Source organism: Rhagoletis zephyria, unplaced genomic scaffold, assembly GCF_001687245.7.
Source record: "Rhagoletis zephyria isolate East Lansing unplaced genomic scaffold, Rhagoletis_zephyria_1.1 Rzeph_scaffold_00764, whole genome shotgun sequence".
In the NCBI taxonomy this organism is placed as follows: domain Eukaryota; kingdom Metazoa; phylum Arthropoda; class Insecta; order Diptera; family Tephritidae; genus Rhagoletis; species Rhagoletis zephyria.
This window is the reverse complement of record NW_016157848.1, coordinates 821-72,909: the sequence shown is the minus strand read 5'-3', so window position 1 is coordinate 72,909 and position 72,089 is coordinate 821. Positions and strand designations below refer to the sequence as shown.

Sequence of the window (72,089 nt, the reverse complement as noted above, 5' to 3'; positions counted from 1 at the left end):
AGCACCCCCATTTCCAAGTGATATTGTTTGCTACTTATGTTTATTTACATATTTTTACGAATTGTCGATTAAAATAGATCTCATTCTCTAACAAGGCTGAAATAAACTCAAACTTAAAATGCAACAAATTTTCATCCACAATTCAAACTTTTTGCTCAGAAGAAGAACTTTTTTGAGTATACTATTTGTTTTTGTTTTGGTTTTGTTCAAGGTACATTGAACAGGTAGTATCAGTAGAGCAAAAACAACATTTGCGTGTATTTTGTTGTTGCTTCTGGTATCGAAAGTGTCAAAAACTGTTCTGAATTTTTTCTTCTAAATCAAAGCGTGCCATGTGAAATACAAAAAATTATAAAAAATAAAAAATTGAAATTGGAAAAAATAAAAATTGATGCAACTTTCTTTCCTAGTAAATTTGTTTGCTTCTCGAAGCATTGATCCATCCTTTGCAAGGCCCAGTAATCAGCGGTCGTGCTGCTGAGTTGGGCGAACGTTCCAAAAGCTGCTATTCAATCGCTTGTTTTGTATGGGAAAAGGTTTCACATGCAAATGGATTTTAACAATTCAGAATTTTTGTGAGAAAAAATTAAAAATATTTGACATTTTCGAGACCAAATAATTTGAAAATAAATCAAATCAGCTGCTCTACTGATACTACCTGTTCAATGTACTTTGGTTTTGTTAGAGATTGAACTGTATTTTAATTGAAAATTCTTAAAAATAATATAAATGAACATAAGTGGCGAAAAATATTACTTTGAAAAGGGGGCGCTATAGATATGAATGAAACTGTACATATGTGTGTATTTTGAATGAAAAACCGAGTAAGGTATGGGCATAGATACATGCGTACGCATCTACATTAGGGTGGTCCAAAACGAGTAAAGTTGGAATTTAAATGCTCTCACCTCCTAATATACCACAATTTTTTTTTCTAAATCAAAAAAATATCTAGGGGTCGCTCAAAGCGCTCAAAGTTTTTCATGTATTTTATATAAAAAAAAAAACAACTTTTCATAGAAATGCTATAGAAATCTTGAAAACCAATATTTTTCGATCGGAAAGCTCCGGTTCTCTTGAGCAGACTTTCAATAGTAATACCCAATTGTTTATTTAACAATTTTTTATTGGTCCCCTCATTGCATTTCTCGGGGCTTTTCGGACCTTTAAATTATAGTTACTATGAAAAAATATTTAAATAAACAATTGCATATTATTACTGGGAATCTCCTGCAGAGAAAAATATTTATTTTTAAGAATTCTATACCATTTCTAGGAGAAGTTATTTTTCCCCATATCAAATACATAGAAAACTTTGCCCGCTTTAAGTGACCTCTAAATATTTTTTGATTTCAAAATAAAAAAATAGGGCTATATTTTTTCCGGTGTAGAAGAATCCTAGAGGGGGAGAGCATAAAAATTCCGACTTAACTTTTTCACATGCATTTGTGGACCACCCTAATGTACATATACCTTGATAGATTTGTATATGAATATCTCTGTGGCTATCCATTCATATGCACATACATATAAACAGATTTACATACATATGTATGTTTGTATATACACCAAGGTAGGCGTTAATTCGCATATGATTGCATTTGTATTGATTATATGTACATACACATACATGTATACACACACGTATATATGTAGCACATTGTTACTGTTGGGTTTGTGTGCGTGTGTTACTGGCAACTTGTTTGAATCTGTTGCACTAATGAAATGAATGCAACGCAGCAAAACAACTGCGATATGCGAATGTGGTGAATGCGAATGTGAAACCGGATGCTGAGTGTAAAAAAAAAAGAAAAGTAAAAAAATGCAAAATACGCAAACAAAAAACTGCGAACTACTCCGGTTACTTGTGTGGGTGTTGGGCGGGTGTCAAGTTGAGAGTGAATATTCCATTTACAAGGATGTATGTATGTTGAATGTAGACGATTAAGGTAGAGTGTGGGTGGCGTTTGTGTGAGCTAACTGACGCTGTTGTTTGCTGATTGTACATACACATACACATATGTATGCACGTCGAGCAAGGCGTTTTTCTCTATTGTCTTTAGCATACTTTCAGGCGTTCAATCCACAAATCTGCAGGTGACACTGTTTTAACTGGCCGATTGTTTCACATATTCATTTATTTTCATTTTTAAAGAGCTTTTCGAAGCGCGCTGAATGTACGGCATTCTTCATATGTACAGAGGATGAGCTTCATCCTTCTATTTGTATTGTTTTGGTTTTAGTTTTGCAGTTTTTTTTTGTTATCTTTAATGTTTTTATTTATTATTTACTATGACTAGTTTTCATGTATTTCCATTTCTTCTTACTTTTCATTTAATAACTTTTTGTTCGTTTTCAGATTCTTTTAGTTTTGTGTTTCATATGCGGTTTATTTGCAATGCTCATCAAAGCTGGCTGTGATACTTCTCGTTTACAAAATATCTACAACAGCCCTTTTTGATGACATTGAAAGTGCCAATACACAAACAAACATATACTCATACACAGTTCCACGTACACAAACGAATGCATACAATTCAAAATTAAGTTCAATAAAACGGTTTTAGTCACTTGTTCATCGCGCTTTAAGCTCATTCAGTTATACAACTGATCTGTTTAAATAATCAGTTGGCAAATTATTGGCTGAAAATAGAGAAAAAAAATTAGATATTAAGTCATTGCAAATTGAGGGTATATATGTATATTTAAATATGAGAATTTTACTTGACTGGATCCCATTATTTTGTGATAATTACATACATACATTCGATTACAAAGCCCCAGAGTTGTATTTTAACCTACATTACTAACTTAACAAGACAGGAAAGACTAATCTGGACCTTAATCCAGTTTTTACAAGATGCAAAGCCTTACGCATTCACACGCCCAGAATGGAACTGCAGCGTAACATTTCCTGTCAAGGCTGTACCTCACCGAAAGTGGAGAAAACAGTAGGCCAGGATGACATTTCTGGGAAAGTCTTCCGTTGAAGGTTCAGCAGAACTGGGTTACATAAACCTACTGGATTAAGGTGCTTAAGCTCCTAGACTCTATTGGGTGGATATGGCAAACCCGCCCAAAGGTGTGCAACATGAAAGCTTAACAGGTGATATACGCGCGACGGATAATTTTTGTGTGGAATCATTGCATATTTTTAGGCAATGACTTTATTCACTTAGAGGTATTTAAATAGGTATCGGAATTCAGCTTAGCAATTTCTATAGTCCCATATTTGTAATGCTTAGCTGAATGTGAATCGCTAAAACTAGCTGCGGCTGAGTGATTAGAGGCGCGTACTACCACTCCGTAGGATCTGGGTTCGAACCTTAGGCACCTTTTCGAAATCACATTGGGACTAGTTCGGTACCCTTTCCGGTCTAGATCGGGAAATTTTCGGGACTAGTTAGGGATACAGATGTACACACATCAAATTTCATAAGTACCTGGAACTCACACCTTTTTTAATGAAATCGATAAAAACTACGAATTCTGGTAGATACACTGAAATGTTTGTCATTTACGTAATAGTCACATATTGGCTTGAAATTACCCCAAATTACTGAACCGAAATAAATGGCGTTCACACTTGCTTCCGTGATTGCTACGATGCAATAAAAAATGGTGGCCTACCTTTAGGCACTAATTGTAAATTTCCTCAACAGTGGCACCCGAATTTAATGACACATAATTTTCTTCTTATGTTAACAAACTACATAACTACGTCAAATGCACTCTATTTCATGTAAAGAATTTCAGAATTTGTAGCAAAATTTTAAGTATGCATGTTTTATAGCCCATTAAAGTAGTAATATAAAGTGCTAGTTTCAAGTGGCTACAAAATGCTGTTGATTTTTGGTGAGTTTAAAAAAATAAATAAAATAAACAGCAAGAAAAGAGGAACTGTATCCAAACTGATCAAAATAAGGCGTTTCTATTATTTCTGCATGTTTTCCGGGTAATTTAAAGTACTTGGAGTGATTAAAAAGAAAATTGTTGCATACTTTTCGGTACCACCGAAATTGAATCACCTTAAAAGTACCCTACAAGACATTGCTGAGCACTTTAGGCAAAAATTCTCACACATTTACACTTTTGTTTTTGTAGTACGGCATAAATGAGTAGTTTGACTATTAGTACTGAGGACTTTCTGATGACAACATTGAGGGGAAAGTACTCAATTTTTTCCCATGGCCTGAACGAAAATGAGGACTTTGATAAGCACTTTTGTGATTAGGAGTAATGATAATATGAGTACTCATATGATACTCAGCTGTCTTGTAGGGTACTTATTTGAATACATGCAATTTTCAGTATACTGACACATATTTACAGCCAAACCCTAAGGCGCTAGCGCATACCATAACTCAAAACCATCTTCAATTAATTTTTGGCCCATGATTTATCTCTACCCGAATAACAGTTGCACATACATACAAACACATACATAAGTACATATATTGCGTTTTCAATAAACACAATCAATAAAATTGAAGTATACAATTCGTCACTGGTTCATTGACAATTCATCACTCAGCTGGCATACGCTTCCCGCTGAATTTAGATTCGCTGCCAAGGCAAAGGCGTGTCGCGTAGGACTAGGAAAATATTGAAAAAAAAGGAAAAAACACCAAATAGAACTGTATTGCCTACTTTTGGGTGTACTCGTGCATTGCATTTTATTATCACTACCGCCAAATTTTCGTATTATTTTCACACTTTTTTTTACACGAAACATTTATAATCCCCTTACACTAATTAATTGCTTTTTGATTTGACTTATAGGAAAATCGCCACATCGCAAATCATTTCCTGTGTCTGTATGTGTGCACCCTTTTTTATTAATGTTTTGTTTGCTGCCTTTTAGGCGTTTTCGTTTCGTTAGAGTTCTCCTGCTTTTGCATCGCGTTTAACTAATGATGCTTCTTCTTCTAAAACGACCACCGCCCTCGACCGGCAGCTCAAAATGAAATACAAAAATTTTATAAAATACAAATACAATAACAGTGAGTTCGAGCAACAGTACTTGTAAAAGGCACAGCGAAGGTAGAGAAGGAAATAGAGTTGAATGGATGTGAGTTTACTCGGTCTGGGGAGACCAGAACAGAACAAATGGGGAAAATCGCGAGAGCGCAAATACCATAAATTTGTACACAGTAAAAAAAATTACGTTAATCAATGCGGGAGAATGTGAATACTTTCAAATATTAGAAGACACAGAAAGAGAGAGAGAGGGAGAGAACGATTATGTGTTAACTCGTTACTTAAGTGCGTGAGTGCCGAAGTGTTTGCATAGGCTTTGGAGTTACTATTATTGCATTCGGTATAACGTCTACTTAGTGCTGTTGATATATTTTTCAAATATTTTTATTTTCAGCAATTTAACGGTTAATATTCGAGTAGACTTCTTAGCGGAAGTGTTTAACGTCCGTTATATTCCGAATAACGTATTATTAAAAATAACAAAATATGAGAACAATAAGAAAAAATTTTAATCAGCGAAAAGGAGTAAAATTAAAAAATATTTTTGTTATATCGCAAACTTTGAAAATTCCTTATAATCACCTCCTCTTCCAATCAGCTGCGGCAGTGGGGATCCGTGATGATGTTAAGTCGCCCCGCGGGGGTTCCTAAAGGACAATGTCCGATCAGTACATCTGTGAGAATGGAAAGCTGGCGCCTATCCTTCCTGCGTACCCTGCCTAACCTGCTCTATAATTCCCGTTCATGTCCCTGCGTATTGGGACCCAGATCAGCTTGATTTGGAAGTATTCCGAAGCGATTGAAAAATAGGTCAGGCATTCCTATACCAGTTCCGATCGTACAGTTAGCGATTCCAGCGCCCTGATTACCGCTTGGCTATCGGAATAGATATTTAACCTTGTGGTAGGCAGAAGACTGATTGTGTAGCCAATCAGCTGCCTCATTTATAGCGGCCACCTCTGCATGAAAAACGATGCAGAAATCCGAAAGACTAAGCATGAGATTTATTGAGAGTTCCTGACGGAAAACACCCCCTTCAACTCTGTCTTTCAGCCTCGATCCATGCCTGAAGAAGGTGAATAGTATGAGTTCCGTATTTCCCGATTTGTGATCAAATTTTACGTACCCCTGCAAAAGATCGGTCAGAGTGTCTACGAATTTCGATCAGCCGTAATCTGTTAACGGACGTTTCATTCGGTTAATTTACCCTGCGTACATTTTTTTTGCTGTACAGCGGCTCGTATGTTCAAAACACTGGATGCGTGCCTTCCGTATGTCACAACATGATCGATTCGATTTTTCATTTTTGGATCCGGAGACAGCTATGTAGCTTGTCGGATCTTCTTCTGCTGGAACCGAGCACTCCAGACTACTACATATCTATGTTTCAGGGCCCTTGAAGTAAATGAGACTCCCAGGACAATTCTGGCAATTATTTTTCAACTCACCACATTCTTTCGAAAGACAAAAGCCTTCGTAAGACAATTGTCAATCTTGAAAGATCTTTACTGCCCTTCGAAAGACTAATTAAAAGATCTGCTAACGAGAAGGTCGTAGTAGTAATTCTGTTTTCTAAAACTTAAACAAAATAAACACAAATTTGTCTTTAAAACAATACAAACTAAAAATTAAAATAAAATTTAAAAAGTCATTTTAGAAAGTCAAATTACAAAAAATGTTTCTAAAAATTAAACGAAATTAAAATAGTATTTTTTATTGATAAAATTAAAAAATTAAAAAATATTAAATTAAAAAAAAAATTAAAAAAATCATAAGTTTCTATAAATTTAATTAATTTAATTAACTATCGTTTTCTTTTTTTAACAACTTAATCGAGGAATTAAAGAAACTTAGAAAGTTGGCAGGAGAGCTTTTTTGTAAGACTTTCGTGGCAGCACAAAAAAATGTTTTAAACTATGTATCTTGCAACTATTTCATCCAGAATTGCCCTATCAATCTTTTGTCGTGGAAACTGAATTTCCCGACGGTTGGTCGACCATTAGTATAATATCGTGACGAGAGCGGCGCTTTTAGGTGCGCTTCAAGTGCTCATAGAAGGTGTTTATCGTAAATACTCGTACCATTTGAAAAAAAAATAAATATATAAAAAAAATTTAAAAATGCAGAAAACCCGCACAACTAATCACATCACCCTACACTAGTGTCAACTCCAGGCATGCTAATATCAACAAACAACCGAAACAACTTTGAATTACAGATAACAACTTAGCAATTCGCTATCAAACAAAACAAAAAAAAACTTTTCTAAACTTAACTAACGACATATGTAGGTACATTAGACTGCATCACCAAAAAAAGTGGCGGTTTTTCCGCCGGGATTACTAAATTTATTATATTTTAAGACGTCCACCAAAATATTTCGTAAAAATATTAAGATCTAAGTGAGCTCAGAAGACAAATTGGAATAAGCTTAAAAAATCTGCATAAAAATATTTAAAAATCTTTTCAATGGAATCGTAAGAATGAGATTTTTGATGCTGTTTTTTTACTTTTTTCAAAGATTTATTTACGAAAAACTTGAATAACTGGACCAAAAATGTTCTGATTTAGACTTATGGGATCTCAGTAGAAAGGTATTTTCACACCGTTTTTATTTCTGGCCAAAAAAAAATCGTCATTAGTGTCCCATCTTTTTTTCGAATACCAAAGATCTTAATTCAACTTTGAATGAGGTTTGTTTCTCCTACCTTTCTCTTCCATCCTTTGAATAAGTTTATTAGCAAATAAATGAAAAGGGTGAGAAAATACCTTTCCAATGACACCTCTTAAGTCTAAATCGGAAGAGTTATTCAAGTTTTTCTTATACCAATCTTTGAAAAATGCTAAAAACAGCATCATCATTACGCTTCCGTTAAAATTTTTTTTAATTTTTTTAATATTTTTATGCAAATATTTTAAGCTTAAGCCGTTTTGTCATTTGAGGGGATTTTTTCAAAAGAAATCTTTAAGGAACTATTTTTATTCATAAAAAAAAAACATTTTTGGAGGTATTTTCAAATCGGTTCAGCTCACTTAAGTCTTAATATTTTTCCGAAATATTTTGGTAGACGTCTTAAAATATAGTAGATTTTATAATTCCAATGGAAAGATAGTACCGATTTTTTTTGTATGGGGAGTGATGCAGTCTAATGTACATAGTTATTATGTATATTTTCATGTAAAAGTATGTAGGTAAGTATGTATGTATTTGCATATACTATTTTCTCAATCATCCAGCTATGGAAGTAACCGCGCTGACCTCCAGTCCAACTATTCGACAGCCGCTGCAGCTGGGAATGTATGTACATACTTATTTATGTATATACAAAACATGTTAGGCTTTAACATTTTCGGTTCATTTGTACCTTCGCGCCTTACATTTGACCTCCACCCAACCAAAACCATCAACCCATTGCTGATTTATTGCTTCAGTTTGTTCTTTCGACGTTTTTCATTTATAAGTACATACATATGTACATGCATACCCATAAACCCCCGCAATATATGTACATACATATGTATGTATGTACATGTACATATTCATTTTGCCTCTCCCTTACACACACAAACACCCACACACAGTCCTTACGTTTGTTTTGGCGGCATTGACCGCCACCCATACTTCATTCATTTGCTTGCATTTTGCTTACTCGCAACGCTCGAAAAGCTTACTTTAGTAAGTAGTAAGTAGGTACGAGTATTACATACTTACTTACAATGTTTTAGAAATGTGTATAACAGTAAATTGCAAGGGCGCAAACAAAAACAAAATACAAAATAGAAACCACAAGAAAAATAAAAAAATAAAATAAAATAAAAAAGCATAGCACAAAAGAATGTCGCAAATGGTGGGATGAATGGCCCCTGTCTACTCTTCAAGCACTGCGTCGCACTTCCGCGCAGCACACATACATACATATGTACATGTACATATATGAATGTGTGAGCAAAGGGCATCGGCAGCAGCTCTGCAAACAGTTGGCAGCAGTTAGTTCTGTACATACTTTCATCAACCTGCTACTACGCTTTCAGTCCCGTTAACGTAAAGCTGCAACTTTCAACCCCTCAGTGGTTTGTGTTGCCCTTTGCCTATGCATTCGTGCGGCAAGCTCATCCACCATTTTTTATTTTATTTTATTTTTTCATACTTCCTGTACTCTCTTATATTTCTCATGTTATTTGCAATTTAATTTCCCCATTGCTGCTCTCTATTTTATTTTATCTACACTATCGTCTTTTTTTCTTTGGTATGTGCGTATGTATGTACATACATACATTAGGGTGCGTCACAAAAATAGTTGCTGTTTTTCTACTGGAATTATACAATTTATTATATTTTAAGACTTAAGAAAATTTAATTGTTTTAGTCGGACCCATGCTCAAAAGTTTCGTTTAGACGCCCAACTAAGTCGCAGAAAATATGAGTCCTTAATATTAATATTAAGAATGTCCGCATCGCACTTTCCGATTTGCCATAAGAACAACACAGTATTTCTGTTGAAAATTGAACGCTCTAAAAAAAAAGTAATTTTTCGATAAGTCAACTCAGTCAAAAGTTATATGAGGTCAAAGATGAAAGAATTGTGAATTCGACTTTGAAAAATGACTTCAGACCTTTTTTGTAGAGCATTCAATTCTCTACAAAAATACTCCAAGCACTTTACAGTACACGGTATCGTTCGTTAAATATAAAAATCACAAGTAAGAAAAACTATTTTTCCTGGAAATCGAAAAGAAAGATACCTATTTTGGCGTCTAAAGAAAACTTTTTAACATTGTTCTAAGGAAAAATATTTTTTTTTTTTTGAATCACCCTAATGTATATAATGTACGCCCTGCTCGTGCGAGAGTCGTAGTGCCACCTGTCAGTAAAAGTTTTATTGATAGCAGTGCTTGAAAGAGTTGATAGCTATGGTGTTGCCATAATGATGTTTACACAAAAGTTCTTTTATAACTGAAATTATAAACGATCAATTTGAACTTAAACTATTCCATGTGTATAAATGTTTTTTTCCCCCCCGAATGTTGGTAAACTCCCTTTCATGATGAATACTGATTATTTAAAAAAAAATGTAGTGGAACCGAACCAAGTCTGGATAACTCATGCTCATATACTCGAAGTCGCGTATGTCACGTATACGCCTCGTAGCACCAAACGCAGTCATCTAACACTTTACTCGCACGCCTTTACTTAAAAGTCATAATTTTTAAAAATAATTAAATATTGGCGTGGAAAATTTTTACATAGTATTCCTTATGCACATATACATATATTACTTTCTTCATGTATATACATAAAAATTGCAAAAATGGAATTTCAGATTCTTAGATCATAGTCATATTTTACTCAATGATTTTTTTTTAATTTTTTCATATTTTCACCTTAAATTTCAACATTTTGAAGTAGTTATTTAAAATTATTAATTTAAAAAAAATTTTAAAATTTCAAAAACTACAAAATATTTATGTGCATAAAACTTCCCAAAGTTTAAAAAAAAAAAAAAAACAATTATGTATAATTTTTTCGAGTAACAATGAAAAAATTTATAATTTCGGTACTCTTTCGCCTAAATAAACTTTTTAAATACTTGATTAAATTTTTATTGTACTCATTTCTGGAACTCCATTTATTGAAAAAAATGCAAGAAGAATGTTTTAGCGTTTCTTTTTACTGCCGTGAGAAGGGAGTGACACTAGAAAAAGACAACTTGTGAGATTTTCTCATATCGGTAATGATGAATTTATCGCTAGGGACATTACAGTGATCCTTTAAATATAAACATCTAAATTTTGTTTGGGACGCCCCCTTATTTAGTTCCACGTACAAAATAAACGCGTCTACGAAAAATTCAAAACTTTAAAATAATATTTAGGGTCCGCTGCCAGGGTTTGAAAATTTGAATTGATAATTTTTAAGCAAAAACAAAACCGACTTCAATTCTCATATAAAAATCTAAGATTTTCATTAATTTCTTCATGATCCGATGATCGGATTATAAGAATTATAGAAATCGGTTAACGTGATCCAAAGTTATGCGGTAACATACATAAAAAAAAATAAGAAAAAAAGGTAAAAATAATCCGACGAATTGATAACCTTTCTCCTTTTTGTGAAGTCGGTTAAAAATGTTCCACTTATTGGGAAAAAACCGCAAAAGCTGTCATTAAAAATTAAAAATCAACGCGACTTTTTAGCCGGTTGAAACTAGCACTTCATTAGGCTAAAATTCTATGGGCTATATGTTCTAAAGATTAAAAAGTTTGAACTTTTTTGAATTTTTCTAAATTTTGCATAAAGTTTGAAACTTGGATTTATATAGTTATGGTTAATCTATAGAAATTTGACAAAAAAAAAAATTAACTTGGAAAACTTTGAGAATATTTAAAAATCCCAATACGTTATCACTTGTTTGAGTCAATGCATGTCAAGTTTGCGAGATTTAAATTTTTTCCAACCTTGGCAGCGTTGTTTCGAAATTTTGAAAATTTCGTAGAAGCCAAACACCCCTGAGTCTAAAGTATTTTGGAGGCGTCTTTAATTTCGCAGTGATTAAAAGTGATTACTTGACCTGTTGTGCATTAGTACGAGTATAAATAAAAAGATTCTTATTCGAACGAAAAACGCAATTCGGTAAATATGCAGAACCTACAATATATTTTTATTGCAGTAAAGCTATGTCTCATGTCAAGCATAAACAGCTATTGAAGGCCATTTTTAGAATGTAAATGCATATTACTTGTATCACGGTTTATTGCTATTTTTCATGTCTGCTCAGCGTGGCAACACTTCCGCTGGTGCTCGCTCTCTCTCTCTATCTGGCTCTATAATCGCGTTCTCACACAAGGGAGGCACCCCTAAATTTGTGTACGGATGCAATTTCTCTATTACTTTCGACTTTATTACTTTTACTGCTGTTGTTGTTGTTGTTTTTGTATACTTATTACTGTTGTGTTAATTTTATTTACTGCTAAAGTAGCCGGGGTTGTTCAGCTCGAAGGCTGGCGTAGCAAAATTAAAAAAAAAAAGTCAAATCAACGTCAGCGCCAGCAGCAGCCACAGCGCCTGCGACTGCGATCGGGTAGGCCCCTATTGTCATGGCGATGGGTGGTAGAAGACATTTGCGTATTTTAGCGCCTCTTTCTGCAAATACATATATGTATTTCTGTCAAACAAACTTCCTCCAAATACATATAACGCACTACCTATATAATTGTGTAGAAAACGTCAAAGAGATAGTTGGCGGCGAGCGCATATGTACATACATACATACCCACATACATACTAGGCTAATAATTCATATTTTGTGATAATTTTTGTCCCTTTAACTCGGTGAACTTTATTGCATTATGTGTTGTTGTTGTAATATTTGCGTGTGTATGTGTTTTTTTTGCCATAAAATACGCGCCGTTTTTCACTTTTTACATGAGTTTGATCTGATCTGATATTTGCATTGCCGCTCCCTAAATGCTTGCAAACACTAACACATGCAAAGGTTGAGCGCCTTCTTTCTGTATCCCTGGCCATTTACTACGAGTACACACTTACAAGACATTTATAACGTTCGTTCTTATATTTATATGAACATTAGATCGGGTCGGCCACAGTAGGAAAGAAAAACGTTTGAAAACTTACTTTGAAAGGATTTTGGTGCCAAAAAATGTTCGTTCCTGTCACGCGCACAGTTTTTTATTGACTTGATTTTGAAACAGTTCGTTCGATAAGCATTTTCTGAGGGCTAAAGATATCTTTAATGTCATAATTAAATGTTTGCTGATGATATATATAATAATATTTAAAAAAATTATACATATATTATAAGAAATCTATTATAATGCATAATATTTATCTTAACAATGCAATTAAATAATTATGAAGTTGAAAACCTTACAAACACAACACAATCAATTTATGTAGTTGTGAAAGTAGGTGCCAAATATAGTAAAACTGCGTTTTTATTTTCTTTTTTCTGACGTCGGGATTTTTTTTAAGGACTTTGAAGAATGACAATATGAGTATCAAATAAAAGAGAAAATTCTGTAAAATCAAAACGATTAAAATATTGGTACACGAAAATTTTATCCTTGAATATGACTAAACATTTTCCATACTAAATTTTGAAAGAATTATGTATATCTTATATATATTCGTTCTTGTGAATCAAAAAAAAAAACAAAATCATTTTTTAAATTCCACAGAATTTTCTCTTTCATTTGGTACCCACATTGTTTTTCTACTACATACTGCACTGAGTTTTTAAATATTAATTTTTTGGTTATCCTTTTATTAAATTACTATTTTTGGGCCCTAGCTTCGTGAGTATATTGATTGTTTAGCGTGTTAAAAAAAATTTTAGTTTGTGTCGCATGGTGTAAAAGTAATAAAAATTTTTGTAATTAAGTTTTAATTTAGCCAGTTAGAAATTGAAGTATATAACTGATTAGACTGGCCGGGTTACACAAAAAAAATCTATGAATAAAACTAGATTTTAGCTGTTTAGGACGCATCAATTACGAAAATTTTTATGGCGCCAAACTGCTTTCAAGTAAGCTTTCAAACCAGCTTGAGTAATTTTACAACACATACATATTTTCGTGACCCAGTCTAATCTAAATACCTTCAAACATAAATGCGCTAACTACTTTTGTACTTATGTATGTGCGTATGTCTTCATATTGGCATCCAGGCTAGAAGCAGACCGCAGCCCTGCCAAGGCGTTTTTGTGTACGGGTACTTTTTTGCGCCTTCGCTAATACGTATGTACTTTAAGGAGCAGCTGCCAAGAATTCCCGTTTTGATGTACACACATATCCTTGCATATTGCATATATGTATGTAGGTACATACGTACATGCGTCGCCGCTGCCCTTTTCGTATTCCAATTTAGCTACACCTCCGTCTTTTCGTTTGCTTTTGGCGCTCCGTCGATTTAATTAGATTTGTTTGAATTTTTTTTTTTCTTCATTTTAAATACAGTTTTTACGAACCTCTTGCTTAATTAGTTTAAGTCTTTTAACACCTCGCCTCGAGCGGCGAACAGCATTTCACAATTTCTCTATACGATAATTATTTATATATAAAAAAAATATATATATTCCACTAGCCCGGCACTCTAATTTTTATATATGTACACACTTTTTTTTTTGCTGCCGCTGCGCTTACCGTTCTCCTTCTTCGTTTTCTTTTTCCATTCATAGTATTTTGCATTTAATTTCGAATAGCTAATTTTTAATATTTATTTTTCTCAGCAGCATAACCAACTTTGTTTCAACACTATTTTTATTTTCTAAAAATCGTAACTTATTTATTAACCGGTTTTTTCACGACTGCCTCGAATTGTTCGCCTTTTTTCTCTGCTCTCCGCTCTCTATGTGGTGCACAAGGGTATCGTTCTTTTTACTACAACTGCTCGTTTCATTCTTTTTTTGGGCAGGGATTTTAACGTCGTTTCATTGCCGTCCGTCGCCGCGGTCGTCGTCCTCTACGCTTTCGTTCACTATTTTTTAGTTTTAGTTTGGCTTTGTATACAAAATGCCAAAACGAAGCACGAATTGCCGAACTACAATGCAATTGACAGTCCTGCTGAGCAGTGAGTGAACTTGGCACTTTGGTGGTTAAAAAATTTCCCATACAGCCGTTGAATCTCCCGCCAAAGGCGCATGTCCTGCAGGAGCGCGCCGCTTTTATGGTGAGTTTCCTCACTGTTATCCTGCTGTTGACCCGCCAATTGTGCGTGCATACCAGTATTTAAGCATGTATGGATGTGTATATTCACTTGCGCATGTGTGAGTACTAACACACCCTAATCGATGTGCTCGCATCCATGGTTGATTTGCGTGTTGCAACAGAGCTGTACGTACACACCCTCTGCAAAGGGTTCATTGCGCAAGGCATACACATAAATACATACGTACATAAGTGCGTGTGTTTCCGGAAATATGTGTATGTATGTATGTGTATAAATTGTTCTCGGCTACCTCTCGGCGGTGGTGAAGTTCGGCACTTACTTGGCAAATTTCGTCAAGTTTTCCGTTATGGTTGGTGTCTTAGATAAAATGCGAGTATGCTAATATAACAGTTGTATCCTTAACACAATGGAAGGATCAAAATTTTACGCAGAGGTAAAAGAAGTAGGTACAGTCATTGACAATCGGAGGACAGTTTAATGAGTTAGTGACTTTGAGCAAAATATATTTTATAGTTTGGCACAACAGCGTTGTGTATATCAGAACAAGGGATACTGCAATCTACTGACAAGTCTTCGATCCTGACAGTTCAAAGCATTATCAGCTTCCATAGTAAATAAATTACGTCTTATTGTCTGCCGATGTTAAGAGAAGCAAATTTGGATCACTCTTCCGAAACAAAATACCTCGGAAACATTCTTGATTCCAAGTTCAGTTGGAGAAGAGAAAGGACCTTTGGAAAGTAATGGGGACTGGCACCGTACACTACATCAGGCAAATTTCAACTCATGGGTCCTTCAGACAGAGGGAATAATAGAGTAAGTGCAGAAACTTGCATACCTTGGCATATCGGGTGCGGTGAGCGGCGCACTCCAGTAAGGACTTAACATGATATTTCGTCTACATTCGCTGCATATTTTTATCGATGGTACGACCGCAAAGGTCGCCCTCGAACTGAACGGAATTAAAATGGGGCCGATTGAATGGAACCTAAGCTAACATAGAAGCCAGCACGGATCACATTATGCCAGTTTGGGACTTTAATACTAAGTTACCTATTAGGTTCTCCACTAGAGAAGAATAGGTATAGGGTTTTATATCCCTCTACATATAGGGGGTTTATATCCCTCTACACTGATGGCTCAAAGTTGGAGCTAGTAACCGGAACCGGTCTCTACTCGGATGGGCTGTAGATCAAATAGCCCTCTCGTCTACCAAAGTATTACAGTGCCTTCCAAGCAGAGATGTACGAAATATAGAGGGCGGTCACTCGTTTACTCAACAGCATGGTGCCAGACGATAAAGCTACTATCTTTGTCGTTAATCAAGCAGCCTTGAAAGTACATAATAGAATATCAAAGAGTGGTAGAGCAGGTTAATGCCATGAAAGTATTTAGTTTCTCCCTAAATAGGAACCCCTAGTTTAGGGGTACGTGTCTCCTTCTGGTAGTGAAAGTATGGAACATCCCATATACGACCTCCTAAGCCAACCATAACACAGAAGGTCTTTAGACGTCTCTTTGTTTTCAATTTTTGTCCGAATACCTCACTTCTTCTTGTAGCAGTAAAGAGTGCTGCCGTTTATCTGCATTAGACCCAGAGTAAAGCAAACTTGCGTAGTTTTTAAAATGTAATATGACAATTTTTGTAGTGCTTTTGCACCTGACTACCAAGGCAAACAATCGGACGGATGGCATATCCGTTCTGTTAACTTAGAGACTTCAAATCCAAGTTTTTTGTACGCCAGAATTTTAACATCTATTTTTCGTTTTCTTGTTTTTATTGAAATTATATATGGGCATACGCATATAGCCGGTAAACTTTTTGGTTGGTCTCGGTTTTGGATTAACACCGGCACTTATTTTTTTTTTCTTCTTTTGTTTTCTGGCGTCCCAGTTTGATTTCATTTTACACTTAAAGATTCTTTGTTTTGTTTTTTTTTATCTCAATTAATTTTAAATTTAACACTTTGATTTCGGTCCCACAGCAACAGTAGGAATCAGAGCAACGCCCATGGCTGCGTAAGCACAAGTGGGAGGAACGACTCCATCGGACAGGACGGGCCTTCTGTTCAGCTTTTCTTTTACTTTTTCCTTAATTTTGTTAGTACTGATGAGTAGGCATGACAATTTTGTTTACGTAGGGTAGGAAAGGTGGGCGAAAATTACCCCTTCCCCCCCTCCGGCAAGTTAACCTGGACTTTGCCACCATGCCTGTGTACCGCTTTCACCTTTGCCAACTGCCACCCATGTAACAGCATGGACGATGATACTTTGGTGTAATGCTTGATGCCTCGGATTTTTAGTAAAAACAAGGTGCGAGTACCAGGCACTCATGAAATTTAATGTGTTAAAGTCTGTGTGCAGCTTGGCAAAGCATAGGTAGAACGAAATAAAATATAAATTTTTTTTAATTTTCTTCACTTTTTCGGAACCAGTACACGACTTTTTCATAACCATTTCGTGAATAGCACAGAACTCTACTACGCCGAAGTAATCCCGAACTTGATCCAAAATGACCCTGAATTAGTCCCAAAATTACCTGAACTAGTTCTCAGTTAGTCCCTAAATAGTCCTCACCAGGCAGAACTAGACCCTAAATGGACCTGAAATAGTCCTAAAAATGTCCCAAAACGATCCCAAACTAGCCGCGAAATGTATTTAGTTATTTATGTAGCCTCTTACTAGTCCCAAAATAATTCCAAACCAGTCATCAAATGGTCCTACGATAATAATAATATTACAATAATAGAATGGCACTTATACATATATTAGTGTTTGCCCAAGCGACCGCTATTAGAAAAATACCTTTTATTTTTTGTTTCTTATATTTGGATGTTGGGTTGAACCTAGTCCCTGCGGAATAGTAGCGCACACTGCTGAGCACTACACCACTGCACCCGCCATAGTCCTGTGGCCTACGACAGCCTAGAACTAGGCTCTAAATGGTCCAAAACTTGTCCCAAAACGATCAGTAAATGATCCCGAACAGTCGCTAAATGCACCTAAATAGGTCCCGAAATGTTCATTTGTACTCTCAAGAAGGGGTACGGGAACCTTTGCGCATAGCTCAATATTAGGCCTTACCTCGGTAGATAATAAAACCACGGAATAATGGTATCAAGCCTCGATTTTGGTTTAAATGTACAGCTAAGGTTTCCATCCAGAAGGAAATGGATAAGGGCCAAGCTGTCGATAACGAAGCCGTCTATATATATATACTGACGGATATAAGATGAACTTCGGTGTAAGGACAGGGGTATATTCCGAGGAGTTTGGTATTACTGGTTAAGGCTGAATTTCCGGGCATATGAATGTAAGATGGAGCCGCGCTCGGCGTCTCAGTTAATGCCCATCTATCGTGTCTAGGTTCCCGCCCATAGCAACACAGAAGGCAACGATAGAGTAGACGAACTGACCATGGCGGAGCTTGTTTACGAGAAGTGCACCATAATGACGATTTTATGCGATAATTGATTCCTGAGTGTCTACTTGTCTACTTATACGCCAAAAATTAATTTGCCATCACCTTGCTTAAGAATTGCTTTCGTGAAAATAAAACAAAAATGTCTATTTTTTAGGAATTTTCCATTTTTATAAAAATTAAATTATGTGGTCTACTTTATTGAACAATTTTAAATTTAACAAATTTTTTTTTTATTTAAAATACATCAAAGAAAAAAATTTATTAATTGTACAATATGTATGTTGGTTTGTTTGTAAATGAGTTCAATTAAAGTTTTTGAATACTTTTTACATAATTGGAAAAAAAATGTATTCACGCTAAGTACATTAGTATGTATGTATGTAAATTTTTATGTATATGTTCATACATATTTATGTAAATATGTTTAAATAGAGAGTAGTTAAATAAATATGTATGTGGGTAAGAAATATTATGGATCCGCTGGCTGTATAGCGACAAAGATAGCTCAACACACCATTAGCGATTTTTTAATTACATATTTGAATTTTTAACACTGCTGCGCATAGTTTAGGAGCCACTGTTGCTACGATAGCACTGTGGTGAAATATGTTGAAGAGAGTTGTGTGGAGAATTGTTTATCATTGCGATGCCATTGCAAGTTTCGGATTGCATTTTTAACCACAAAACATTGGATTTTGAACTACTTTAATGCTGATTAATTCCAATAACGTTTTAAGTGCTCAATTATATTCTATGGATTTTCTTTGCAGTGCCCTCTGACAGAAGAATTCATCTCAATGTTTCACACTACTAGATGAAAACCAGCAGAACAAAATGTGTATAAGTATAGGACATTTGGGTAGATTAGTAAATTTTGTGCTTGAAAATTGAGCAGCGGTATTTTCGTAATTGCACATGTGTTAGTGCGCTGCAAGAGAAATGCCGCTTTAATGCGGGGTAGAAGCTGGAATAACTTTTTGAAAAAAATATCTCACCCCACCGCTTCTCTTGCCAACAAACAGAGTTGTTCTGGCGTCAGAAATGTTCCAGCGTGAAACCGACCATAGTGGTGAATTTTCCTAGCGGTCATTTTACCGTACTGTACAAATTATTACTGTTTAGGTGAATATTGTAAAATGGTTGCTTGTGTGCTTGCGTTTAATTGAACTTAATGTACATAAACAAAAATTAGCTTATTTAAAATTTTTTTTAGTTAGGTAAGGGACTAAAAATTTTTTACTTATGAAAATTGTACATGCATGTTTGTATGTGTGGGTGCTGTAGTACAAGTGTATGAAAAATTGAGATATAAGTAGTAACAGGTAACAAAAGTTTTGTAGCCTGTGATTAAGGTTTTCGTTTACTTTTTTGTTAATAAAATTTTTCAATTTTCCGGTTAGAAACTATTCGGTGACAACAAGAAAAAGGCTGTAAATGTTATTTTTTTTGTTAAAACAAAGTTTTCAAAACAAAACAAAAGTATTTTTTTTTTAATTCTAAAAGGGCGTAAAACAAAAGGCGCGGGGAAAATTAAAAAAAAATATCTATATATGTGTGTTAGGGTGGGCCCATTTGTAGATATGGGAGATTTTTTAGACTATGCGCTTATAGTACAGAAGGATGCTACGTATAATTCTTAGCAAATTTGTCGAAGACACTATGTATCTAAAATCAATTTGGAGGTGGCCAAATTGTGCTTAAATTTTTTTATAAAAACGTGCCTTACGCGGTTTTTGGTATGAGAAAATCGTTTATGCACTTAAATTTTTTTTATAACTTTCACCAGAGCAACAGGGGCAAAAGTGAAAATTTTCACAATTTCTTCGAAATCTATTTTCGCAATTTGGCAAATTACAAATTGATTTTAGACCCATAGTTTCCTCGGAAAATTCGATCATAATTATACATAGAATCTTGCTATGTTATATGCACATAGTAAAAAAAAATTAACCCGCCCTAGGGTACATATGTATAATATTTTTGAAACTTATGTTTATTTTTTATTACCAAAAGTTAGTTAAAACTTTTTTATTTAGCAGTAGAAAGTTTTAATATTTTTTTTTTGTAAACCGGTTAATTTTACCCTATAAATATTTCGAATAATTGTGAGAAAAAATTTTGAATATTTTAAATATTATTTATTTTTTGTTTTTATGCCAATTTTCCAGCCTCAGTATGTATTGCCTTACGCCCCTTAGTTGTCACTTTAAAGGTTTACAATGCGCTTAAATACTATAATAAATTACAAATAGAAATATTTTTGAAAACACTTGCTTTTTCTGAGGATTTTAAGGCATGTTTTGCTTAACGTTTTTTATATTTATTATTTGTTATTTATTTTTTTTGTTTTTTTCTTCACTCTTTTGCTATTATTTGACAATAAAAATGTATAAATAATTTTCAAAAGAGATGTTAAAATAGGGCTGGCAAGTTAAGCTGCAGCAATAACAGTTAAAAAAACAATATATAATTTTTTCATTGTTTTACATTTTATTTTAGTTTAATATGCGTATGGATCGGGTAAAATTATATGAATGAGTTCGTGTTTATTTTATTCGATAATTTTTTTTTAACAAATTAACATTTTTTAGTGTTTCAGCAAATATATATGTATTTATTTAATTTTTTTGTTTTCCTTTAAGCGAAGTTTTTTTTTAATATTTTTGAAACAATAGAAGGAGAATAAAATTTCAATTGTATTTTTTGAATGTAAATACGTCCTATTTTCTTAAAAATATATTTATTTTCGAGACTTTGTTGTTTAAGAATCTTAATTTTATTTTACTTTTTCATTTGTCTGCTTCCGAAATCGTAATTCTTAGAAACCGATTTGATTTTTTAACTTCTCATTGCCCCGGTTTTTCGCTTTGCATCAATGATTTTTACTTTTTTCTTAACTCTAATTTTTAGTTTTAACTTAAATTATTTAAAGTGTTGCTTCTACTTCTATGTACCTACACATGCGTACCTACTAAGTTAATGGATTAAATAAAAATATGTATGTATGTATGCATAAATGTAAAAATAAATAACTATAAATTAAACAAAAATTATAAAAAATAAAACAAATGCACTTCAACATATGAACTATATAAAATAAAACGCTCCGCCCCGCGTTTTGGCTACTCAATTAAATTTTCTGCAAAAGAAAGTTTCAACAATTTAGTTTTCATCAGACCCACCCTTTTTTAGCTACTAAAGCTGCCCGGGTTGTTTGATTGCTTCGTACGCATTTTGCATACTCTATTAAACCGCTATTCCCACCCTACTTCTTTTCCAACTCCCACTCAATGCGCGGTGCGTCTCAACGCGCTCATTTGTCAATCGCCGGCATTTTTTATCTCACTCAAATTTCGACAATTCTCACGTTCTCGTTCCCGCTCATCATCTAGTTTCTCCATTTTGAAAACTTTACTCTTTAGGCCGCACAAAATTTCCGCTGTCGCTATATTCTTTACAGTTTCGTTATCGTTTAGGCCCGCCACTAAACCCAAACTCCCCAAATGCGTATTACTCAGATCCAATTCTGTGTGATTGTTGTTGTTGTCACTTTTCGGATGCTCCAAATTGCGTGTGATGGCGTGTATGAGCGCCGCATTCTTATTCAAATTGGTCGTCTCCTTGCTGTTGTTGTTATTCGAATCTGTTTCCATGCCTTTGTCGTTGTTGTACTCAGCGTGATATTGTTGGCTGTGTTCCCGATCGCGTTCACGTTCTCTCAGCCGCTCAAGTTCTCTTTCGCATTCGTGCTCCCTTTCTCTTTCCAATGCCCTTCCAAGTTCTCGTTCTCGTTCCCGCTCACGTTCGCGCTCTAATTCCTCCTCATCGGAGGTGCTCATACTGCTGCGACCGCCAATACTGCAACCGCTGCTGCTCGTCCCACTGCTGAGACCGCTGCCAATATTGTTCCCCATGTTATAGCTCAAATCCGGTTGTTCCACCTTGATGTTGATAAGCGGCACGAGCGGTATGATCGTGGCTGCAGTTGGCTCCTCCTTGGCGCTCGCATCCGCCTCGGCTATGTTTTTTCGCTGGCCATCGTGTGCTCCACCTGAACTGGTATTCGTTTGTACGAGATTCAACGCTTCTGTTGCTTCCTCTTCCATCGGCTTAGGCTCTTTATGCGTATTTGACTCCTTGTTGTCGTTAGTGGTATTGCCATTGTTGTCGTTCTTTTTTGTTGCATTAGCAGAAATGGCGGCGGCGGCGGCGGCGGCTGCTGCTGCTGCAGTGTCATTCTGATGTTTTTCCATGAGTCGTATTTTGTAGTTGTTGCTTCCGCTATTACCGATAGCGCTCACTGAGATAGCTGAAGTCAGACCCAACGGTTCTGCTGCTACTGTGGTGGGCTCCACCAGTGTCACTTCTGGCATGGGTGTGCTGCTGCCATCGCCCTCATTGCCATAGCAATCCATCTCCTTGCGGCGCTTCTCATTCATTTCCTCATTGTAATGCATTAGTATTTTACGTTTGGCCAGGTATTTGTGTGGTTTCCTTGAAGTGTCCAGTATCTTCTTGCTGTTCGCTTGTAAAATGGCGAAATTATCAGGTTTGCGGGTCACTGCGGTCGACTCCGGTAACGAATTGCCCAAGTGATTGTAATTACTGATGCTGCTGTTATTGTTGTTGTTGCGGCTGAGATTCTTCATGAACGTTTCGGCAAAACTGGCCTTAGACTTGATGTGATCACGGAAACTGGCATAGCCAGGCGAGGGTGAGAGTGGTCCGCCATTGCCATTCATGCTATGCTCAAGCGTCGCCTGGGCGCCAGATTGTGGTGGCGGTGGTGCTGGCGGTTGTTGATGCGGTTGCAGAGGTTGTAATGGGGATTGGCCGTAGGGGTGGCCCGTTATGTTAACGCTATGTGTGGAACGATCGAAGTGACAGTGGGTGCCAGGGCCAGTTGGTGTGGTCACCGAGTCGCCATCATGTGAAGATCCACCATCCTTGTCGTCATTCATATTTTTCTAAACAAAATACGGAAAATGGTGGGTGGAGGTTAAATTAAATTTTCGATAATTACTTATAACTATGTAAGAGGAATTCTCAACCGCGTTGTGATTTAAAATTAATTTTAACATAAGGTACAAAGTTGCATATGAGAATTTGTGAATTCCTCGCTTAGAAGCCCTATTTTCTGCCTCTTCAATCAAACTACGGTGAACCAAGAAATATTGTGGATCACCTAGTTCACTTATATAGGCATGCCGTATCAAATGATTTAATGCGTCCTGCTTAAATGTTTCCAACCTCAACTTACCTCTGTGTGTAATCCTTTGATCTTCATTGCTTCGGCTACTTTCAGGAAAACTGGTAGATCCTCATATTTAACATTCACCTAAAAAATAGATTTTTAAAAATGTGTACAGGTTCACTTTAGCGCACTTTTCAAATAGCCTACCTGCCCACTGTACATAAAATCTAGTAAACCAGCCATGTGTGGAGCTTCTACATCGGCCATTAAAAGTATCGGATGACTTGATGGATTTTCGAGGAATATTTGTTGAAAGTATGGACTGCAAACGGATAGTACCTGGGGGATGGAAAACAAATAACAAGAACTTCAATAAATAGTAACTATAAGCGAAGAAGATGAAAATATCAATGAAAAAAGAAAAAGAAATAAAATACAAGGAAAAAAAGTTAAAACTGCTTACGAGAGTTAACAGACCTTAAAAATTTTGCACAAGAAATAATGCTTATTGAGATAAATTTTTTAGGCAATAGATTGAAGACCATAATGAAGAGTCACGCAGGAAGTGGTCAGCCGGGGTATGTTCTTGGTTTATCTACAGAGCTGTTAATTTACGTGTTGTTGTTGTTATAGCGTCACTACTAGGCCCTTTTGTCCTTCAATCGTTAAGGTCAAGCCGTACTAACTGTAGGCCCAGACGGCGTTGGAACGGAAGGAGAGGGGCCCGTCGATATACCGTACCGGAATGACCCGGGACCGTTCGGACCTATTAGGCCTGTTATTGCGGCGACTTAACCGGGTTGAGATCGTTGGTCTTCTATCGCTTGCTGGTTGTCTGGTTCTTATTAGTCCGAGTTACCAGATCACAAAGCAAGATCTTTGACCGAGTTGGGGAGACCATGAGAGGGAGGGTTTGCTTTAGGTGTAGGGTTTTCACAAGTTTGTGCTCCCTATGTGATTTGCTGGGAATGCGTCTCTTACCTTCATTTCAATACTCAGTCTAAAAGCACTGTTTAACTAGTCAACTCTGTGACATACTTAGGTAAGGCGTTAGAGAGATAAACAACCACTCTGACAGCCAAGCGATATTCTGGGTCTTGAACTTGCTCACGATGCTTCAAAAACTGGTCACAAAATGTTTTACGTCTTCATCCGTTGCGCTGGTATATTTCCCGGTCTGACTTCTAATGATAGGTTAGGTCGCATTATAGTGGTTGTTCCAGATAATTGATGCACTTGGACAATTAAGAGATTGTCCTTTGTGATATTACGAAAACTGAACGGAGATCAATTTTTTAGGTAACGAAACTCCGCGAGCCCATTACGAAAGTAAGAATGTGGCTAATGTCAATGCCTGAGAGCTCCTCGGGAAGTACGAGACAAAGTGTTTCCATATTAGTTTCGCGAAGGTTGGGCAATCTTACAGAAAATACTGAGATTATTCAGGTAAGTTTCCCAATATTACGGCGTGAGTGTCAATCGCCCTGTAAGAATGCTAGCGGATGATATTCTATGACACCGTATGTGGTTTGAATTGGCTAGGAAGGGCACCCTAAAAACCGTCTAAAACCGTCGACTGCTCCTAGACAGATGGATTTCATTTCAGCTCAGTAAGTGCTGGAGAAAAACCAGTGGGACCGCAAGAATATTATAGCCATGGTGGACTGAAGATAGTCAGGGTCGCTTCTTTAGCTCATAATTTCGTGGAGTATTAAGGCATTTTGGAAAATTATGCGATTTAATCACTTTCCATAAAGCGGCCCAGAGTTCAAGAAGCTAAGTTCCTTGCTTTGTCCTTTTAACAGGCTTGTCTACGGAAGATTTCGATATTGGCAAATGTTGGCATATTTTTATTGGCGCGAGTATTACCTACATATACCTGGAATAACCACACTTTCCTTTCCTAGCCTATTCCTTCGGAACTGCAGATTATGCAGATGATGGACGAAAAGGATGAAGGAAAATAATGAATAGCGAGTAGGAACAAATCATATGGGCATTCGGGGACCAATATTCCAACTCTTCCTATACAAGAGACTAGTGAAAGTCCTTCATTAGCTCTCTGACGAAAACGAGTCTAATCGTTTCAGTGATAAGAGGCAAAGAAGGTAAAGTACTCGTAAAAAGTTGCAAAAATAGAAAATACTGTTTAGAAACACATGCTGGAATTTATAGTTAGAATTGTTAGAAGGTGTAAGTCATTGCGAAAATCTTAAGCAGAATTTTACAGGACCTTCGTGTTTCCACCAAGGCTTGCCTTTCAGTTTCATTGACATGCTTACGAGTTTGTGTGCTTTGAATATCTTCCCGCCGGCGGCAATAGTCACATCCACCATCTTTTCGTCCTTCTGTAGCGTGTGGAAGCCGCGACACATATTGCCATGGAAATTGTTCCACGACAACAGGTACTGATCGATCGTATTGGGATCGGCGTAGGGCTGCTGTTGCTGTTGGGGATGATGTGGATTGTGCTGTTGTTGCTGTTGCAAATGCAACTGTTGTTGAGTGGCCTGATGTTGTGCCGTTTGGATGTGTATCTGCTGTGCAGTGGTGGGCGGTGTGGGTGGCGGTGGTAGTGTAATGGAAGGCGACAATTGTTGTGGCTGCTGCTGCTGCTGCTGCTGCTGTGATTGTTGTTGTTGATGTGGCTGTTGTTGTTGTTGCTGTTGCAATTGTTGTTGACGCTGTTGGTGTTGCTGCTGCTGCTGATGGTGGAGGTGGTGCTGCTGCTGCTGGTGCTGCTGCTGTTGATGTTGTTGTAACAAGTGCTGATGCTGTTGCTGTAAGGCATGTTGTAGGCCCGGCGGTGGTGTCGGTTGCTGTGGCAGCCGATGTGCTGCATGTGGCGATGGTGGCGGCGGCAATTGTGCTTGTTGGCCAGCAGCCGCAGCGTGTAAATAGCGTTGCTGTTGTTGTTGCGCTTGCTGTTCACGCTCGCGTTCACGTTCGCGTTCGCGCTGTGCCTGCTGTTGGGCCTGTTGCTGTTGTGCCTGCTGTTGTTGTTGGCGCGCGTGCTGCTTGATCTTGAGCAGGTTTTCTTGCTGTTCCTGCTCGTGTTGGCGCATCAGCTCGTCCTTGATTTTGTACTGTTGCATGCTCAGATCGTCGACGCTCTTCGAGAGCTTCAGCGTATCGTTGTTGTTGAATTTACTGTTCTGCAGCATTGGTTTGATGTCGTATTTGTAATCGCCAATGCTGCCGCCACCCAGCGCAAACTTCTTCTCGGCGCGCTCTTTCTGGCGCCGTATCAGCTCATCAATGTCCATGTATGCTCCCGAAGTGGCAGCCTCAATGGCGGACACAATTATGGGATCCTCTTCGAAGACGCTGTCGTCGATGGTTTCGCGAAGCGTTTTCGTGGAGGAGAATAGACGCAGCGAAGGATCGTTGACCTGATCGCTGAAGTAGACGTCCATGAGGGTGAAGAAAGGCCATTCGCGACGCTTCGGCTCTTCGGACATCTTGATGGCCTGCAGGAGAAGAGGTTGCCGCAAGAGACAAGGGAGAGAGAGAGAGAGAGAGAGATATTGGAAGGTTGGGAAGAACGTTGCAATGAATGAAAAAAGTGGATATTAGTTTAAGTGATCAAGCAGAATTCTTTGCTAATTGGATCTGTAACTTACCTTGTATTCCTGTAGTAGATTGTTCCATTTTTTGATGATCTTCGAAAGCGGTAGCGGAACATTTAACTTGCGCTCGACGACCCTGCAAATAGTTGGATTGGGAATAAAGTTGGAGGGGTTAGGTGGAAAAGAGAATGATTGATGGAAGCGTTAGAAGTGAAATGGGTACATTTGAGTTAAAAGCGGCGAAGCCAGTAGCGAAAGGAAGTACGATGGTGGTATGGAAAGTTGGGGAGAGAAAGTAAGAGAGATGAATGAGTGTAGGGTGCATAAAACTCGCCTTAATTCCGTTTACAAATAAATTTTATTTTAGAAAATATTTTTTTTTTTGTACTAAACCTTTCGCAAATAAAAACGGTGACTATTAATGAAATTTAAGTTATAAATTGTTGAGTAAAAATTAACGAATCGATAAATTAAATTATTTTAACTATTAAATATTAAAAACGTTCTCATACGATTTTGATTTTTTTTTTTCACTTACGCCCATGCATATTTGGAGGCATTGCGTTTGCCTGTGAATAATGGAGATAGTTCCGCTCGCAATCTGATTAACGTTTTGACTTTTTCTGCTTCCCCTGCAAAGAAACAAAATTTAAATGAACAGTTAGAATTGTGGTCTTTGTTAAAGATATGAAATTGAGTAGTAAACATATTAAGTTTAAGAATAACATTCTACATTAGAGTGACCCAGAAAATTTTTTGTGGAAAAACTCGATACCCTCTACATTTCCCTTTTTGTGTTAAATAAGGTAAATGTAAGCTTATAATTTTGTGGAATCAGAATAATCTGCGCCGAATTAAATCTGATATTTTGTTTAAGAACTGAGGCTACCGCACAGTTCAGTTATAATTATCACAAATTAAAAATGTACCTGTTTGCGATAACAGAACTTACTCGTCGCCAAACTTACGCTCCTAAAAGTTAAAAGTTTCAAGTGAACATATTCCTTTTTAATCCAATTCACAAAAAGGAGAAGGTTATCTATTCATCGGAATATTTTTTTTTTAGAAAAAAGAAAGAAATTAACGATAATCTTAAATTTTTGTACGACAATTGAAGTCGGTTTGGTTTTTTAGTTGACTCCTTCTCAATACTTAAGTGGTATCAAAAAGAACAGCTCTATTCTATTTATAACACTGAGGAACAATTTCAGGGCCATTGACGGAATGATCAAGATGTAAGACCTAGACCAATTCAATAAAACCTCTAAATATTTTTGCATTCTCTGGTAGACTTTGTTGCCACATTAAGTTTAAAATTTTTTGCATGAGTATTTTTAGAATAAGTAGAAGAAACTGTTAAAATTCATATCGGAGCGAAATAGGTAATTCGGAGGCATATAGTAAAATTTCACGGGAAATAATTTTTTAGAACATTTTAACCCATTTTCTCTCAGGAATGTGTCGTTTTGACCCCAATTTGGTTTTTGAAGGCCTGAATAAAATGGCATTTGGGATGCACGTTCCTTGTATAAAGATTTTGTCTGAGGTAAGTAGGGTTAAGCCCTAGTGAAAGCATTTTAACCCTCTAGCAAACTCCCAAATGCCATCTTACTCAGACTTTCCACAAAGACTCCAAATGACCCTTCCGTAAGACAGCTATTGGGTTAAAATATTCTACAAAATTATTCCTCGTGAAATTTACTAAATGTTCCCAAAATTTTTATCTACTTATTCTAAGAATTTCAGGTAAAAAATCGCAGACTTAATATCATTCCGCCCCCAAAATGCAATTGAACCATGTTATAGGCCACCATATAAAAAACCGAATATCCATATCCAACTCACCGACAATTTCTGCCAAACCTCTTTCCTCACTACGTTGATTTGTGGATCAAGGATCCGCAGGCTAAGGTTTAAGGTTCTTCCTACAGGTTAGACGTGAGCCGATTGTTTCGTAAACTGGAGATAATCTACCTTAAATAGCTAGAGCAGATCACTGGTCGAAAATATCTCCTTAAGAAAGGCCGACAAGAGCAACTATTAGACTACTAAATAGAGCTAAGATACCAACGACCGACTAAAATGAAGGCACACGTATGTACAACCGCGCATATAATTATTAATACCATGGTACGACCTGATGCGAGAAGTCCAAGGGCTTGTTTCCCTCAAAAAACTTGAATGAACCGGGAGGTCTGCAGCGCAAACCCCTAGCGCTTGCATGCCATCAGGAAGTGGACTCACCACCCAGTAAATGGCGTCTGTCGAGATTACTCTGAATGGCCACAGGCCACAAGACTAGTTTTATCGCATGTGGTAGGAAAACGATCGTTGTCTGGTCCCCTTGCCGATAAGGAGGTCCTTCTAAGGGCGAAGTCAGTACTTCTATATCAAATCGTATGAAAAAGCACAGATCGCTAAGCTCCTACGAGCGGTGAAGGAGGCCTCAGTAACAGCACCGTAAAGGGCTATATTAATGTGCTTAGTCTGGACAAAAGCCCTTGCTGTGATGCCAAAAGATCAGAAGTTCAAAGGCATCATAGATGGAAGCAATAAAGAAGGCAATAAAGTTTGCTTTGGTAAAAGTAGTGCTACAAGCAGGGCAGCCGAGATCCGATCTCATCATAAGGTGTACGTAAGTAACGTGACGATAGTAGATTGATATGAGGTACCATTAGATCCATATGAAAACAATCGAAACGGAGCAAAATTATGGAGTAGCATTGCAGGTAGAATTGCTTCCAGACAACTAAAGCTCTGACTTGGTCCTAGTTAATTCCAGATAAGAAAATGAGCCGTAAGCCAAAAACAAGCCAGGCGACCGTCAGTTCATAGAACTGTTCAGGGTTTCAAGGTGAGAGTTATGAGCTAAGATGTTTGAAACTCACTCTCGCTAAGACTGGATAGGTCAAGAGTTAGTATTGAGATGATTTTAACTCATTAGTCGCCCGACAGCTTACACAGGGTGTATTCCATTCACATTTCGCCTACTTGTCTCTCTTTCATCGCGGACTCAGTCGAATACGACGGTAGCACATATGTATCTTGAATTTAATCCAGCGCTCGCTGTGTTGATATGAAGTTAACCTGTCCAAAAAGAATTTCCAGGTAGTACTCGCAATCTTTTTATCTGGTGAGACCGGCACGAGGGTACTTCTTATAGCCTACTCATTCAAAATAAAGTTACATACAATACCACTGAATGTATTTGGGTACCCACGACATGACATGCTTATGCTGTCAAAAGCACGACCACGCTGTCCCTGGCATATTCGTTACAGTACCTCATGAATAAGTCCAACAAGGCCTTATTGCCGCTTGACTGTCAGAGGGGATGTTTACTCTTCTGTTGCCTTATCGAGTTCAAAGTGTAACAGCCATTCGACTACTTCCTTAGTGGCAGCTATCGCTACCTGAAACATACTACAATGGCTTAGAAGCAAAGAAATAAAATGTTACGTATTATGATCACGTTGAACCGAGTTAATCCGTTTTCCGACCGGATAATATTTACGGTTGCACTTTGGAAGGCACTATTCGAGATTAGGAGTATACTGCCAAGAATTTTGTAGAAATTGCACAGATCACGAAGATCGAACACTAATTCTACAGTTGCCGAACTTTAGCTAGGAGCAAAGCAGATCTCTCCCGGAACTATGCTTCACAGTGGTATCGCAATGGACCTGCAGGGTCTAACCGAGTTGGTATTTTGCCCGGAATGCCACATTAACCTAACCTAATCCAAAAGTATCTACCACATTTCTGCGCTTTTAGACGCGAGGCGGGGATCCAGCTACTATCGGACTGGTTCGCTTTTGGCGATAAATATCTAGTACGGAACTAGAAATTTGATTCAGTAGTTCGGAATTTCGCTGCAGGGACACAAGATTCTCGAATTTTTTTTATGAACAAAATTTTTCTCCAAAAACTTTGTGTAAATATCTTATTTAACGCATACTATTTGTTTATGAAGAAAAGATGTACGAAAGTATTTTAAGTTTACATGGAAATTTCCATTCCATTACCAATCAGCGAAAGAAAGTGATAGTTGTTTGGTGGAACTTAAGACAACACACATACATGCATACACAAATGACTGTGCAAGCCGCAAACGAGTATTTGGTCGCAATAAATCTTCTGCTTTGCAAAAAGTGCTTTCAATTTATTTGCGCTTCTACATACTTTGTCAAAAATTTTCGTTTGGACTTTAACAATAACAACAACAACAAACTATCTTTCATTTTAAAAGGAATTGCATATACATACACACTAACATGCTTATATGCATACATTAATTATACCAGTACCGTTAACTCGTATTTCCCCATACAGTTCGACTTGAACTTAAAAGCCGATTTGTGTTGTTTGGATTGGACTGCTGGACTGGTCGGGTCTGTTGTAATTACCGAAAACTATTCAACGTTGAAGAATTCATTAGCAGATTTCACTTTCGCTCATGACGTTGGAATATTTTTTTTTTCTATGCACTACATACACAAGCCTACACATATTTATGTGTGCGTGAGTATATAATTTATAGATGCATACATATACATATGTATGTAGGTTTGAGTGTGTAATTGAGCTTCTTGATTGCTTGCACGGTGCTTTCTTACCTGTTTGCCTGCTGAGTGTGAGCCATACTCGTGTTAAGTAAGTCCACAAATATGGCGATACATACATACATATGTACATGATATATAAAAATGGCTGTGGTTGAAGGGGCTCATTTGTGTAAGCAGAAGTCAATCGCCACTTATGTACATATGTATGTATGTATGTATGTATGTGAGGCTTGAAATGCTTTCTGTTGCTGATTGTTTGGAATTTTTGATTTTGTTTGTTGGTTTTTGCTGTCACAAATAATTACACACACACACACACACACACACATACAAATCGATATGATAGCGATCACTCATCCACATGTAAACCAGCTTACTAGTTAGGCAGAAGCTTGAACGTAATTTGACTGTATGCACTGCCAAGGAATTTCAAATAACGAATCAAATTCGTTTCGCAATACCGGATCTTTACAGAAATGCAAAACAAATTAAATTTAGTTGAAAAATGGTGAAAAAGTAATCGAAGTATTTTACAACAAAATAGATAAAAAGCGATTATTAAAAGCTCATAGGAAGGCGAGTAAATGAACTTAGATGAGTGCAAAATTAAGTATGAAACGTTAAATAAGAAGCTGCATTTAATTAAAAAAAAAAAAATATGTATACGTCTACGCAAGAAATAATAACTGGGAGGCACAAATTTATGCATGCATATAAGGGTGGCTCTTAAAATGTCAACATTTAAATTTTATAAGGGGCCCCTCTTAGTTTGTTCTACCTTCTACGTACAAAATTAAAACAGTAACGAAAAAATTAAAAAAATTAAAATTAAAATTTTAAATAAGTTTTTTATAGGGTTTGAAAAAGCAATTTACAATTTACCTACAATTTGGTAAATTTGACGTACATATTTATTATTAAAATTTCTTCATATAAATACATAAACTCGCTGAGTTTACTTGGTCAAAGGCAATGTTTTATCAATTATTTTAGAATTTTAATGAAAAATTTAATTTTTTCAAACCTTGGTATCGACACCAATTATATATTTTTTTTTTAATTTTCAAAATTTCGTGGATTTGTTTATTTTGTGGGTAGAATAAACGAATGTTGCTCCATGCTCTTGATATTTTAGGCACCACCCTAATATACGTATATGTTCATATGCAGGTATGCATTTGCTTGTGTATGCTAGACAAGTGTTTACATATTCAGTCTCTGATGGTTGATTGCTAGTCAAGTACATAAATAGAAAATACTAAAATGGTAGAAAGCGTCAAATGAACAAGCGTATAAAATTGCATTAAAATGAACTGCTTTGAGCATATGTAGTTGAACTCATCTGAGGTTAGCTCAGCAGAGCTGTGCTGAAGCCGCTGCAGTGATGCGTCTAAGTATTGCAAAGCTGCGTGGAATATTTATTTAGCAATTCATCTGTATGTATGGCCATATGTAAGACCGGAGCAGAAATAAAAAAGGTCGCCGTACACATCTGAGTCAAAATTATTTTTGGAATGCTATTTAATTTTTTTTTACCGAACGTAGGGTTTTCTTTTTCGTAATACCGAATCTTTAAGTATGATATATCGATGCTACATACAATATACATACATATTTAGTCAATAGTTACAAGTCTGGCCAAGAACTTGGTTAAATATTTTCTATTTGTAAAGAATTACGAAAAAGTTCAATTAACTATTTGATATTTTCAACAAAAGTTTTCCAATAAAGTTTAAATTATTTGTAAACACATTTTCCCAACCAAGCTGGGTACACGGCATGACTGTCCAATTTTAAGATTCTTCAAATATTTTTCTAAAGATCAGTAATACTCGTTACTCATCTTCCACGGAAGCATATTTTCAGCATATCCGTTCATATTCATGAATACGGAAAAAATCCGAATATCCGGTTAATATCCCTTACATTTTGTTCTCCGGTTAATAGCAGTTAACATTGCTATCCGAATATTCGGTTAATATCTATCAATTCTTCGGGTATCTGAGTAGATCAGTTCATTTTGTTATCCGTGTACCCGGTTAATATTAGTTTATTTTGCTATCAGGAAGTCCAGTTAATATCCGTTAAATTTTGTTTTCTGGATATCCGGTTTAAATTCGTTCATTTTGTTATTCCGATATCCAGTAAGTATCCGAAAATTCGGATTTTTTTATCAGGCATTCAAGTATTCGAATATTCGCATATTCAAAAACTCCGGATAGAACTCCCAGCCCTACATTATTAAATACATGTTTTTACATACAGCTAAAGCGAGCACTTCCCGGACTACCAACTGCAGAAGTTGCTTGGGAAAAAAATGAGGAAGAATCATAGAAATTTTCATCGGCAATCGAAATTCAGATCAACAGCTCTTTTCATTTACTTCTTTCATAATCTAGGAGCTCATCCAATATTTTGCTGAGTAACGAAGAGTCCTTCAGGGGAACGAAGATAACTGTAAGCCCAGTACGGTATCACAAAGAACACTGAGTCTATGTCAGTCCCACAAGGGATTGCCGTCCTGGTCGTTGTACGACGAGAGAGTAGATTTAATGGGCATTTTTAAAAATGTTTTGAAAAAGTAATGCGCCGTTATTAAATCTTTGGGCTGAAGGTATTTATGCAAATAAAATGCTCATCGGTTTTCATTATTTTTTGGTTGTGAAATGCTATGAGAACCGCACATATTTGTTATTGTGTCACATGTTTTGTTTTGGTAAGGGGACAACAGTAGTAAGGAGTAACTATTTTGAGGTATATAGTTTGCTCCAAAATCCCACAAAAAACCACTGAGACACTTAGCACCCACAACTAGAAGTACACTGGCCGTCACGAATAATTTACACCGCTATTTAAAAATAAAATTTAGCTGCCATTTTTAGAATTAAAAAAAAATAAAAAATTTAAACGGTATAGTAAGTATCGTATTGTTGAAAGTCGTAAATTTTAAAAGCTTATATAAATGTTTATATTCGTTGAAACCACAATCAACTATTTTCTTACACTGTTAATTCATAATATGACTTTTATGGTACCTTCCGAGGCCTATTAATATATTTTTGGCCGTATAAAGTTTACGACATATATAAAGGATTCACAAAGATGTCGTAAGTTAAGAACCTTAAATAAATGTCTAGAGAACTTGAAACCACAACCAACTTTTTTTTTAACACTGCGAAAATTTATAATCCGACTTTGATGATACTTTGTGAACCCCTTTGATATATTTTTTAAGCGTTAAAAGTTTGCGACATATAATAACACGACGCTTACGATACCGTTGTGAATACCCAATATAGATTAATCAAAGTTTTGAACTTTGTGCAGAACTTAAAAAACTTTATAAAATTAATAAAAGTCAAACTTTTTAGTATAATAAAGTGCAAGTTTGAGGTAGCTCGAAATTCTGATTGTTTTTTGTATGATTTTTTTTTCCCTCATATAAAAAGCGTGCGTTACATAAAAAAAACCTGAGCAACACCGGCAAACAAAAATAAAATTCAAAAATCAACGAGAGTTTTCAATTTTGATATTTTTTTCTTAATGTTCAAAGTATAGATCTTTGTGCTATATAGTTTTTGGCATAGTTCGTAATATTTAAAAAAATATACATATATATTTTCATTAATTCACAAAATGCTACCTAATTTTTTAAACACAATTGGAATAAATTATGCGTGACTGCCAATATACCTCTATGTATGTATGTAGACGCATTTCGTTATACCCTGACTTTTTTCTAAAAATTTGGTTTGGAAAGTTTTAAGTTTTGATGAATTGTTCTCAATTTTGTATAAAGTTTGAAACGTTTATTTAGGTTTTTTTTATAAGTTGAACTATATAAAAAAATATATATATTTTATTTGGTTAATGTACAATATTCTACTTTATAAAAATAGTGGTGCTAAGATGGCTTTTGTATCTAAACCGGTCATGCGCACTGCCTTGGCCGCAGGCAAAGCTCTTTTAAGCTTTCTATACATGTTGTATAGCTGCGCGCACAGAAAAAGCTCTCTCTGCCCATCGCTGATCTAAACTAAAGCGTTAAAAGCTCCAATGTATTTTGGAATGGATTTCGGTTATATATTTTAAAATCTTGCTTGAGACATGAGCGATTTCGGTGTAGTACTCTCTTCAGTATCATTTTTCGTTTTGAGAACATTATCTCTGCACGCTGTCAGAAGTACCCGCCAAAAACAATAAAACTAAACTAAGCTCTATTTTTAATATTTCAAAAAAGGAGGAAAAAAATAAATTTTGAAATTGGAAGAAATTTTGGTTTTTATAAAAGTAAAAAATTTTGTACTGTTATGCATATTTTTTCCATAAATAATTTTCTTTCTAACAATAAGTCTTTCTCATTGCCATACAAAATAAATGCGCATTTTCCCGTTTTACAGCAGCTAGAAAGCTTTATCTTATTTTTTGCCAGCAACACCCTTTCTGTCATCCTTTCTTTTTTTATACCCAAGAAATTAATGTGAATTTTCTTCATGAATGCAACAGTTCTACACACACACACAAACAGCAGCTACACCAACAAACTATAGCAATAAGAGAAATAAAAAAAACAAAAACAATCATCACTTTCAACCAGTTAGCGTCTGTCTGCTGCTAGCGCGCCCGTGCCTGCTAGCAACTCATTGAGATAGTCAGCCAGTTCGTCAGCACAATCGCCGGCATTCATGCGTGCACATAGCACCGTTAGTTTCTCTTTTGACCTACATTTTAAGCTACATTCTACAACGTCACTGTCGCCGGCGTAGCAGTTTGCCGTTGCTGTTGTTGCTGTTGCTATCTCCACTCTACATATGACAATGTGTTGCTGTTGTTGTTGCTGCTGCTGCTTTTACTTTAATGCCGTTGTTCTTTTTGTGCTCACTCACTGCAAACATTCTTCTTGTTTGTGTTTTTTTTTTGCGGCTCTTCCCAACACTTTTCTCTCAACGCTAGGCAAGCAAAGCAAGTTTGCGCCTTAAGTCTTTTGTTTGGTTGCACTCACTCTTCATTTCAGCCGGTTGTCAAACACAGTAGCGTAGTGTGAGAATTCATGAGAATATCTTTTGGCGTGACGCCGTCTTCGTTGTTGTTCTTTCGTTCTTGTGTTGCTTGTTGTTTTTGGTGATTCTCTTTTGTTGTTGTTTACAGTTTATACTGCGGCTTTTTTCTGCGCTCGCTTGCTTTTGGCTTTTGTTTACATTTTTGCCAGTTTATTGTTCTTGTAATTACTTTCATCGATTCTTGATATGGCTTTCGTAGGTGTTTCTGCCAACGAGCGTGCAACTTTCTTAGTTTTTTTTTCGTGTTTCATGCACAACCATAAATTGCATGACTCGCTTTTTTTAATTGCTGCACGCTTTCAGAAATGCCGCTTAGCATTTTGTTGGCGCCTTTCTATTTTTAAGGTGATCATTTCATGATCGAATCGCTTGTTTGCAATTAAGTTTGTACAAAAGAATTATAGAGATTTTTATTTGGCATGAATCAGCCTTTATGAGCGAAATTATTTCAATAAATAACTAACTTAAATCATAGCAATGAGAATATTTAAAATAAATTAGCAAACAAGCAGGTCAGAGAGCGCTGTGTTAAAGTGTGCATATTTAAAGGGAAATTCTTACAGATCATGCCAGGAACAGTCCCGAGAAAATCTCAAAAATTCTCAAAATTCCTGTATATTTACGAATTATATTATTTGTACGCTTTACAACGATATGGACATAATGCAGCGAATTAAAATACAGCGACTCCGCTAGCTTGACCATGTCGTTCGAATGGACACCGACGCTCCAGCTCTGAAAGTAGGAAACTCGGAACCCGCAGGTGGCAGATGAGGAAGAGGGAGACCCCCACTGCGATGGAAAGACCAGATGGAAAAGGACTTGGCCTCACTTGGCATTTTCAATTCAAAAAAATCGCTTAGAGCCAAAGAGGAAGCATAAGATATTATTTTTGCAACAAAGCGTAAAATTTTTTCTTTTTCCGAAAAATAATTTAAATTTTCTATTGAAATAATTTCAACATGCCCTGAAAAAATCCAAAAATATCTTAACCAAACCCATAAAAATCTTAATTTTCTAACAAAGTAGAATTTCGTCAAGACTTCCATGGCTGAAACGAGTCGATTTTTTTTTGTGAATATTCGAAATGTTTTTCAAGTAAAAAGTTGGTTGTTACTTTTTATAAGAATATTGTTTATGATTTAACCAAATCAAAGTTTCAAACTTTGTAAAAAATTTAGAAAAATGCAACAAATTTCCATCAAAATATCGAATTGAGTTTTTAGAAATTTTTTCGGTATGCACCTTTATAGTCCATTTAAGTTCCAGTTCCAAACGTCTAAAAATCGCATTGTTTTTAAAAGTTGTTGTTTGCAGATTTAAATTTACCTGCTAACCATTTTTTCAGAGTATTCTGAATTGTAAAGCAATTTTAAAGAATTCGTTAAGATTTAATTCGATTTTTTGCCGAATTTTCTAAAATGAAATAAATTACGCACACTTCCATTCTTTTACGAAATTTTAGAAGAAAATCTGTGAAGCAACGAAAATAATGGTACTATGTGAAGAATATCTATCAGAAGTTTTCCATAATTTTCTTTAATTTTCGTACAGAAATTTCTTTACGAGTTGGTGTCAACCACTTCATATAGTTTTCTTTGAAAATTCGTAAATAAATCGTTACAGAAATGAGATACTCCTAACGATTTCCTTAAGATTTCTGGAATTTTGGTTTGCAGGGTTATTCGATATACACCGAATGTTATGCTCATAAGTCAAACTTTCAATTTTTATACCAGAATTTAGATAAACTCAACGAATTTTTATCTAAATTTTAAACTTTTTTGTCAGAGCTTTTAGAAATATTCTGTTTATGAAGGTACATCGGGTATATAATTCTAGCAAAAGAAGAAGAAGAAGAATGATTTTCGTTTTTTTCCAACTGAACAATTTTCCCTCCTAAGAAATGACATAGTACTTAGATCGCCCTTAAATGCAGACGATGAACGGGAAACTTTCCTCTAGTTACCCTCCGTGGGTCCGTGTCTGATGTTTGCACGTACAATATTTATGAGTATCTTCTGTAAAGAGTTTGTTGAGCAACCGAGTTGCATTTCATTTGCTGACACTCCTCTGCCTTTTAATTAGCAATATTCTCTGTTTTTATCATAGAAATTCTCATACTTTAAGTTCCTCTTCGGCTATCATCGCTTTTTGTAGCGCACTTTATGCAGCGGGTCAAGGTGGCATGAATATTGTGCTGTCGTGAGTTGATGTTATCGCTGCCAAATATGTATGTGTGTCTGATTTTTGTATAATTCTTTTATTTCAATTTCGAATTTTATTGTACACTATGATCCGAAGAAGACTTGTACATAGCTATGTAAACACGCGAGTATTTGAAAGTTGTAAGCATAAAACGCTCGCCCGTAAATCTGTACTGCTTCAGTGATCTAATCCGTTGCTTTCGCTGTTATTTTTCTTTAGGCTTCACTGGCTATTAAGTTTCTCCATTTTCCTGTACACTTGTATGCAGTACTATCTTGAATACTTTTTACAAACTTTTATTTTATATACAGTATCGGTCATATCTATAGCACACCATTTCAAAGTGATATTGTGGGCCACTTATGTGTATTTATTTATTTTTAAGAATTTCCAATTAAAATACAGTTCTTTCTCTAAAAAATCCCATATAAACCCAAGTTCAACAATTTGTAGAAAACTTCAAAAAAGTGCAACAAAATTTCACCTAAATTTCAAACTTTTTTCTCGGAAGTGTTAGAATTTTTTTGAGTACACAGTTTCTTAGCCCCTGCAATTTTAGTTTGATAATGTGCAAATTTCAAGTGGCTACGAATTTCCGTTAATTTTTTAGAATTTTTTTTGTCGCATTGGCTTCCATATAATGAATAAACTCAATTTATTTGTATATGGAAGAAATCCGCAACACCTTTGGCGAAAAAAATTCTAAAAAATCAACGGTAACTTTTAGCCACTTGAAACTTGCACATTATCAGACTAAAATTGATTGGGCTATAAAACTGTGTATTCAGAAAAATTCAAACACTTCTGAGAAAAAAGTTTGAAATGTAGGTGACAATTTGTTGCACTTTTTTGAAGTTTTCTACAAATTGTTAAACTTGTTTTTACATGGGGTTTGTTAGAGAAAGAACTGTATTTTAATTGAAAATTCTCAAAAATAAATAAGTAAACATAAGTTGCACACAATATCACTTTGAAATGGCGTGCTATAGATATGACCGATACTGTAGCTATTTTGCTTTGTTACTATTCTCCCTTGTTTTTTCTTTGCTTGGCTAATATCGTCTAAAGCCATACCAACAATCTATTAGCCGTTCCAGTCAGAATCATTTAAATACTCTTTCATGCTTTTGCATTGGATGTATTCGCTCTTGGTTATCTTCCGTAAATGTAGGTTAATAAGTCACTAATCAGTCGGGTTTAAGAGTGGAGCATGTAAGCATTTGCAAACGCATGTATGTACATACATATGTACTTACATACATACATATATATGTTTTATGTGGGCATGTTAATATTTATGTGGGTTGTACAAGCGTTAATGGAGCATGCAGAGAAAATGTGTTGAGTAATTGTGCGGTGGGAAAGTTCTTTTTATAGAAAATAATTTTACATACATAAGTACGACCTAGCCAATATCTCCTTAAAGCAAAACTTTAAACTAGGGCCGCAAATAACCGTTAAATATCAAGATTTTTATTTTTAGATCATTGAAATTATGAAATGAAAAAATTTTTTCAAGAATAGTAGTTAAATTTTGATTCTTATTTTATCGGTTGTTATTTTGTTATGCTTAACTTTTTTAATTTTTACTGATCCGTTTTTAATACTTCCGTAAAATTGTCCGCCTTTGCTGGACTTTAATCCTTCTGCGGATAGAAAACATATGCATTTGGCTTGCAGAAGTTTGCTAGTATCAGGCCCAGCAGTGTTGCCAAGTTTTGAATTTGAAACGGCACAAAAATCCAAGAAAAGTCGCGTTTTTTCCCGAAAGGAGCAACGAATTTTTAATGGGGAAAATTAATTCTTCTTGCTCGGCGGTCGAAGATTCGTTATTCATTTTACTGTTAGGAGATGCTGGTGCTTTTTTTAAGATTCGTAAAAAATATAAAAAATCCAGCCAAAATTATTGGTCTAAAGATCGTTTCGTGGTCTCAGAAACAAGAACGTTTTTGCAGGCAATGGCTGATTACCGTATGTAATTCTGGCATGATTGAAAGTGATGCCACTTATCTTTTTGACAAACCTATGCTCTAACGCTTATGATTGTCATTGTACCATGATTTTTTTTCTAATTTTTGTAAAGTTCCTTATGAAAATTCCAACTGCTCTAAATTTAACTTCCATTTCTATTTTAGATTTACAGTTTTGCCGTCTTCAAACTAGAACAAAAAGCACCGAAAAACCCACCAAGCATCAAACTCAAAATTTTTCGCGTTTTGAATTAAGAAAAGCACTAAATTTAGTGCGAAAAGCACAAAGTGAGGATGGCTTTGATGGCCGAAGGTAAAAGGGCAATAACCGGTTGGAGACCAAGGAAAAACTAAACTGAGCCTCTTCCAGCCAAATAGATAGGTGTCTCATTATAAGGTATTCCCGATTGAACCAACACTCAGAGTAAAACAAGTTATTTCTGCTTTTAATATAATTAAGCCGAGATTTGCATTGTCGAAATAGCTTACATGATGTCTGGAGTTCAGCTCACCGTGTCACTATACACAGACTAAAGTCCATGGCCTTGAGAATTACAAATACCACGGCGATATCAGGCCATACTGCCCAAGAGAGGCGGGAAAACTGTATTGTATTGTATTGTATCATGTGGCGTTGAAAGCTCTCGTAGGGCACAGGATGATGCATGGTTGATAGTCTTAGCATAGAGGTGTAAGTCTGTACGATTTGTTTTTTATGGTGACAGGCATGCGGAGATAATTTTGTTTTTTAATTCATCGTTCTGCTGCACTGAGTATTACGAAAATCCCCGTTTGAAAAAGCTACAGCATTATAACCGATACTATATATATTTTTTTTCTTCAATGAGATGGCTTAGGCTAGGACCTCTTACTTCGGGTTGGATGAGACCTATAGATTTTCTCCCTTCAGCAAACTTCTGAACTGGATTGGCATAAGTTTCCAGGAGCGACCTTCTTCTGTCGCTCTTCACATAAGTAGAAAATATTTCAAAATCATAAAACATAATTTTTACTATGTGGCTTTTTAAGTATTTACTTAAATAAATTTCATCTACCAAGAGAGTTTCAGAAACCCTGTATATGTAAAGTACGTACATATATACATGCATACATATCGCTAGCTTAGAGTGAAAAGTTGCTAGCTCCCAATTCAAAAATTGTAAAGGAGAGGAAAAAAACTTCGTATAGCCATTTCCTTTAAGTATTTCGCAAAACCTTGAGTACAACATTTTGCCAGTTTAATTCAAAGCAAAACTTCTAACGAATCAGAGGGATACGATCCTTATTAAAAGATATCGAACTATTTTGGCCTTAACGAATTTTCGGAGCTTTCTGTGGACATAGCAAATTTTCCCTTCATTCAATATAAACGAGAAAACATAAAGCAAGGACTTTTATCCGTTTCGAAACAATGCATTTTTCAATTCTCTAGCCTCTCGTATCAAATTATGAGTTTTCATTAAAAGTGTACTTAGCAACTTTTCACCCTAAGCTAGCGATTTGGATGTACATATGTATAGCATTTACTCGCACATACTTGTATTTTATCTCCAATCGCCTCTGCCAGACCTTCCTACTACTAATTTCATCTGCAAGTCCAACGCCATCGTCCGGTATTAAATTCTTGTTTTTACTTTCTCCCAATGCTATGCGGCTGTCATTCGGTTGCTTGACTACTTCCAGCGGTGGCTGACTACATCTTGCCGCAGCGTAAGTTGGATTAGTACAAGAAAACAGTAAAAGCATTGGATAGCCAACAATGTTGAATATTTCTGCTGCTTTCTTGTCAAATGTACATTTGTAGGCTTCATAAACGAAATACCAGATTTACAAGCATAATAAATAACAACATACATGAAGCTGCTTTGATTATGATCGTCATCAGTCGCGGGCAAAACCGCTATCAGCATGGCCATCAATAGGCAGGGAGCAACAGTTGCAGCGAAAGAGGCGCTGCACTTCAACTGCCCCTCGCTTACCTACTACCGCTGCGCAACACGCCTGAAACTGAAGAAACTCGGAGCACCAACCTGGCAATAATATCTAAACAATTGCAACAGCAAAAATTACAGCAAAAACAAACAACAAAGAAGCCTGCAGCCACCAAGTTTGCCAACTGACGAGCGACTGAGATGTGAATAAGAAAGAAATTCAGAAGGAAACTTGATATTGCTGCGAAAGTAAATGTATGCAACAATAACAACAACAACAACAACAACAATAAAAACTGCAGTCTATGGAGTATCTGCAAAGTGAAATGCTCTGCGGAAAATCTACTATTTCACTACTACTTAGCTTGTTGCTGGTGGTGTTGGCAGAGTGCGGCAGAGGCGGCGGCAGAGGCGGCGGCGGCGGCGGCGGCGGCGGCGGCGGTAGAAGTAGAAACTTGAAGTAGTCAGCCATACCACAGCCAAGTGAGTGCAGGTCTTACGCAGCAAAATATGTTGCTATTGCTGCTTTTTGTTGTTGTTGTTGTTGTTGTTGGAAATATTATTCCTGCTGTTCGACATGCAGCTTCTTGATTGCAAGTAAGTATAAATTTTCTGGTGGCGCTTATGTTGCTTCACTTTTTCCCACTTAGACTTGGTGTGTGTGCCTGCACATTTCTAAGCAATTTTCTTGCCGTTTCACTGCTTTTCATTTTCTTTCTCTTTTTTACTACATTTTATTGCGTTATCTTTTTTAAAAGCCTCAAATAAGTTGAGTTTTATAATTTATTTTAAATACAACTTCTGCGCTAAATTCTTCAGCTACTGTTTTGTAAAAAACAGGGACGTGAACCGATCAGGTTCGGTTCAGCGGTTCGAACTGTTTTTGCATTTTTAGGTTGGTTCGCCATAAATGTTTTTTTTTTCGTTTTTGAAGTGGGGTTTCAGTTCAATTCAACGGTTAGGGAATTAAAAAATATGTATGTATGTGTTATTTTTATTCAGCAAACAACAGAAAAAATATACATAAACAATATAAAAAAAATCAGAACGTAAACATAACAAAGTTAAAAATTGGGACAATTTCTCTATTGAAAATTGCTCGAAACAAGCATTGAACCCTTATAAAATTTCTCCTCGCTTAAAAGTAGGAAAAAGCGGTTAAGCTGGTTCAAAACTGGTTTGGTTCGAAACCGGTTCACGTCCCTTGTTCTCAGTTAATTTATAAAAATATAATAATTTATTAAAAGTTAAACTGTTTGCACAGATAAGAAAGTTTGAATGAATAAAATTTCCATTTTGATTTACAAACAGCAAAAATCACTTAAATCCATGATACAAAAAAGAAAATAATTCCATTTAATGACATTCGTTGTTGTTTTCAGCGATTTAACTTTTAAAAACATAACGAAGTATCATAAAATTTATGCTACCTTATCATCAGAAGTAATATGTTTTTTTATGCAGAAGATTTCATCAGTCCACTCAAGGATGTGGAATATGACGGATTTGAAAATTTTGTCGGCGACATAATTTCGAAAATGGGGTTGTCGAAACAAGGTTTCAGAAACGCATGTAAAAGCTTAAACAGACGGCAGCGTTGATCCGGATTAACTCGGACTTAATCCGGATCAACTGCAGTTAATTCCCGAGTTGATCCGGATCAACGCTGCCGTCTGTTTATGCTTGAAAGTGATCAAAATTATACTTATGTTAATTGTTTATTGGAGGGCGGTTTGTACAAGCCGACTTCAAGTTTTTTGCACACATTGGAAATTTTAAATTAAACATTTGTTCAAGTTAATGGCGATACCCTAAACCCAAAGCCAATTTTTTTGCAAAATCTGATTATAAATTTAAAAGTAAATTTGATCCAAAATAATACACCGTGCGACAGTAAATTTTGCACAAAATAATGAATATATTCGCGAAATTAAGGGTCCAGTATAGTAAAACTGCGTATTTAGTTTTTCTCTCTGACGTAAGGATTTTTAAAAACTTTGAAAATTTAAAAAAAATATAAATATTTCAAAATATTCAATACCAAAAAAATTCAGTGCAATTTAGGATAACAATATGGGTATCATATAAAAAAAAAACAATTTTTTAGAATTATATTTTGGTGCATAAGGACGAAGGGATATGGAAAACCTCCATTACAAATTTTGTCCTTAAATATTCTTGAAAATTTGTAATATTTAATTTTCTAATTTTTGTTTGAGCATTAGTATATGCACGACCTAATCATCGAATTAAAAAGATAAAATTTATTAAAAGCGCATTTTCAATACCTATTCGTCCTTGTTAAACAAAACACTTTATTGTTTTTAAATTATACAGAATTTTTTCTATTCATTTGGTACCCACATTGTTTTTCTGCAGTGCACTGCATTTTTAAAATATTTTTTTAAATTAATCATATCTTTAAAATTTCAAAATCCTTTGAAACAAATCCTGACGACAATGTTATAAAAAGGTTTTATTTTTCTCTCCATCAAAACCTTCATTGAATTGCCGCGAAATTAACCAACCGTTCGAGATACATAATAAGGCTGTTGGAAAAAATATAAAACCTTCCATAAAAATTTAGTTTTTTCGTTGACGACGTCAGTCTTCTACACGAAGTACATTTATTTGTTCCACGATTTTTTATATAGAGAAAATGGGCGTAAAAAAAATGTTAAAAATCAAGGGCAAGTCCCAGCAGTGAAGTATCTGCACTTTATTCTGCTAAAATTCTAGTAGGTTATAAAATTACATACTAAAAATATTTCTAAGAAATCTAAATAAAAAAGCTTGAAATTTTTACGAAAATTTGTTTTTTTTTTTTAATATTACACAAAGACTAAAACTTCGATTTATAGGCTTTTTGTTAAAGAACAAAGTAAATTTTTATAAAAAATAATAAAAATTAAAAAATAAAAATTAAAATTCCAAACTTGTCATTATCTGCGGTCGTATAGTAACGATAAGCATTATACTTTCATACACATAGGTACACTCACGTACAGAAAATAGCAGTAGAGTAAATAGATTTCCATTCTCCATTTGTTTTTTCGTTCAACTGCAGCGGTTGAATGTACGACTTGATGTTAAAGCCATTATTTTGCAGCGGGAAATTCCCTAGGCGGCACACACATACAGACACACATACATATGAATATATTATAAATTTCAGAAGCAAATTTGTGGCTGCAACAACAAAAAATAACAACAACAACAACAACAATAAACACAATTCAAACTATGAAAAGAGCATTCAACGTCGTGGAAAAGTCTTTGGCTTTTACATTGGCGCACACACGTTCGTTTTTCAAATTTTCCATTTCTTTTCTTGCAACAAGTTTTTTCTCTCCTTTTTAGTTAAGTTTTACTTACATATATGTAAATGCGCATGTATTTTTAAAATTTTCTATAGTCTTTGTTGCTGCTACCGTTGCCTGCTGTTTGTAGTCAATGTTTTCTTCTTCTGTGCAACTTTTGCTGTTGTTGCTGCTGCTATTTTTGTTGGTGCTGTTGATGTTGCCGCTGTTGTTTGTTGCTGATGTTGCTGCACTTTGTATTGCTATTGCCATTGGTGAACTTGTCTCAATCGTTTGAAAAAACGTTTGGCACCGTCCCGTTGCTCGTTCGTTCGTTCGTTCGTTCATTGGCGCAGTCGTTTGCTTAGCAGCCGGCCCAGGCACTACGGTTGCTTTGTCTAATCATCCATTTGTCTGTTTGGCGGTCTAATTGCCGCTTACTATACACGGACTAGATACTGCAATTTTTTTTCTTTGTTGCTTTGTGCAGCCAATCATTCATGCAACAGCAGGCTTTATGCTGCGTTGTTGTTGCCGAGAAGTGTTTTTGATTAGTTTTTCATTGAAATTTATTCATTTTTTTGATGACGTTGGCTACTGCTGCGCATTTGTGTTGTTGTTGTTATTGTTGTTGCTGCAGTTGCATTTTTTCCACTTGAGGTTCATGAACTTTTGCCGCTTCGCGGTTCGTTGCATTTATTATTGTGCTTGCTCGTAAAGTTTTCATTGCAATATTGTCACCAAAATATTATGATAGTATGATTAGCTTACGTATATAGTTAAAGATCAATTCATAAGTATTTATGAAGTGCAAAATTCCTAGAGATAAGATAATTTACATGGGTCGAAAAAATTATAGCCGCACTACATATTATATAAGATTTTACATTGTTTTTTTTTTTATTGTCGTTTTTTTTTATAAAAATAATAACAAAGAATGTACTCTTTAAAATACAAGTTTGAAAATTTGAGCAATTTAAAAAAATTAAGAAATTTTCGCAAAAATGTCCTGATTTTTCATAATTCGATTTTTTAGAAAGGTTTTGGGTATCAATTTTTTTGGCTTATTATCATGTTATTAGCTTTAGAAAAGTGTAAGTTTCAAATTGAAGAAGTTTTAAATAAAAAATAATAATAAATTAAAATTTATGATTGTGTCTAAAATAAAGCATTTTATTATCGGTTTTAAATTGGTTTACAACCAAACACACACATTGGTCAAAAACCGATAGTAGAAATGTTTGTCTTTAGAAATAGCTTTATTTTTAATCCAGCCTTTAAATGTAAAGTGAGCTTTAAAGTTAAAGGTTACTTCAGAAAACGGCCCTAAGTACGCAAAATAGAAGGTTGCCATCTGATTAAAATTAAATCAATAATTTTAATGAAACAATACAAAAATTTGCCATATCAGACAAAAAATTATTAAGAAGGCTTTATTTCGAAATTTTTGTTCAAAATAGTTGCAACCTCTTTAAAAGTTGAATTAAATTCAATCAGTTACTTTCATAAAACATCACTATATGGATGTGAAATAAAACTGGTTGGTAGAATATTTATTTTGAATTATATTGTCGCCTGTTAATTCAAATTAATGAAATATTGAAAGCTTCACTACGAAAAAGTTTTCAAGAGGGTGTCATTTCAAAGCCAATTTAAGTTTAAATTTCGAAATTGGAATATCTATCGTCCTTACAGCGGGCACCGAAAATAACCGTTCAATATATAGATGTTTCTTTTTAATTCATTACCAAATATGCAAAAATATATTTGTTTCTCGATCAAGAATAATCCATCAATTTGGATTTTAATATTTTCGGACAAATTTGATCGTTATTTTGTGTTTTTTTTTTAACAAAAATCCTTTTTTGGATTCTTAGTTTTTTAAGATGATTTTTAATCCTTATAATGAGAACTGCGCTTCCATAACCGATTTAAATTTTTAATGATCTAAAAGATTAAATATAAAACTAACGGTTATAACATGATCGAAAAAATTAAAGTAAAAATAACAGTTACTTTTGCTAGAAAAAATAAAATAAAAATCACCAAATCCAATTTTAACGGTTAAGTTATAGTTTTTTTTATTAATTTTGCTTTACAGCAACGATTCTCCACCTCTCCCAAATTTCAATCTATTTATGCGGTGATATACATAATTATTTAATTTTTTGTTAGATTTGAAATCATAACATTAAACTGATTCTCACGCGGGCGGAGCTGCGGGCAAAAGCTAGTATTTACATACTTCTTTTTGATGGTATGCCAGGGCGTATGAGTGATATTAGTCAATTCAAATGGTATTTTTACAAGCGAATAATCTCTACATATTTAGTACACTCCGAGTTTTGCAATTGCCAAGAAAGGCGACTGCTGCTAATAAAAATTGTTGATGCTGGCTGAGCCACTAATCGAAGCTGGGTCGTACAACTTGATACATAGTCCTCACCTATTAATAGTGACAAATAAAATCTTATTGTACAAATTGTGACTTCGGAAAAAATTTACTAATAACCAAACCTACTCAATGTCCGGAGAATTTGGCAGTTGCATATACATATCAGCAGAAACAATCAAGCCAATCAAGCGCATCATCAAAATTTCATTTCTTATGTACGCTAATGAATCAAAACAAACCGAAAAAAATTAAATTTATAAATAAAAAAGAAGTCATAATTTATTATGTATGTATGTAAATGCAATTAAAAAGTTTCGTCGAAGTTGAGGCAGCGCAGCAGCAGCAAAAACAGCTTTAAAGAGCAACGCACTTTTATGTAACCAACGAAAGTCGTCCACTTCAGCACAGAAACCGAAAATGACATTCATACTAAAGCACACAAAAGCATACATACACACATACAAATAAACACATGATATGCTATCCAAGCACATACATACATACATATGTAAGTAAATAAATACATATGTATGAAAATTAATTGCTATTTGGCTAGCGTAAGACCACAACTGGCCATTCGAGTTGATTGGCAATGGAATAATAAATAATTGTTGCTAGTGTAAAGGGAGGCTATTACAAAACCGACCCGAACAGTTATTGATTTGGTTGAGTGTGCCAGCACATGGCTTATGGAGTGGTGTTGGGTAAACCTTAGATTCTCGGGACAAAATAGCTTTACTTTGGCTATGGTGGAAAATATGTGCATAAAACCCTTAACGCTTTGCGCCTACTTTGGCTCATTTTTAAACATTTGAAAAGGTTTACCCGCCAGATGGCGCTGGTAGCGAAAACCATATTTATGCTCTGAGGGACTAGATTTCGTTCAAACATACATATGGACAGACAGACGGGCAGACCGTTGACCACGAAAAAAAAAGTTGTCTTTACAAGAGCTGTTACGAGCCCCTTCCTAAATGGCTTAGAAGTTATGTATGAGACTGAAATAGAGACCCTGGAAAAAGAAAACAATGTGGAACACTTTTTGTGCCAATAATGGGCCTTGCGTAGGAGGTTGCGCACACACCGTCCTTTCAGATCTTCGCAGAGATACGAAAAGGGGGTTGGTTGGTAGAGGAGTCACCTGATCACATGTTCAGGATACAATTAGCGCTGAGAGCACGATTTTGATATGCTCTCACTAGAATCGCTGATTTGATCTGCAATCATGATTCGTCAGTTTCGTCAAGCCACATAGATTTGTCGGTGAACCTATTTAAGTTAGTAATGCAGCATAAGTTTTTGTATAGACAATATCCCTGGGCACTCGCACAGATATTTAGTGTAAGACCCTTTTCTTACTTTCCTCTTGATTGCAGTTACAGCACCGATGTTTGTACGGCAGTCCCATTTTCGCTGCATATTTGCCAATATCCCGTTATCATAGCTGTTCACATGATAAAGTATTGCTCACTTATTGCCGCCATATATTCCTCACAGATTTGCCGGTTTGAAGGTGGCTCCCGCGTGTAACAGCCATAAGTGCAAATTGCAAATTCAGTTCCCTTTTGATGAATCCGAGTGAAAATTTAATTGTCTCTTGCCCGGATTCTTCAAGACACAGAGAGAGAGAGAGAGAGAGAGAGAGAGAGAAAGAGAAAGATGCCTATTGACTCTACAAACGAGCTTAATGTGCATTTGCATAAAATATCCAATATCTAAGGGAACCCACCGCAACCACACAAGCATAGACATCAGTGAAATTCTCTTCGACTATCCTGCCAAGCCTTATATAAGCATACTTCGTCTTCAAGTTTTTTCTTGAAATCTATCGTAGAAGATATATAAGCAGATTGTTTTCCTGATTCGATAAGCTTGGCAAGAATACCACTATGACTGTGCAGCAACGCTCTCCAGCAAGCAAGTTGATTTTATGTGAAGCTTCTTCACGGCTGAAATAGACTCATAGGTTTGGCATTGCCTTATCGAGGCACGATCGCTGCTAGAAAAAACATTTTTCCTATTTAAATGTTGCTCGTACCAGGGATTGAACTTTGGCCCCACGAAGTGGTAGTACGTCCCTCTATCCACTCAACTACAGCGGGCGCCTTCTGGCGTTCCAGCGAAAATTTATCTTTGGCTTTTGCACCGATGCAGCTATCAAAAACGTCAGCTATAAAAGTTTCATAGCAATTTTAATGACAATTTATGTTAAGTAATTGTCTATCAATAACAAAGACATCACACAACAAAAATTGCTCAAATATTTACATACATATGACCAGTATGGTCGTATGATTTGAATTTTCTATCGTTTTTATGAATACGTAAAAACAAAGCGAACTCGCTTGTCGATAAATAAGACTTCTAAAGTTATTTGCATTATATACATAAATATGGTGTGAACTGAGATTAAGTTATTATTTACTTAAATGTAATGCATACCTTTAGAATAGGGCTGTGACTATCCGCATATTCGAATATCCCGATATCCATGCGGATTATCCGTTTACACGGATAAAATCCGGATAGTATGGATATCCGGATAATATTCGTTTGTGCAATTATTCGGATATCCGGATTTTTTGTTTATCTTTACGATACGATAGAGCTTTTTAATTCGTTGGTAGGCGATTTTGAAATACACAAAGTAGAATTTTGGAAATTTAAAAATTTATGCAAACAATTTTGTGCGTAGAAATAGAAACTTGTTACTTCACAAGTATATATGAGCGCCTAGTATTGGGAAATGGAATATGGTTTTGATCAAATAAAACTGGTAAATAAAAAAGAGTGAACGCAGGAAAATGTCACATTTGACCAAACGAAAAATCCGGATAGTCGGATATACGAATATTGTCCTAGCTTCCGGACTATCCGGATTTTTCGTTTAGGTCTCCGAATATTCGAATATTCAGTTTATTCGGGTAGTTGAAAAATCCGGATGAAATTCCCAGCACTACTTTAGAATAAATCATCAAGCGTCGTAAATTTGGCAAATTTAATGAGGAATGCGCTCAGGATGCAGTCACTAAATATTTTATTGAGAAGAATTGACCAATTTCAATGCATGTTTTCATTATTTATTTTCAAATATTTCCTAATGAACACAAAAAAAAAGAAACAGTTAAACTGCATTATAAAAGATTCGAGAGGGGCGTGCAATTCTCATTCTAATGAAACTGTCGGTTGCTGCATTCACATTTGAAGTGAATAAGACTCTCATAAGTAGTCACTAAAAACCGCCAAAGCAAATAAGCGGACTGCTACTGGTCTAGGGTGCACAGCTTTAAAATTTAGAGTTCACATATTTGTGCATTTACATATGTATATACATACATATGTACATGTTTATTATGTGCAACTTCAAAGCTTCTTCGTCTACTCTCCACATACGTCATTTGTAGTCAAATAGTTTGGTAAATAATTTAAAACTCATAAAGAATCATAAAGTGCTAGACAAAGCAGAAAATCTGGTTCGAGCTTATTACTGTTGAAATTAGTTAGAGCAACAACAAATTGAAGAATGTAATAAGCCAAGCCGCTAATTGACGCCGTTTTGCGCCATTTGTGTGCGCCATGTGTGAGAAAGAAAAAGTGGCCGGCCAAGTAAGCCAACGGGAATTGGGCAGCAACAGCAAATCACGCTCACTTTTATTTTTCAACAAAGAAAAAAAGCAAAAATAAAAAAAAACAACAACAACAAAAAATACAATATATATAAAATTCATTAAAAACGAACGCACTAAAAATAATCACACAAAAATTTAGCAGCAGCAGCAGCAACGGCAGCTACGAATGTAGAAAAATGAGGAAGACCAGTTAGACGCCAAACGAAAAATACGCCAGCCAACACGCACTTGCATTTATTCAACAACAATCATGCTACATTGTTACGTACGAATCTAAGTTGGGAGTAGTACGTTAGCTTGCTTGCATGGATGTGTGTATTTCGAGTTATAAAAGAAAACAGCTACATACGTACGAAAGACTTAAGCAACGAACTCGCCAGCACACAGCGTTGAAACGGAATTAAAATTCTTATCAACGCAAACGAACGCAGCCAAAAACAGACGTGGAAAAAGCAAAAAAAAAAAAAACGTTAAGCTGGCTGTTGTTTATTGTGGCTTTTGTTGTTGCTTTTTTCATTGATTCATTGTGATTGCCGTTGTGCGCAGCGTGTAGACAGCATAACTTTCACTTTAAAAATCACACAGCAAAGAAGGTATATAGGCATGTACATATATATGTATGTATGTGCTTACATATAAATTTTTAAATACATATGTATATGTACATATTTATGATTGTATGTGAATGCGCTTAATTGCGGTTTTTCGTAGATGCTGATAATACAAACGTAGACATTTTTACGGCTATCTGTGCATTTCTATATACAAATGTTCATATATAGATACATATGTACAAATGTAGCAGCACTTTTAAGTGGATTTTAGCACATACTGATACGCCTTTGCGTGAATTTTTCTTATTCCTCACCAACACTCTAACTCTGCTATGTGTTTGTGCTTTCAAGTGCTTTTGTTGTGCTTTTGATACTTCTCACATATTCGTACACCGCACTTGTTATCTACTTATAGGCTCACATATACATATGTGTATATATAGTATAGTTTATGAACATTAGCTACAAAGTTATTTTTTATGGTAAAAAATAAATAATTTTAGTGAAACAATATAAAACCATCTATACGTACATATGGTATGCGGAGAAAAAATTGAGAAAAGTTAAGCAAATAGTAACTCAATTAAATTTGAAATGCTGATCCCCAGTCACATCCATATTCATGATCTAGAGGTATGTGCAAAAGGACATTCGCTGTAGAAATGCGACTATTTTGCGATTAATTCACGATAAATCGGCGAGGAAAGTGTGATTAATAGCACTTTTATTCTACAGCCATCTACATGGATGGCTCTAAACTAAATCTAAGAGTAGGGAGTGGGATACACTCGAAGGACCCCTATCATAGGCTGCCATACCACTCCTCAAAGCAGAGCTCGCGGTCATGAAATAGGCTGCACTTTTTGAATCTTCTTTTAATCTGACTTCGATAAACATACACTCCAATATTCGAGCAGCTATTAAGTCATGAGATTAGTATGAAACCTCATCGTAAATTTCTTCAAAGTCTACTACCCATATTGTGTCGGCACCATGTCATAGAGTCATACAAGGTAGCTGTATAGCAGACGAGCTTGCGAGGAAGGAAACCTCCCTATCTGGCGTCAGATTTTCTCCTGATATACCGCTATCTACCTTAGGCAAGTGACCGGAATTGTAACGGGTCATTGCTTGACTGGAAGGCATGCCTGGAGAACGGGTTTTTTTAGAACAATGACTTCTTCCGAATCTGGGCAAGAAGACGGCCACCTCTTTTTATGCCAGGCGGATCTGAGGGAAGCAGGCATTCATGAATTCTCACGCTTTATTAATCGAATTAAATTTCTCTACTTCTATTTGAATGGACGGGATCTAATACGAGCTCTCAACTGGAACTACAATGGGCCCAAGTGCCGTAAGTGTATTGGTGGTTCGATATTTGGATCGTATAACTTGCTGTTTTTGATTTTTCGTCTTTACCACTATATATAAAGCATCAGTCTTTTTCATTTCTGAACCACAGCAGATGGAAATGCCTAATATTTTCGACCGCGTCTGATGCTAGTTTCAAGTAAGTTAGCGCAAACTGGACTTTTAAATCTGCAATTTGTTAGGAATAAAAGAACTCGATGATTTTCATTTTTATATATTTGGAATTCATCCGTCCATCGAACTGTTTTCATGTCCCTTTTTTTATTTTTTAAATCTACACGATTTACAAATAAACCTTAGCAGATTGTGGGGTGTAAAAGAACTCAGGTGTTCGTCTCTCAACACATTCCTCTGCATGGCAGGATGGGCAAATGGAGTTGCCATGTACGGCTATCACAGGCAGGTGTTTGTGCCACGGACGTCCGTAGTGTCATAACTATGTAGTCGCAGTTTGGAATCCGCTCACAATATTCTTTGTTAAGGTTGCTAATCTTTGAAACATCCCATCAAATGATGCTTTTGATACATTAGATATTTTTTCATCTAAAATCTGTAACAATAGTGCCTGGGCTGCCAAATAGTAGGTCTTATGCGCTCCGAATTTATTCTCAAAAAAGCACAAGTGCTGTTAGTAATTAAAAGGACACAGGTTTGGCCCGTTGCAAGAACAATAGCCTTTTTAATTAAACCCAGACCCAACGTTACAAGTATACACTGAGAAAAGAAATAAACCGAGTCGTCTCTGTTTCAAACAAAAACACATACGATTTTGTGCCCAACAAGCTTTTGTTTACTTTGAACAGATTTATTTTTAGAGATTTTTTTTTTAACTCAATTTTGTTGTTCATTTCACAGATGCTTTTTCATAATTAAGAAAACCCGAAAATAAAAATTTAAAATTACATGTTCCTCATAATGGGATTTGAATCTGGACAGTCAAAAATATGGAATTGTTAACATGGAAAAACCAAAAATGAAGCTGTTTGAAAAAGCCATGTTAATTTTTTTCTTAGTGTACTAGCAGTTCTTCCTAGGTACTGATCGATTGGTAACTATCCCAGAAGCTGGGTGTAGCTTTCAGTCAACTCCTTTTTCGCGGATGCTCCGTATTGGTGGGAAATTACTTATGTATGCACATATGTAGCTAGATTAGGCTGGTCCAAAATTTGTTTTCCGGCCACCCCACTATGGGCCAGTAGCTCATCAAAAGTGGCGAAAATATATGGGGGTTTTTGGTCTCTGAAGTCTGAAGTCAGATTTTGAAAATTGAAAATGGCGGATTATTAAATAAAAAATTATGCAATTTTTATAAAATTGTCTATAGGGGGCTTTCGGGGTGGCTGATTATGAATCGTATACCAAAAATTTTAAGTTTCATTTATGGTTCCTTTATTTCGAGTAATTTTCGCTAGTTTTGACTAGCTGCTAGCCCAGAGTTTACTCCCTGAACTGAAGAATATCAAAAATTAGGAGGTCAGTATTTGTTTTTATTTTCACATCGTTAGATATAGGCTGGAGTTTTGAATTTTTCCATGTATTTTATCGTACAAATATTTAAATTTCTACAATAAAATTTAAAACTTTTGAAGATATTTAAAAAAAAATATTTTGGAATGGGGTTGCCACCTTACCAAAAACATGCAAAGGTTATTGAAAAATTTAAGCTTATTTAATACCACAATATGGGGATGAAACGTAAGGTGTAGCAATAAGCTTAAGTAGGGTATCCATAGTCCTTAAGTATGGTTGCCACCCATTTACATATGTATATACAAAAATGAGGTAATTATGTAAAACTATACAATATGAATGTGCATCATCAAAGGTTGTTGGGAATACTGAAGTCCACCATCTATTCTAGGATAGGGTTGCCACTTATCTAGAATAAATTAATGAGTAAATTAAGCTGCAGGCTCTTTAAGTTATCATTTCTGTTATACATGCACCATAGTTTTATTTTCTGAAAAATTTTGAAGGGAAATATTATTAATCGATGAAAAAAATTTTAAATTTTAATCTTACTATAGCAATTCTATGGAAAATTTTTTTTCCTCATGTAAAATACATGGAACACTTCAAAGCCGCAGCGATACGTTTGAATATTAACCGATTTCAATATAAAAAATATGGATTTCCCTTTTCCAGACTTCAAAAATTCTGTCGGTGGCAGCAGAAGAAACTCAAAAAACTAATCAGCATTGTGCTAGTTTTCGTGTTCGCGTTCGCGCGTCTGTTTTCGTCCATTATTTGTTTACAATTATTTCACCTTGCGCCGTTACATAAACAACAAAGCAGTGGCATCACTATGTATTTGGTTTTGTGTCAAAATATTCAGAAAACAGTTTTTTCGACGCCAACCACACATTCAATTAGTAAGCGATCACAAAACATATTAAAAAATTACATTTATTATAAAAATTCTCATTTCGTATTATGGTTATGCAAACTACTTGATTTAAGGGTTTAGGAAATCTCTTTTTTTCTCGCACAATAATTTTTCGTCTATGCTTTGGCGTTAAAGCTTCAAAAACAAAAAAAAAAAAAAACAATATTTTCCATCAGCACTCAATTTGTGTACGTTAGGCATTGCGTAAGCGCATAAAATGTGTGTGTTTTATATAAAAAATAAAATAAATAAAATTCATTCATTGGCTCTGTGTGCAAAGAAATAATTTATATGTATTCACTGTATTTTATTTTTTGGCATTTGCCGCTCGTCGCTTGTGCCCTGTCCAACAAAGTAACTTCTTTTGCTGCTGCTGTTGCTGCTGCCGCTTCTTCCTCATCTTGTTACCCATTTTATGCGAATATTGCAGGCATTCCTTTCCATTTCATTTTACTTGCATACTACATATATATTTAACTATATATATGTATGTATATCTATATATATGTATTTATTTATATTATTTTCTTTCTTTTTTGTGGTATTTCCAGTACATAAATTTTGTAAAAGCAAAAGTTATGGCTGCTTAGGAGGAAGAAGCAGTGGTAGAAGCCCCAAAAAAGACACTGAGCTATTCATAGTACATGTGTACATACATACATACATATGCACATAGATAAACAGCTATGAGTGTGGTTGCATAATCGCATGATAGGTTACTGGTGGTTTTATGGCGTTGACTGCAAAGTGTTTGTTGTTTTCATTGCTTTTGTGTCAGATTTTTGTAAGCGATTTTAAAAAAATTGTTGCGATTTTGCTCTATTATGTATATGTAGCTGTAGCAATTGTTGTTGTTGCTGTTGCTGCTTACCATTGCAAGCGTTAGCTGTTGTTTATCTCATTTCGGCGTCCGTGCGCCAGGCCTTGAAAGTTCAATGCCTTTTTCGCCAACTTTTTTCGCTGTTACAAAACACAAACACTGGTAATTGCACACACACACACACACACACATGAACTCACTTAAATGGTGTGCATTCCATACACTAAGTCTTTGAAATATTATGCGCACACACACCTACATACACAACCATTAATATACATATATGCGTACCACAAGCCTGACAAAGTATGCAAGCATATTAATCGCTTAAAGAAAGCTGCGCAGAAAAGCTTCCATACATTGATTTCAGCTTTTATCAAATCATCGTTCATACAAAATACATATACCTACATAAGTAGGTTTAAAAAATTTTTTTTTCTTTAGCTACGGGTATAATTAACGGCCGGTCGTACTAACTGACCACCTGACTTCTCTTGTGGCGACCGATTCACTCCCTCCTCCTTCTTCTTCATCGCATTTTCTTTGGCTGATTAGTGGTTATTCCCCAATCGCCGTTACCAACTGAAAAATCCAGATCCTTCTAGCGCATTCAAGCGCTAACAGAAACAAGCCACACCATTGAAATGGTATTTGGTTAAAAGCTTACGAGATGCACACACACACACACACACACATGCGTAGAATTGATTTATTGCGCTTATTTACTCTGAGCTTCACCTCAACTATGCAAATCCATACAAACATATGTATGTATGAATAGAGTATGCACGTATACACTAGGCGACAGCTGATAGTGTACACCTTGTTCTAATATAATATTCAAAACTTTTTTCATGAAAAATGTTTGCATTAATAGATAATTTATGAAAATATAGTTCATTCTGTAAACTGTAAACCGCCAAAATCAAAGTTTCATAATTTATAAAAAGTTCACAAAAATTCAAAAAAATCTCAACTGTTTTTCAGAATTTCTAGAAAATTTACGAGTATGCATTTTTGCAGTTTCCAAAAAAAAAAGTTTTACAAAACTGCATTCTTGAAAATTTTCTAGAAATTCTGAATAAAAATTTGAAAATTTTGATGCAAATTTTTTTAATTCTTATGAGCTTTATATAAAGTGCCAAACTTTGATTTATGTGATTTATATTATAAAACGAATTATATTTTCATAAATAATTAATGCAAAAAATTGTTCATGAAAATTATTGCGAATATTGTATTAGAACAAGTTGTACACTTCCATTTGTCGCCTAGTGTATGCATATGTGTGTATGTAGCATACTTCCAAATACAAAAATATTTGTTAAAAATTCACTGGAACTATCGCTGCGTAATCGCTTTGCCGCGAGCGATCAAGCAAATGTAATTTAAATAGTACAAACTGTAATTAACTAAAATGACTCATCAAATATATAAACATTTGCAAAATTTCATAATAGTGGCAAAAAAAATAAATTGTGTGTCTCAATCAGCCAATGAAGCGACAAGTAGTTGCAGTAATAGTTATAAATTAAATTGGCACATGTAGGTCATGCAAAATTGTATCCTTCAACGTAGATATGTATGTATGTAAAACTAGGACTACTTGATATTCCCGCTTTTAGATATACCGCATAACTTTGGACCACGTCAACCGATATCGATAATACTTTTTGCATCGGAAAGGTAGTGTCCCACAGGTGGTCCCATACTAATCTGGGTTAGACTCGATCATGGGATCATGAAATATATATATATATATTTTTTGTTTTTTTTTTTAAGTCGGTTTTTTTTTGCATCTACATTGTATATCTTATGTGCGAAATAAAAATAGCACTGTAGACAAAATCAAATTTACTTTCCAAATTAATAAGGTTTGGGTAATGGATTCTGGTAGAGAGAAAAAAAAAACAATATAATTGTATTGGCGTTTTGAAAGTTTACTTCTGAGCTTTTCCCTTTGGACATCCTTATGGGAAATCGACGTAGGAAACCATGTGATCCTTACATTTTAGACACATGGGTGTTCAGGAATTGTATGTAAAATACATCGGAGAATATTTCCGTGGAATATTTCAACGCTCTAACTGATCAATAGTTTGGCCTATTTTGTGTGTATAGGGAAAACTCGTTTATGGCATTTTTTTTAACTGCAAACTCCGTTGCATGGAGTTCTGCTTGTGGTAGGCTTCCCGTTCCCAGTAAAATCGTTTTGAAAAAGAAAGCCAAGCCTTACAAACGAAGAAAAAAGTCAACTCTACTAAAAGAAAAGAGTTCTTTCGTATTACTGAATGATAAAAGTTTGCCTGATTCGTATTACAGAAACAGTACACTGCTCGGTTTTCGGCTGGGGAATTGATTAAACCAAGTTTCTCTGAAAGTTTGGATTGCAAATGGAGAAGGAATTTCTCAGTTCTCCCAGTCTGACGATTTTAAACTTTCAATTGAAAAGGGTGGTCGTAGAATAAAATAAAAATGGTTTAAATTCAAATATTTATACTATCTAAAGGCCTTTCTGGGGTAGTTGGGTAAGAGGAATTTATATAAGGAAGGGCTTTTAGAATTAGACCTCATCTTGGAAGCTTTATTGAGTAGAAGATCCATTCGAAAGCATGTTTTCGAAGCAACGGAATTCAAATAGCGGAAGTAAAATTTGCGTAATTTTTATTCATGGACATTTTTCACTTCTAACAGAAGCCGAATTAGAAGATCTGTAACTCTGGTAATTTCATATATAGAAGGAGTAAGGAATCGAGCATGGAAGGGATGTCGGCGGCTCTTAGAATATCACTATTTTCTACATTTTTAGACTGGGAAGAAAAATTATGTATATATATATATTTATGCGTTACATACATATGTAAATATCGCTCGTTTGCTGGAAGAACGGTATAGGCCAAAATATAGTTTTTTGAGTAAAATATGCAGAAATTGTCTCTGGCCCTTCTTTTATGTTGCGTAAAAAACGCAAAGGAATAACTGTCATTTGTGCCTCATAAAAAAAGAAATTTGCCTTCCAAGCAACTTTACTCCTTTTAACCCTCGTCCGTGCGACTAGGTACAATTGTAACTTTTGCGTTTTTAAATTACAATAACTTTTTTTCCAGAAAACTTAGAGGGCTGGATCTTCGTGACATCTCTACATTTTTGTTGCGCCACATGTTCCCTTAATTTAAAACAAAATGGGCCACTATTTTCTGAAATAGAGGGCCGAGTTAAATTTACACCCACGTCAGAGCGCATAGGTACAATTGTACCTTCATATATCTGGTATGAAGAAAAAAGATTATTATTATTTTTAATTATATATAATTTTTTTATAAAAAAAAAGAAACACAAACGGAGCTAATTCATATAAGAAGCGATAATAAACTATATAAAAAAGTAACAAGCGAGACAATTCAATTTAGGAACAACGATTTAGAATATACATTTTGAAATTTTTAGAGAGTTTCTTCGCAAGAAATACACGTTGTTTTTGAAACTGAATGTTCATCACAAATTGGATAAGCACAAGATATGCAAAGCATTCGAGTTTTACGTTGTTTCCTATTTGAGTTCCGACAGATATAGCAACGTCCAGTGATAGGGGAGGCTCCGCGGCTACCATGAGGTAATTGAAGGACAGCTGCTGTAGATGCCACAACGCGACGGCCAAGTACCATTTCTATTGCACTTCGAAGGAAATGGCTTCTCATCATCATTCGATTTGCACTTCGAGATTCAACTGAAGGCATGCATAGCTGATTGGAGAGATCTTTTAGAAACTTTCGACGTTGATTTTTTCCCTGAAACCGGGGGTTATGATTTTTGTAGATTATGTAGGATGCTAAACCAGAATTGTGATCGCAAGTAGCAGCAAATATAAACTGAACCAAATTAACATCGTATTATTTTTGTTCCGATCAGGGCTGCCAACTATCCTTAGCTATTTGGCGCCATATTAAGGATGAAAAAGTGCCAAAATGTGCCAAATAGAAAAATAAAAGTGCCAAAAAAGGTGCTATCCTTTATAACGCTTCCCATGTAGCTAAAAAGAACCACATTTCTAAAACAAAAGTGCAATGCCAAAATAAAATGAACCAGTTGAATAACCTTTAGAAATTAGAAAATTTTAATTGAGATAAAGAAGCACACGCTAAGTATTTCACAAAAATATTTTGAAATATTGCTATTTTTCAAAAGTGCCATTTTGGCACTTTGTGCCAAATTGAAAAATTAAGTGCCATTTGATGTAAAATATTGCCAAAAATGGCACGGTTTGAGCCAAGTTGGCAGCCCTGGTTGCAGTGTATATGGCACACCAGTATGAAAAATATTGAGTACATACATATGTATGTATGGAGGGTACATATTGTTGTGGTGTACTCGTGCAGTTTTCGGAGTGCATTTTATGCAGGCTACTGTGTTTCTATTTTTACTTTTTTTTTAAACAATTGTCATAACAAAAAATTTCTAAACATGTTCAAAATAACGTGTAATGATTAAATGTTATCAGTTTTTATAAAAAAATTAAACCCCAGTAAAAATTCATATCAAAACTATATGAAGGTACAATTGTACCTTTGCGCCCGGTTAGCGTTGTAAGAATATGCGCCCGGACGAGGGTTAACTTTGTTAAGCAATTCTTACAAGAAAAAGATCTTATTTTAAAAAACTAAGATGTACTAAAATTTATAAGGCAGTGCTACGCTTTAAAATTTGTGAGTTCTTCCAACAAGCATGTAAACGATGTACACTTACATACATACCTATATCTGTGCTCCTCAGTGAACGTAGTTTAAGTGACTTAAAATAGTAAGTTTAGTCTGAAAAATTGTATGATTTGATCAAGCTTTTATGGCTAGGTAATCAGTAAAATATGCCCAAAGAAATCTCAATTTAAAGGGGAAAAGGCCTATCTCCACTTAAGCTACTTTAACTAACGGCCATAGTTTTATATATACATAAGCTAAAATTACTTTAAAAAAATCCCCTCCAAATCTACTGCACTAACTATTAAAGTGCCAGTACAAAACACACCACAGCAATTACTTACATAAAAAGAATAGCAATAGCAACAAAAAAAAACACACTAACAAACCAAACATTGTAAGAAGCAGCACTAGAAGCAGCGCTGCTTTTGTCAGCAACAACTTTCACCTATTAATATTCGTGTCGTTCATTGTTCATGCAGAAGTGGAGGAAGAAAACGAAAGAGTCAAAGAAAAAGCAGCTGTAAAATGAGTAAAGTGAATAGAAGCAGAAATGAAACCTTAAAGCACTATGTGTATACATGTATGTATGTATGTATGTATGTGCATCTGTATAAATAAAAATATGCATGCACAAAGTAAAGAGCTTTATAGTTTTGATTAGGTACGGATAATCAGGGAATATTATTTTAAGAATTGAACGAAGACTGGTCAAAAGTTTAATAATTGGTTGGCTTGGTGCAAGCTCAGATATAAAAAAAATCTCTGCTGGAGCGTCCTTTCTTGCTAAATTAGGCAGCATTATAAGGGTTGTTAAGGTTTCTATAATTAATAGTGTTGGGCAGTATCGATACCAAAATTACTCGGAACTCGATTCTCAAAAGGACTGACAGCACCCGATTTTTAAAAGTATCGATACTGAGTACTTCATAGAACTACTCAGTACTCAAAAAAGAGAACTCAAAAGTACTCAGTACTCAAAAAAGAGAACTCGAAAGTACTCAGTACTCAAAAAAAAGAACTCGAAAGTACTCAGAACTTAAGAGAACTCGAGAGTATTCAGTACTCAAAAATACTCCGTTCCAATAATCGCTTCGATACATGTACTCAAGATCGATTCAAAGTACTCAGTATTAAGTGTCGAATAGACTTAAAAAGTATTGAGTTTTGTTTACATTTAACGGTAATCAGAAATGGTTGTACTCAACTTGCAGTTTTAATAATTTTCAAGTACAATACTTGTACCCAGTACAGTTAGCCATTGATTTGACGTAATTTTGGATTCATATATTAATTTAAATAAAATACTGCCAGCTTGTGAGATTTTTACACTAAGTATTGAAATGTTACCAACATGTGTATATTTAAAGAAAGTACTCAGTGCGCTGAAAAATACTTGATCCTTAAAAGTACTCGATACTTCCCACCACTAATAACTGAAGTTATTCCGTAGGAACAAAGAAAATCATACGCGTAACTACAATATATTTATAAAGATGGAAATATATGCATACACATTAAGGTGGTAAAAAAAAAAAATCAGTCGGAATTCTAATGCTCTCACCCCCTATAATTGTTATATATCGAAAAAAAACCCCAGTCTCTTTTTAATCTAGAAATATTTAGTGGTCGCTCGTTTTTCATATATTTTATATGGGGGAAAAAATTCCGTAGAAATGGTATACAGTTCTTAGAAAATTTATATTTTCCGATCGCAAAACTCTGTTTATCTTCAAGAGACTTCCAATAATAATACCCAATTGTTTATTTAGCCACGAAAATGCAGAGATAAAAGGAGTTTTACGATCGAAAAATGGAGATCTCGTATACAATTGCCAAGAAAAATTTATTTTTTCCCATGTAAAATACATGGAAAACTTTGAGCGCCTTACGCGACCTCTTAAAATTCCTTAATAAAAAAAAAAAAAAACAAACGGTGTATATATTTTTCGATATAACACAATCCTAGGGTTGAGAGCACTAAAATTCGGACTTTACTTTTTCGCGTGTCTTTTTGGACCACCATATTACGCATGTGTATATAAGTTTATAAGTCAATAAGAGAAGTAAAAGTATTTTGTGCATGTATTTTAAGCGTAGTACAATAAAACTAAGCTCTATAGACAGCGCCTTTTCGCTGTTGCGCACACGCACTGTAATAACCCCATCCATTTACTATATATGTACATACATATATGTTATACTCGTAGAAGGAGCAGGGGAAGTATGTATGTATGTGTGCAATAAAAACCACAGCATACAAGTTTTCGAATTGGTAAGAGCTTTTCTTGTTTTATTCGATTTCTGTTTCATCACCCAAGTACCTAAGGTGAAGTGAAATGCAATTTCAGTTGATGCCAGCTTGCTGGATACTGTATTTGAGGCAGACGGTAAGAAAGTAGAAATCAGTAGGCTGCGAGTAGTAGAGTCTCGAAGTACACTCATAAGAAGAGTGAGTATTCAGAAATTTGGTATGGGCTCAATTATGCATTTAAGTTTTTAATCTTTTCAACGGCTAGGTGTCTTTCATTTAATACCAAATTTGTTTAATTTTGATAAGCAGTTCGTTTATTATTTGGAAAGGGCTTATTTCAGCCCAAAAAAATATTTGGCCAATTTCAAGCGTCATTACTGGACTAAAAAGTCCGGATTTTTCAGTTATTATTGTATTTTTCTTAAAAAGTTCCAAAAATAAAAATAATACAGGATTCTTGGCCAGAAGGTCCTGGGATCAAAGGAACATCGATAACTTTCTTCTACGGCAAAATTTTGCCCCGGGCTTTTATAACATCGAAAAAAATAACCGTTATTTTTGGTCCCTGGTTTTTCGTTATCGGAAGTTAGTGGGTCTAGTAACGCTGTACTAAATAGCTTAAAAATTCATCAGGCAAGGAACCGGAAGCGAAATATAAATTCGAGTACGGTGTATCCAGTGAAGCTGAATATTTCTCCCGGTTAAATATGGTCTGGCTGTAGAGATATAGTCATTTAATTGTATAGGGTTTAAGACATTGTTTTTCTCTTTAGAGAAAGTTTTTCAATAAGCTCTTATAAGTCTACTTTTAAGAATTTATTCGTAAGGCTCTTGTCATAAGGTCTTTGTATGTACATATCTATCATATAGTCTGTAAGCATCCTGTTTATTGTTGATAAATAAACGATCTTCTAATAGCACCGCCATCCGAGCGCAGGCAAGAAGAAGAAGTGTTTGCAAAGTAACGAAAGTAAAATACATTAATATCTCATCAAAATTTTTCGTTACACAAGGAAGCAGCATCAAGACGACCTTTACTCTGGCGATTCTATACAAAAAGCAAGAAAAGTATCCAGCACGACGGAGCCCCAGAAAGCCTTGTTCTTTCTAATTTTCCAACTGGGAGCTGTGCATCTTCGCTTTGGGGCAAAAGCTGGCGGCATAAAAAAGCTCACTATCAGTTATTTTGGTCTACAAAAACGCTAAGTTCCTAGATGCAGGCTGCGGCATACAATCACTATCCTCAGCATAGAATATTCGACGCTGCATTGTTATAATTTAGATCCACTTAGCAGCATTTGAGTCGCTTCGAGTTGCAGTCAGATTTATGGAGAGATGGTATCCGTTACGAACTTTGCGGGTACGAACAGGCAGCCACCTTATTAATCCTATCACTAAGCAGAAAGGTAGCTTCTTTCGTCAACCGAGTGTGTCTACAGCTCGAAGCTCGGGCTACAGCAGACATGAGAATTTGTTAAGCTGAGTGTAGAACCTGCACTGCATCTGGAAAAATTTATAAATTGATTCCAGAAACATTGCCAAACGGATTTGCAAATAATGTTGCAAAAAAAAAATTACAATAAAAAATAATCTACAAAAATCAGAAGAAATTCCTGCTTCGGTTAATAATTAGTAAGTGAAAAATTTATAATTTTTTGAAAATTTTTTTTAATGCACTAAATTATCATGAAATGCATCTATGACATTGACAAATACCTCTCAGGAAATAAAAATAAAAGTAAATAAATAAAACAATCCAAATATAAATCTGAGAAAATGTCCGTAAATTAAAAAAAACGCTATGAGCACAACTCTAACAGGAGGCGCATCAAACGAGCAACAAACAGTGCAAAAATATGCAACCAAAAAGCATAAACCAAAAATAAAACCACCAGACTTTTCTGCACAAACAGGCAGTCAGTCAAGGCAACGATTGAACCAATCCACCCCACCAACTGCCAACTGCCACCTGCGCCCAAGTCCAACAAAGCAGTCATTCAACTTCGTGTTGATCTTACTCGTACACCGAGTGGACAGAGAAATTTTCCAAAACAAAAATCAAAACCGAAAACAAATAGAAACATTTTACAAAAAACAGTGCAGCAAAGAGAGGGAAAAGTTGCATTGGAGGTTAGGTTTCATGCGCACCAACTATAATTTGTGTTGTTGCTGTTGTTTTTGTTTGCCATTACGGTGGTGAGCTTTCAACTGTTTGCCCAGCCGACTGCAGCCTGCAGACTGTAGACTGCAGATTGCCGCTGCTGCTTTCGCTGCGTACACTTCTTTGGCTGCTGCGAAGTGAAACTGCTTGCAAACTTGTCGTCCAACGACTTGCAGGCTGCAGCTCGCAGCTCCAGCTCCAGCTCATTCACAATCACGCTGCAACAAATAAATGCCTACACTGATTTATACATACCATATGTATGTATGTGTATGTGATTACCAGTTTGTAATTGTATTCGTTTTTCTGACTGCTTTTGAACTCGCAAGATAAATGACACTGCCGTCAGGTTAGTAATTTTCGTAGACTTTTCTTGAAAGTTGCAGCAAGTGTTGGGCGGTTTAAAGGCAGTATGGCTGACTGCCGGTACTTTGGCTGTGTGGTTCATGCTTGGTGTGTAGTTGGTGGTCAACATTTCAGTATAACTGTAGCACCGTTTTGGCATTGTAGATCGTTTGGTGGAAAACAGCCGTCGTCGTGTCGATTGGCTTTCATTTCTCGCTGCATGAATGATGAATGAGTTGCAATTCAGGGCTATATGCATATTTACAAATGTAATATTCTGATGCGTTTGCGTCAGTTGCGTTCGGAGGACTATACAGGATTTTGCATTAATAGAAAAAAATATTTTGAACAAAGAATTGTTGTAGTAGAATGGCCTTAAGAGAACTTCCTTTACTACAAGCAAGTTGAGCTTTAGGTAGACGAACTCTTGGAATTCCCCTTCTTCTGCCAAGCTCCATCAGTCTCAGCAGCAACGAACATAGACTGATTGGCCTTTGGTACATGTTTAGGTAAAACGGGAGAGCTCTTCGCGACCTTTGAGACTAACGCCACCTTGTCGATCATCCAATCTCTGGGGATATACCCACTCCTAACTAACCTCCACTAAACTTCCACAACCTACTATAGTCTTGCAAATATTACGCTGTACCGTACTGGATGCTGGAAGGGTTCCAAATAGGTTACGAATACCCAGCTGGCTGCAGCAGGGCTAATTTCTACTCTTTCGCAGAAGCCTCTCCATAAAATTCCCTTCACCTTTCTTATTTTAGAAATGTAATAAGCACACACATATGTATATACATATATGGGTTAATTAAGCGGGTTATATTGCTAGACGGGAGAGGGAGTCCTTAGGCAGGTTTCTCTATGTGCTTATTCAAGTAAATGAAATATTATATAAACGTACTAAAAGAACCACGTCCTACTTTACCTTTGATGGAGGGGTCTAAGCGATAACGATAGCTACGGGCAGAGTTACAGGATAAATATAATATTTATTAGAAATATACTTTTTATTACTTTTAGGAGCTGGTATAAAATTTGTGTACCTTTTAGAACAATAATCCAATTTTTTTGGAACTCTTTCGTGGAATATTGGTGTAGTCTGAAGACGTTGTAACGTTTTCTTAGCGAACGTAACTTAAAAAAAAAATCCTAAATTTTTTGTTTGTGTGTATATTTCCGCACTTTTCGAAAATTTTATTGAATATTTCTGAATTACATATACCTTTCATTAAAAATTTCATTAGGACATTTTAGTACACCTTTGAAATTTTAGTATTACCAATGGGTACAATTGAACAGGTGGATTGCGTATTGCTTAAGGACTTTTGAACAATTCTTAGACCTAAGTAGTTAAGTATTTACATAACTTCCAAAACAATGTTTTGCGTTTAAATTTTTTACCACATTCTAATACCTACTTTGGAAATTTTCTTTTAATTTCATACTGAGCGAATGCCCTCATGTCCTCAATTTCTAACATAATCTATATTTAAGAATTTAAAGAAAATTTTAGTACTCTTAGAATATGTATGTTTTCACTGCCTGAGGATGACTTAATAATTTTATGACCTACGTAACTTAAAATTAGTTTTTGCCCCTTAATATTTTCTGAGTGCCTGAGTAGTTTTTAGTGCTATTAGAATATTTTCGTGCTTAAAATTAGTTTTTGCATCTTAATATTTTCTGTTTTTTTATTTCTAAAATTTGTTTAGTATATTTTAGCGTTTTCAAAAAATTTGAGTATGGCTTGAATTGTTTTAGTACTGTTCGCATACACCGACCGGGTACAAAAAAAGAAATTTCGACCTACATATGTAACGTTAAATTTTTTTAACGTTCTTCAGGACGGTTAAGTACTTCAGATATTTTTTTGTTTTCATATATTCTGAATTTCTGATTTCGGTTTTTTCTGAATATTTTTTAGTGCATTAAAGCGTGTAAAGAAAATTTTAATACTGCCTGAGTAGTTTTTAGTACTCTTCGAATATTTCGATATATATGTCACATTAAAAAAAAATTTCGTTCAAAATTTTTCAGTTCAATACCTCCTATAAATGTTAATGAAACTGAAAGAACGCTTGCTGAAATGCATTTTCTTTAATACTTTAGTACATTTTAGCACCCTTCGAAAATTTTACTTTGAACAAACAAAATTTTAGCTCTATATGTACTTTTTATACTGTAACTTTGAAGAAAATGTCGGTGAAAAGTGGTTTAGTACTTTTTAGTAGTTTTCGTAAATTGTATTAAATTTTCAATTCAATTAATAATAATTTTTTTTTATTTCGAGATATTTTTAGACATTTTAGCGTTTCTTGGAACTCTTAGTACTAGTTATTGGAGAGAATTTTAGTACTCCACGAATATTCCAGCACTGCATGCGAACGTTTGAACAACACTTTAACTAACACATGTGAGTTATTTTGAAAAAAAAAAATTTCGCTAAAATTTTTATTTTTTGTAAATATTAGTTTGTCTTGAAAATTTTATTTCAGGTTACAAGAATGCACTCATGTCCTTTATATCGAAAAAATGTTTTTCCTTTCTTAAATTTTATAATGCAACCTTGGGTTTCTCAAAAATTAAAAATTTTAGTATTGGCTGGAATAAAGTTCTTTTATTTATGCTTTCAATTTCCATGTTTTTCTTTTTGGATCAATGCGAGCGTACATAAGTCCTTTTCAAATTAAAAATTAATTTTTGTTTCTCTACTTACAGCAATATCTTGTCGAATACTGGCAATTGGCATTGACATTGGACCCCATAATCTCATTGGCGGCCATGATTTCGTTGGCGGCCATATCCATGGATGCTGTTTACTTTGAATTTTGGTGCAATGTTTGCTAACGAAACCAAAAAAACAAAAAAACAAAAAACCAAAAACAACGACAAAGTTGAGATAAATGCTCAATTAAATTGTGTTTGTATGTCCGAGTAGGTATGTACACAGGTGTTTGTACGCGGCTAATCCACAATTTTCACTATGCTGCTGTTGGGTGCTGGCTTTGTGGGCTTTGTGGTTGGTTTAGTTTTTTTTTTTACAAAATCCTTGAAAGTATCCAGTTTTTGAGATTTAAGCAAATGTAGCAGTTGAACAGTTTTAGTTTTTTTTTATAACTTTTCTAATTTTTACACTTAAAATTTTAAATATTCATGATAGTCACTTGCCTTTACTTGCTTTTACTAATCAGCCTGGCATATTTATATTTTTTCTTTGTTAAATTTTTTTCTTTTATTTGTTCCATAGAAAGCAAAGTGAAAAATTTCCAGCACTCAACAGAATTCACACTTTCACTTTTCGTTTACTAGTTTTTATTGTTGTTGCTGTTGCTCTTGCTGTTGGTGTTTTTCTTTCGCGCTGTTGCTGTGGCGCTTGTTGTATTGGTGCTGGTTATGTTGTTGTTGTTGCTGCTAACAGGCGTCCACACACACACACAACTTGTACGCGCATTTCTAAAACATATGTATCTACATACAGCCGCACGCACACACTTGTACGCATATACAAAAGTATTCAGTATGGAATTTATTGGCTGGCTGATTTCTATATGCCTTTCTGAGTTTTTTTCTTCCTCTTCTTCAATTCACTTTAATAGCGGCCAGCATCGCCAGAGAAACTCAAGTCAGCGACATTTTCGAATTTTTGTGGAGAAATATTTTTTTTAAATGTATACAATTTTTTTTTCCAGCACAACTTTGCTGTATCACTAGCGATTAGTATAAAAAGTTTTTTTTTAAGGTTTTAGTTCGCACTTTTAAAAAAAATTATTTAGAAATGAGATTTTTAACACATTTTNAAGTTTGTAATTCGCACTTTTAAAAAAAATTATTTAGAAATGAGATTTTTAACACATTTTCAAATTAAAATAAAATTTGAATTTAACTTTTTTGTACCCAGTACTTTTCACAGTTAATTTTATTGTTATTCATTTCATGGTTCTTGTTTCGGTGTTTTTCTTCCCCTTATTCAAGCTCTCTGCTTCGCATTCCGCTCTACAATGGTATCCAAACGCAACTGAGCCCTTCTAGGGTCTTTTGTGTTATATCGCCACCAAGTTTTTTTAGCTTAAATTCTTCCTCGACGCTCACTTCCAATAGATCTCCAATATTCTGTGTTTGTGGTTCCGATGGAGAAAACAAAAAAAAAAATATTCCTTTCTTCCACACAACAATGCAGCAGCTACCACAATAGAAAAAACTCAAAATTCAAAATTCAAAACTCTTTTAAGAATCTTACGTTCTCCGCGTCTTTCGAAAAAACGTAACGTCTACGCCGAGCAACTGGGAACGTCTGTGCGGCGTGCTGAAGTGAAACCAACGCTTATCCCCCAAACCGCTAAGCCGCAAAACTTTTTCCCATTTCGTCGTTGCTGTTTCTACTTCTTTTGCTGCTTGCTGCCACTTCTTCTTCTTCTTTTTCAGCTATTGCTGCTGCTTTTTGCCACTTCTACCAATCTTGCTGGCAGTCGTAAGCTTCTACTTTTTCACATGGCTTGTTGTTATTGTTGCCTTGTAAGTCNGCCACTTCTACCAATCTTGCTGGCAGTCATAAGCTTCTACTTTTTCACATGGCTTGTTGTTATTGTTGCCTTGTAAGTCGTTGTGTTTGTTGTTGGCTTTCGCTTGTTGCTCGCTTGCTGGCTGTGCGTCTTGGTCTTGGAAATGCTTTCACGCGTGTTCGCACACACACTCTCCCACACACGCACACACACACGTGCGCTTACTCTTGGACTTAAGTAAATATGTATGTTTGTATGCGTAAATCACTCACCGCTTTCACGCTTGTGCTTTTGCATTGGCTTCTTTGACTTCAGCCTCGACTCAACTGCTTCTTGGCTTCTGGTTTGCTTGTACGCTGTGGCATGAGCTGAGCGCGCGCGCTCAACATTACCATTGTTTCGTTTTCATTTTGTTTCGTTTAGTAGAAGATCTCTATTTCATTGCAGCTCAAGCGCTTGCTGATTTTCGTTAGTTATGGTTTTCTGCTTCTGTTGCGGATCGCTAGTCACTTTCGATGTTTGCCGTTTCTCGATCACTTTTGCTTGGAAATTTTTGTAAAATTTTTATGAAATAAGAAACTTCGTTTTTTTACATTTTCATTTATTTTATTTCAAAGGACCAAACTGACTTAAGCTAGTCATCCTGAAATGGTTCGGAACTAGGCTCCGAAACGGTGGAAGAATTCCTGAAGTGGTCCCGAAATGATCTCGAAAAAGATTTGAAACGGCGCCGAAATGGTCCCTTATTAGTCCCAAAATGGTCCCGATCTAATCCAAAAATAGTTCTGCACTAGTCCCAAATTGATTGCACACTAGTCCTGAAAGTTACACGAAAATAAGTTACAGTTTCCTGCTGAGTTAGTGAAAAATTGTACCTATACTGAGAGCAAAGATGTTTACACATCAAAAATCTCTGACGAAGGAGTCAATTCCTCGGCCTTTATGTAGGAGCTAAAGAGATCGTTCCATGTAAAACATCTACGATAGGTCTCTCCTCCAACACCAGTCCAAGAGCTGTCAGTACAGCGGGGGGTTTTCGTCATTTATAATCTCGGAAGAGAAAATTCCACAAAAGTTGCTCTTCAAACCC

General features: G+C 35.4%; 1 protein-coding gene across 1 annotated transcript; it reads right to left on the bottom strand.

Annotated features, from left to right (window-relative positions):
* Positions 1-20,818: 20,818 nt before the first annotated feature.
* Positions 20,819-70,280, bottom strand: LOC108361447 (putative mediator of RNA polymerase II transcription subunit 26). The gene is made up of 7 exons (XM_017614068.1): positions 69,217-70,280; positions 27,391-27,484; positions 26,907-26,988; positions 25,566-26,753; positions 23,491-23,622; positions 23,350-23,427; positions 20,819-23,056 (listed from the first exon to the last, which is right to left on the bottom strand). The coding sequence occupies exons 1-7, from the start codon at positions 69,305-69,307 to the stop codon at positions 21,410-21,412; spliced, it is 3,312 nt and encodes a 1,103-aa protein (XP_017469557.1). The 5' UTR covers positions 69,308-70,280; the 3' UTR covers positions 20,819-21,409.
* Positions 70,281-72,089: the final 1,809 nt, after the last annotated feature.

Excerpts from the sequence above, each read along its gene's own strand:
- LOC108361447 (XM_017614068.1), bottom strand. The coding sequence starts at position 69,307 with ATGGATATGGCCGCCAACGAAATCATGGCCGCCAATGAGATTATGGGG. Across the intron at positions 26,989-27,390 it reads GCCTCCAAATATGCATGGGC|GGTCGTCGAGCGCAAGTTAA; the intron begins GTAAGTGAAAAA and ends AACTATTTGCAG. Across the intron at positions 26,754-26,906 it reads ATCTACTACAGGAATACAAG|GCCATCAAGATGTCCGAAGA; the intron begins GTAAGTTACAGA and ends CTTCTCCTGCAG.